At 32.8% G+C, this 72,089-nt stretch overlaps 6 protein-coding genes and 1 long non-coding RNA gene across 10 annotated transcripts in view; 2 read left to right on the forward strand and 5 right to left on the reverse strand.

The window, feature by feature from the left end:
* Nucleotides 1–3,485: 3,485 nt before the first annotated feature.
* On the reverse strand, nucleotides 3,486–12,881 carry LOC140744647 (circadian clock-controlled protein daywake-like). Its single transcript, XM_073076265.1, has 5 exons — nucleotides 12,755–12,881; nucleotides 7,505–7,718; nucleotides 6,663–6,793; nucleotides 4,625–4,780; nucleotides 3,486–3,687 (listed from the first exon to the last, which is right to left on the reverse strand). Exons 1-5 carry the CDS (start codon nucleotides 12,813–12,815, stop codon nucleotides 3,536–3,538), a joined length of 714 nt encoding a protein of 237 aa, XP_072932366.1. The 5' UTR covers nucleotides 12,816–12,881; the 3' UTR covers nucleotides 3,486–3,535.
* Nucleotides 12,882–15,038: 2,157 nt separating this feature from the next.
* Nucleotides 15,039–19,526, reverse strand: LOC140744648 (circadian clock-controlled protein daywake). Its single transcript, XM_073076266.1, has 5 exons — nucleotides 19,178–19,526; nucleotides 16,750–16,972; nucleotides 16,226–16,356; nucleotides 15,654–15,809; nucleotides 15,039–15,257 (listed from the first exon to the last, which is right to left on the reverse strand). Exons 1-5 carry the CDS (start codon nucleotides 19,236–19,238, stop codon nucleotides 15,106–15,108), a joined length of 723 nt encoding a protein of 240 aa, XP_072932367.1. The 5' UTR covers nucleotides 19,239–19,526; the 3' UTR covers nucleotides 15,039–15,105.
* Nucleotides 19,527–30,257: 10,731 nt separating this feature from the next.
* Nucleotides 30,258–39,304, reverse strand: LOC140744844 (beta-secretase 1). The gene is made up of 9 exons (XM_073076535.1): nucleotides 39,012–39,304; nucleotides 36,414–36,533; nucleotides 35,628–35,780; nucleotides 34,676–34,850; nucleotides 33,776–34,059; nucleotides 32,957–33,031; nucleotides 32,309–32,416; nucleotides 31,215–31,349; nucleotides 30,258–30,688 (listed from the first exon to the last, which is right to left on the reverse strand). Exons 1-9 carry the CDS (start codon nucleotides 39,156–39,158, stop codon nucleotides 30,377–30,379), a joined length of 1,509 nt encoding a protein of 502 aa, XP_072932636.1. The 5' UTR covers nucleotides 39,159–39,304; the 3' UTR covers nucleotides 30,258–30,376.
* Nucleotides 39,305–40,522: 1,218 nt separating this feature from the next.
* Nucleotides 40,523–41,812, forward strand: RfC38 (replication factor C subunit RfC38). Its single transcript, XM_073076536.1, has one exon. The coding sequence runs from the start codon at nucleotides 40,627–40,629 to the stop codon at nucleotides 41,692–41,694; it is 1,068 nt and encodes a 355-aa protein (XP_072932637.1). The 5' UTR covers nucleotides 40,523–40,626; the 3' UTR covers nucleotides 41,695–41,812.
* LOC140744847 (juvenile hormone-binding protein) lies at nucleotides 41,799–53,191 on the reverse strand. 4 transcript variants are annotated; one of them, XM_073076538.1, is made up of 6 exons: nucleotides 53,030–53,191; nucleotides 48,692–48,920; nucleotides 47,604–47,728; nucleotides 43,336–43,467; nucleotides 42,810–42,845; nucleotides 41,799–41,986 (listed from the first exon to the last, which is right to left on the reverse strand). In XM_073076538.1, the coding sequence occupies exons 1-6, from the start codon at nucleotides 53,142–53,144 to the stop codon at nucleotides 41,817–41,819; spliced, it is 807 nt and encodes a 268-aa protein (XP_072932639.1). In that variant the 5' UTR covers nucleotides 53,145–53,191; the 3' UTR covers nucleotides 41,799–41,816. The 4 variants fall into 4 exon arrangements, with proteins under 4 accessions (XP_072932639.1, XP_072932638.1, XP_072932641.1 ...); XM_073076537.1 differs by having other exon boundaries at nucleotides 41,799–41,989; XM_073076540.1 differs by lacking the exon at nucleotides 42,810–42,845.
* LOC140744848 (uncharacterized) lies at nucleotides 45,082–46,337 on the forward strand. The gene is made up of 2 exons (XR_012102592.1): nucleotides 45,082–45,432; nucleotides 45,599–46,337. It is a non-coding gene; the product is annotated as an uncharacterized LOC140744848 (long non-coding RNA).
* Nucleotides 53,192–63,319: 10,128 nt separating the features above from the next.
* The window catches only part of hJHBP (hemolymph juvenile hormone binding protein), a 9,577-nt gene continuing 807 nt past the window's right edge, over nucleotides 63,320–72,089 (reverse strand). The window contains exons 2-5 of the mRNA XM_073076533.1: nucleotides 70,294–70,522; nucleotides 69,680–69,804; nucleotides 64,118–64,270; nucleotides 63,320–63,541 (exon numbers count right to left, since the gene is read on the reverse strand). Coding sequence (XP_072932634.1) covers nucleotides 63,378–63,541; nucleotides 64,118–64,270; nucleotides 69,680–69,804; nucleotides 70,294–70,522 — 671 coding nt within the window. The 3' untranslated portion in view covers nucleotides 63,320–63,377. The remainder of the gene's footprint in view (nucleotides 63,542–64,117; nucleotides 64,271–69,679; nucleotides 69,805–70,293; nucleotides 70,523–72,089) is intronic.

The raw sequence follows: 72,089 nt of genomic DNA on the forward strand, positions 1-72,089 counted from the left end.
TGTTACGAGTTAAGATGAAATTAAAATTATCATCAGGCATTTCTGACAATGAATGAAGTTTAACAATGTCTGCATTGCAAATTTTCCGTTGTCTACGAATGTTTACAAAGTAACTAGCCTACATTTAGATTTCAGGCCTTACATACATACATGGTACGTACACAGATATGCCTCAAGGTTTAATACAGACATTAGACAATGACATGTAATAGTTACACATAACGTTGTGTTGCCGGGTGTTGTGTTGTGGGGTGCTTTTCAAAAACTGATAAGTGGACCACCCACACACTTTTTCCACAATTATACTATTTACTGTTCCTTAATTGATTCCTAGATTGAAAATTATTTTCTACTTTTTAGTTGATTTTATCACAAAAGCGTGTTTATTAGTTTTTTGATCTATATTTATTTTATTAATTTTTAGTATTTGTTGTTATAGAGACCATCATTATGCATCGTCTGTAAAAAAATCAAGTGTCTATCTATTACGGTTTAAGAGATAAAGCCCTGTGACTCACAAACAGACAGCGGAGGTATTACCCTTTGAGTACGGAATTCTAAAAATCATTCTACAAGATGACATTATAGATTTGTTTCAGTACATTTGAGTTATAGGGAAATAACATTATTATTTTTTAAAACTAAAAATCAATCTAGTAACTTTGCGTGAACTTTCTCTAAGGCGCTTTCTCTCGGCTCAAAAATCGTTAATCCTGAGGATGTTGATAAGGACAATGGAACAAAATTATTAAAATTGTGTATTGTCATCGGCTTTTGATAATTTTTCAAAATTTTGAATGAACCTGAACGTTGAAAGTACTTACATACATACATACATACATACATACATACAACCGAAGCTAATAAAAGCGTGTTAAAAAATGTTAAGAGTGAACAACCCTTATCACTTAGGGGTATGAAAAATAGATAGTAGCCGATTCTCAGACCTACTGAATATGCATATAAAATTTGGTGAAAATCGGTAAAGACGTTTCGAAAGAGTACGGTTACTAACATTGTGACACGAGAATTTTATATATAAGAACCTTTTCCCACGGACTAAATTGTGAATCTAAACCATTCTCAAGTCCCCTTGAACACACACAACAAATTTCATCAAAATCAGTCCAGTCGTTTAGGAGGAGTTCAGTGACATACACACGCACATAAGAATGAAATATATGTATATAAAGATATAAATAAAGATATACCCATTTTTTCCCTACCAAAGTACCTACTTCATTTCCCTCTAGTACCGGGACCAGAATAGGACTACGGTATCCCCTGCCTATCGTAAGAGGCGACTAAAACGGGCTTCTGGGGTTGCGGGCGGCAAGAGTGGGTGCTCAAAACGTCCCGCAAGCGACCTCGGGAAGGACAGCGGTTTGTGTGGTCGCATATCACTGTAATCACCAGGGGAAGTGAGAGGAGCGTAAATTGCTCCCCAAAAGGCAGAGCCCGATAGAAGGACATCGCGTTTGGAGGACTCCGGTTGTGTTCCGTTGGAGATCCCGGAGTTCTCCACCAACGCCGAGGACGGCCACCAGGGAGGTTTTAGTGCGGTAAGAGTCACACATAACCCGTCGTCACTCCGGCGTCAACAAAAAGAAAGAGTTAATATTCAAGTACAATAAAAATATGGTATTTATTATATTAAATCGTGTAATTCTTATCTTAAAATAGTATTTTCAAAGCTCGAATAAAATTTTAGTCTTAATATTTTTAAGACTTTTCTGGTTATAATTTATACATTTTAAACAAGAATATAATTAGTTTCTTACGTGTTATTGCTATGTTTTACAAGATGTAAATGATGTTTACTGATAATTTCTTTGTTTATACGATAAAGTTGGTAAAACGAGGGAACACAACATGTAGGATTATGTGGTGATTTAACGTGGTAAAGCTGAATAAATTATAAGGGTTAAAACTATGTTTACTTGTATAACACTGTTGCCTCAAAGTAATCTTTGTTCTTATATCTTGTGTTGACCTTTTTACGCCTTTATGTGGATTTAGTAAAATCAATTCTCACGTCAATTTAAGTTACCGTTTCAGTTTTTCCATTTATTTTCTGGTATGGAAATTATGTAAAATTTAAATGAATTTGGTCAAAGTAAAGCGCCTTACGTGTATTTATTATTTGCAAATCTTTATATAATAATAATAAAATTCATTTATTGCCATACAAAAAAATATCCAAAATATATCCCCGATAATGTACGTACCTGCGTCGTATGTGTATGTGTGTAGGTGTGTGTGTGCGTGTGTATGCGTGAGAGTGTGGAAGTGTGTGTTTGTGCTTATGTTTATGCTTATATTCCACTACTATCTTTGTATCATCTCATACACTACATAATTGAGACCATACTAGAATACGAAAAATCAACTCAATACATCTCTGGGAAAATTTTAATAGCCTATCTTAAAATAGATTATGGAATCATTATTTTCTTTTTTCTATAAGTAGGTAGGTTCTTTGGTAGGGAAAAAATCGGTGTAGGTACCGTGTATGTATGTAAGGCCTGAAATCCAAATGAAGGCTAGTTACTTTTTAACCATTCGTAGACAACGGAAAATTTGCAATGCAGACATTGGTAAACTTCATTCATTGTCAGAAATGCCTGATATATACATTTTCATTTCATCTTAACTCGTAACACAACAGGAGCAGACTCCTGACGAAAAACCAAGTCTTCAAAACTTCAGATCGGAACACTATTTCTGTAATTCAAATCATAAATGTTGCTTTATTCGTACTGCAACGTGCAAATACTACTTTTGGAAAAATCGTTTCGCTTTTTTGGTTTCAATGTTAAAATTTTAAATATAGGTATTAACGTTTTAAATTTAAAATTGGGTCGATATGGCAGTAAATCTTCCCTAAATTCCGAAATGCTTACGGATTAAAAGTTTATGAAAATGACAAAAGTGTTCCGTTGAATTTTATTCAGCTGTGAATATTTTTATCTTTTCCACTATATTCAGTCATTTTAAATGCATTTATACAATAACGAGCTTAACATAAAATAACTACTTTCCAATGTTAAAACAATGTATAAACAAGAAATTGGAACAAAAACAATACAAGGAAATAATTGTGTTGTTTGATCTATAATATTATTACAATACTATAGTAATTAATACAATATAAATAACAGTTTTGTTTAATGGTTTGTTTTGTCAATATCACCATGGCCACAGACTATATTTATATAAAAAAAACACGTAACCAGAAATAGTTAAGGAAAATATAATCCGTTGTAAAACTTGACTATTTTTAATTAAATAAAATAAATTAGGCACGAACGCGGAAACACCCATTTCCATTTTTAAAAATTTTGTTTCTTTGTTTTTTATAATGGATTATATTTTTGGTTTTATCGACTTGCATCATCATATTCACATCCTCTTTCACAGAAAATACTAATTAATATTTTAGTATATGTTTGCAGAAATTGGTGTTTGAAATAAAAATAAACAACTATAATAAAATATCTTAGAACTTTAATTAAGTATCACAAACATAACAATCTTAAAGAATAGCTACATCTGAAATGGCCACTGTTGAGAATAGAGTGTTGCAATTTTTTAATATTTGCGTAGCGACTTTCTCCAACAGATATCCTCCAAATTCTTTAGTAATTTCTATCGAATTGTTGTTAATGAATTCACCAATGTTATCACCTGTAAAATTAAATAAATATTCATTTTTATCAACGATTAGGTAAGTATTGTCTCACTATAGGTACATAAGCAAAGATATTACACATTCACAAAGGTTGTAATACAAGTTATATGTTACGAATGACAATTTGAAATACCTAAATTTTGACAAAATAATATTTTATAAATTTATTGCAATCCTGACATTATTATTATTGACATCTTTGATTATTATTGTATTAATTATTATTATTATGTAACTACACTAACGAATTAGGCTATAAACCTGTAATGTTAGATGTAAGAATTACAAAAATAAATTTTTTTTTTTTTTGAAAAACCAAATTATTGAACTAAAACAACTTTATGAACAAGTAGCTGGATCCACTAAAACCAAACCAAAATGGCATCTCCAAATGGAATGTGTGTACTAACTTAAAATACCTTTTTGACGACGACGATCAAACATTCATATCCAGAACAGAAATCTTAATTAAAAATTTAGATTTTTATCTGGCTGGGGGTCAAACCCGGAACCAACTGCACGTCAGGCCGGTACAGTGACAAATCCGCCCAGGGTATGTTATATTGATTGTGATATTGTAAACTTGTTGATATTTGCTTAGTGACATAGCTGACCATTTTTAGGTTTCCGTCCATCAAAAGGAAAAACGAAGTCCTTATAAGAACACTCCTGTGTCTTTCTGTAAGTCCGTCTATTCGCGTGTTACAACTAATTTGCATAGAATCTACTCGCCCAACCAAGTTGAAATTTTTGAATATATCAAGAAGCACGGAGCATCACCAAATTCCAGTAACACGCTTATAGAACTACACGAAACCTTTCAGCGTGCTTTTCCCTCTATTAACTTCATCATCGTGCCACTCAAAGATGAGTTTTGATTTATAATTCATATGCTTTTCTATGACCCAAACACACAAATCTTTAAATACTTACTTAGCTCCTTGTTTCCTTTGAAAAGATTTGTCATACGGTAATCAGCTTTTCCTTTGACATCGTAATCGAAAGAGTAATTCTTGAACCGGACATACTCTTTGCCATCAGCCTTCTTCTCGATATCGTAATGACATTTCAAATTTATGGAGAGATTTTCTGAAAGGCAATAACATGTTTGTAAATTTTATTGTTTCTTTAATTTGTTAATTTAATTCTTTAATTCGGAATTGCAGAAACCCTTAGTAACTCGAATTTAAATTAATACAAATAATATTTTTATCTAACGTATTTTTTAAGTAATGTCGTATCACCACGTATCATATTTTTATTACTTCTAAATAACCACACACTAAAAAAACGCACCGCAGAAAAATAAACTCTATAGGTATCTCACCTTTTTCATAAAATGTATATTGAAATAATTAATAAATTAATAACTTACAATAAGGCAGTACGTGGAGCTGGAACTTTTTCGTAGCTCATATAAATCATTAATCATTTCTTTATACAAAAAAGCGTACATACAAAGGGACAGACATTATGATACAAGTGGACGAAATTCCCCTTTCACATATAAAATATATGGTAATAGAACCCTTTTGGGTTCGACTCCGGCGGCACCACCGCCACATCTATTTCTGCCTAATAACAGCAGTGTTAGGCGCTGCTGTGTTCCGTTTTTATGGGTGTGGTAAGGGAGACATATTTTTCCGAGGCGTTCCAGTTAAGTCCTCAGGGGTAGCGGCGCATCTGTGACCGACCTCATGTAGGAATATCTAATCCTATCTGGGGTTGACTACAGATCTCTATGGGCGGCAGTAGCACTTACAATTAGGTAGATTGCATGCTCGTCTCTCTACCCCTATATTATAAAAAAAAAAAACCTATAGAAATCATAAAAAATAGTCATGTAAAAATGTTTTCTACAAATGCAAATAAGGTATCATTCAACTAAATCTAAAACAAAAAGTATTTCAGACAACAATTATTACACATACATAAATGTATAAAAACTAAATAGTTATATTTACAAGGTCTCGGCCGAGGTCAACCCACAAAGGTATTTTTGCGCATAAAAACGTTGTGATGGAACTTACTATGAGTAAATAATTATGATAATTATTCATTACGACTTATCAAGATTAACAATAGTGTTATGTAATCGCAATCGTACGAGTATAGCTCACGTATACTAATTTCAATTTTGTGACATCACGAATCTCCAAAAAAAATTAAACAGCTTGCAAGACAAACGCTTTATAATAATTGGCAAAGTGCTAGTCGAACTCGCACATAGAGGGTTCTCTACCACCAAATTTTCATTATATTTTTTTTGTTTCTCGTCATCATCGCAGCCATAGAAGTAAATTCACTGTGAAAGTTTCAACTGTCTTTCTATTACGGTTCGATAGATAAAGCGAAAAATAACAGTTTCTTGTATGTCACCCCTCATTTATTTTCAAGATGTTTTTTTTTAGTATTCGTTGTTTTGGCGGCCACCGTTATACTCGTAATACTGTGTCGAAAACTCGAAGTATCTTAATACAGTTTAAGAGATAGAGTCTTGTGACAGACGGACAGAATGCGGAGTCTTAGTACTAGGGTTCAGTTTTTGACGCTTTGGGTACGGAACTCTAATAAACGTATTTTAAGATAAATGATTAATGATTGACGATGAAGTATGCTAAATAGTACAAGCTCCACGTGCTAGGTTATAATAATTTACATATTAATAATTAAGTTATATTTAATGGAACACATGTTTCTTTCGCTGCTTTTTAACATAGCTGTGGTACAATATTAAATAAAGAAGTAGGTACGTTTAATTTTCTTGTATAATTTCTTTGTTCAAATTATTTAGATTTAATTTAAAGCAGTTATGGTCCGAGGTACCAATCTCAAATATACACGTTTTATTTTTCGAAATGTGCGTTTTAGAAAAAAAGTTAAAAAGTTTTTGTTTTGCGAGGTGATCAGTGGCGATTAGGACAATAAATGTCCAATTTATGGTAATTGGTAGTTAAAGTTAATTACTTACTAAGTTTTAATTTCATTTTTCCATCCCCATCAATGGGTAAAATCAGAATTTTGCCAGTTGCAGTATAATCTCCCTGCAACACGCAATCGAAGTGGAATTGTAAATCTATAGTCTTTTTCTTAAGATCCCATCTGCAAAATGAATTTATTATATTATAATATAATAAATCTTTATTTTTTTGATATTATCTTTGCCATTTATTATATTATAATATAATAAATAAAGAAAAAAATAAAGAACTGATATAAAAATACGGAGAGTAGTTCGATGGGCGTGGCAGCCAGCTTACTTATATTAATATGAGGCCACAATCTTCTGTAGTGGTAGGTATCTGAAATCGTACTACATCTACAAATAAAACCGTTGTTTTATGTGGAGTTAGCTACAAATATACATCGGCAGCAATAACCACTTACCATCAGATGGACTGCAGGCACTTTCCTAGTCAGAATACGGCTACGGTATCCTCTGCCTGTCGTAAGAGGCGATTAAAAGGGGCTTGCAGGGTTGCGGGCCGCAAGAGTGAGAGCTCGAACCACCCGGCTGGGAACTCCGGGAAGGACGGCAGTATGTGTGGTCGCATACCGTCGTGCACACCAGACGGTGTGGCGAGCGTCACGCTCACCTGGGCGGAGCCCGATGAGGCAACGCGCTAAGAGGACTCCAGTTGCGTTCCTCTGGAGATCCTCTACGCAGCGCCGATGACGGCCACCGGGGTTTTAGTGCGGTAAGAATCCCACATAATCCCGTGCCGCTCCCACTGCGTAGGGTACCTTTTGAAGGTTTCCCCTCATAAACAAAAAAGGCACTTTCCTAATTCAATCTCATGAAAACATACTTACTTAACTTTGTCCATGATGGTAGTCTCCAGTCCTTTAATACTCGAATTTTTCAACTTAAATATAAGTCCTGAGAGATCAAAACTAACGTCGTCTATCGATTCAAGTTTTTCCACGCCAAATTCAGGCATGCCCCCGATAAAAATTGGTACCATTTTCTGGTAAGCTGGCAACATACACTTCGAGTCGTCCAGGTGACATTTTTCAACCGGTAACACTGAAACAAATGTACAAACTAAATTATTTTGTGAATTAACTCAATACGAAATAATAAATGTGTATACAAATAGTTGCTTAAAATACTTGTATACAAAATACTTGATATACAAATATTTTAACTAAAATTGAAGAGGTATTCATTATTAACCATTGCTACTCTTGAAGACTCGACATAGATGACTTAATAAAGAACTCAATAAAGTTGCGATGTTCATATCACCTCATGAGTCATCTTATCATATAAATAATATATATAATATTCATAAATATGGAGTGAGTCTTCATTAAAAAAAAAATCAGCTATGTATTGTACGGATCTAATAAAAGAGTTGATTTATACAATTTGTCAGCGTTTCGCTTGCAATTGGTCTGTAATTCAAAGACTCTTTCAGGTCATATGTACATTTATTTCTACCGTTTTATAGCCATACACAACCAAGCCTAATGAAATGAAAATGAAATAAAATATATTTATTTTGTATGGGCCAATGGCGGCACTTACAAATTGTCAGTTACAATATTTTTAACCGACTTCCAAAAAGGAGGAGGTTACTCAATTCGACCGTATATATTTTTTTTTTTTATGTTTGTTCGGCGATTTTTTCACGATGCCGCGACCGATCGACATGATTCATACACCATTGTATGCGGCTAGTTTCACAGGGGGTCCCATATCGAGGAAATTTGAAAATTTTCGCCAGTTTTCCCGGGAAATTGGAAAAACCCGATCTCTTTCTTTTCTTTCCCGATATAAACTTCAATAACTCGAGTATTTCTTAACCAATTTCAATTTTCTTTTTTTCATATGAAAGGGTGTTTTGTTGCGGTACTTTCCTACTATGACATTAGTATGCTCTGATGATTAGAACTTAAGTAATGGGGTGGAACTTATCATCACTACCCCTGCTTTTTACATATTTTATGACAACTTTCCTTCTGCCCACTCAATTCTCATGAAACTTTAAATGAACATTGAGTATCTAAATTAACATGATATGATGGAAAATTCGACCTTCAACTCTTCAACCCTGGTAATGCAGAAGTGCCTCCTGCCTCAACCATACAAGTAAGGCATTTGGAACTTATGGATATTTAATAAGGTTGATAGGTAGAGATATATGATGGAAAATATGGCCTTCAACTCTTCAACTCTGATAATGCAGAGGTGCCTCCTGCCTAAACCATACAAGTTAGGCATTTGGAGCTTACGAATATATGATAAGGTCTTTGAGTAGAGACATATGATGGAAGATATGAACTTCAATTCTTCAATCCTTATGATGCAGAGGTGCCTCCAATGTAAAGTAAATAGATTAGACATTTGTTGTAATGAAGTTGGTAGACAGAGATATACGATGAAAAATTTGACCTTCAACTCCTTAGATCTGATGATGCAGAGGTACCTCCAGCCTAAACCACATGAATAAGCCATTTAATGCTTTCACACATATTTTACAGGTCCTAAGCAGGTACATGTAATGAAAAAAATGACCTTCAATTCTTTCACTCTGATAATGCTGGTGTGCTTCCAAGTTAAACCACTGGAGTTAGCCATTTTGTGCTTTCATATATGTATTAACGTCACTAAGCAGACACATATGATGAAAATTCAAGGTCTTAACCCTGATAACTTTGACCATAAAGTCTTCAATCCTAGTGACGCAGGGACACTGCTGGCCTAAACAACAGTAACTTGACAATCACTTCTTACAAATATAAAATATGATTAATGAATACGCTGTAGTTTTCCTTAACTATTGAATTAAGGTAAATTGGACCGACTCACTCGCAGAGTTTTAGCACCTAGTTTGATTTATTTACTTTTCTGTTCCAACCTAACCTAGCAAACAATATAGAATAGCATGTAGCCTCGCCTATAGTGTTTCGTATTGAATTGATTAGGTTAGGTTGAAACATATAAGGCAATATAAAACTAAGCGAGCAGAGCGCGGAAGCGCCCTGCGAGCGGGTGGGTCCAATTCGTATGATTTCAGACCTTACCTTTATTCATGATCACATTTATACAATTTTACATAATATTAATACAAACATTAACATATCATCACTAAAAAGGGTGAAAAAAAAAATTTTAACAAAAAAATAAAACCGACTTCTATGTCACTACAAAGTAAAAAATAATTGAAATAAATGTTGGTTTAATACATATTTCTGAAGTCGGCGCTCATATTAGACACGTTTACGCCATTATCAAACGAAATTTATTGAGCGCCAACTTCAGAAATATGTATTAAACCAACATTTATTTCAATTATTTTTTACTTTGTAGTGACATAGAAGTCGGTTTTATTTTTTTGTTAAAATTTTTTTTTCTTAACTACTACCGCATCGGAACGCGACCTCTACTGAGAAGATCCGGTAAGAAACTCAGTGGGCTTGTCTTTTTTTTTAATAATAATTATTCTCTTTTTTTTTTAATGCCATCATTTTTACATATAATTAATAAAGCATTAGCTCCAGTATCTATCTTGCTTTACATTTATCTAAAAAGAAGTTTGTTCAGCTAGATACGCTATACTTTGACATTTTCGTAATTAACTAACATTTTTTTATTGATCAGTCCCAAACTGTTTTATCATCAGAAATTTTATAATAAGCTTTACTAAGCACCAAAATGGAAACCTTTGTAACATATAAAATACACAGTATCTATGCCTATACAATTGAACTACCAAAAGCTCTACCAACTTAAAGAATAACTGCATATTGAGTATGTTTTGTACATACAAGACGTAAAATAAGTAATATATTATTTCTTTTGTATCATTTATAAGAAATTATAGTTTATTATAGTTTTTGCTACTTTGCAAAGTTGTAAACATATTTGCAAATTTAGGTATGTCATTAAAATAAAAATACTTTAGTAAAATATAGTTATCAAATGTAAAAGTCACAAAAAATCACCTAAGAACAAGTTTGTAAGGTCAATCAAGGCAAAGCGTCTAAAATCTTATATTGCCGAACCTAATATGCCCCGTCAATTATTTATCAATGACACGCCCAATTTAGATAAACTCGAAGATACTAAATAAACCTAGTCAGTATAAAAGAACTTGTTAGCCGACTCAAAAAAATAAGGTTCTACTTATGTATGCCTATATTTTTTTGGATATTTCTATTCGCGTTACTAGGCGCTTGCGTCATTAGAAGCGTGATATAGGAATATTTTAAACCGATTTCAAGGATCTTTTTTCTAAAACAAGCCACGTGTTTGAAATTAAAAATATCAATTAAAATAAATCCGACAACATGAATAATTTGCATACTTCGTCAAAAGGAAATTAGAAGTGCCATTTCCATTTTTTGGAAATTAATTTTAATGTACCCAATGTAACTCCTGCTACCAAGACATATCTGAGTATTAATACCCGTTTAGACTACATCTCATGTTAAACATACAGACAGACATTTCAGAATAAATGACGCGACTGCTACAAAGAGAGTCTTATAAAAATATGTCAATATTACTTATATATAGTTACCGAATTGTATACCTATATATATTTATAGGTATACAATTCGGTGGTTTATGAGCTTTAGAGATAGAGAATAAGATTACCAGTGCTAGCACAGTGATTACGTATTGTGATGAATACGCCATAAATTATATTCAAGTGATTGTAAAAAATCGCAAACATACTTGATCTTCAAGATTATGTTAATTTTGACTTTGAACACTTCATGATGTCTAAGCTATGTAGGTATAAGAGTTAGATTAGACACCAAAAAAATACCACACCAAATCAATATTTTCACGGTACAGGATAACATCGAAAATGTGAGAGTACGTATTTCACAGTGTCATTTTCGACACTTAACAGCAAAAATAACGAACTGTTTTTGTGATTTTCTATATTTTTGTTAGTTTAAATAAGCCATTAGACTGCCAAAACAAGATACAATATCCCTAGAATTTGTGTGAAGGCATGCCTACGAATTTTATAAATCTCTCGTATTCGATGAAAGTGGTAACATGCTTTGTACTTCTACTGTGGTATATAGTTCCTGTGGCATCTATTTTAGCCTCATAACAACAATGTTATATGTAACTAGCTGACCCGGCAAACGTTGAGTTGCCATATAAATAAAAAAATGTTAAGGGTGAACAACCCTTATCACTTAGGGGTATAAAAAATAAATAGTAGCCGATTCTCAGACCTACTGAACATGCACATAAAATTTGGTGAAAATCGGTAAAGCCATTTCGGACGAGTAGGGTAAACCCAATGCCTAAACCCTTCTCTCTAAAGGACGTTCGAGTTCTAAGACGCCAGCAACCCTGTTAGCACCCTTTCAGTAGCCTCCTACGACAGGCAGGAGATACCATAGCTCTTTTCTTTTCCCAAGACTACTGGGACAAATATTAAGAAAATCGAAAAGTAATCTAAATTTTCTATGCTGACGAACAGTTATTTTTAAAAGAACTGTGAAATGCTAATCAATAAAATAATTCCTGTCATTAGCAAAGTGTTAAAAAGGGTTTAAAATAAGATTAGTACACTTTTCATTATATTTATTGGAATATTATAATGATAATTATTGTTTTATTTAACTTTAAGTGAGTAATATCTACTACATAAGACACTATTAAGTAAAATGCTATATGTAAGTGACAAAAATAATCTAAAATATTCAAATAAAGTCATTGCTCGCTGACCTGCAAATCATTTTCACTCGAGAAAATGGTTAAAATCTTAACTTTTTATAAAATTATACACTGATTCATAATAAAGTTAACAAAGTCACAATAATTCTTCACTTAAAAGCACCTTATTTTAATATATTAATGTTATCTATTGCGAAATCGACGATTGCGATGAGAGTGTAAATTGGTTTTTAAATCAATTTATCCCAAAGTTGTATAGTATTTTTAAATAGACATTCCTATTCGTAAATTAATAGCATTATTAATCATTTTAAATTGTTCTTTAAAACCTCAAAATTAAATCCTTATTAAAATGTATGTCCGATTTCATTTCATATTTTATTTATAAACATAAAATTTTTAAAACTTACCCGAAGATTTCGCAGCCAAAATGAATACCCCCAAATACAGTACTCTTAGTAGTAATTTCATTATTATGTAAATGTTGTTGTATGATTGTTGTAAAGACTGATTTATAACTGTCAGTTAGGATCGGCGTTAGCGTTCATATAGGTGCCAAAATGGCTGCCACACCACTAATAAAAACAAAAAGCGTATCGATGTAATATTATGTAAAAAATATCCAGTGCTGACTAAATTTATGATGCCATTTAATTATTATTAATTGTCCTAACCAGTTTTTGACCATGATCTTACAACGTGATTTGGTTTGACGTCATAATAATATAACGGCACTTTTTATACAAATCTAAAAAATGATATCATTTTGAAAATAGGTCGATATAGGTTTTGGAAATTTGTGAACCATTTTCGATTACATGCGTCATAATAAATCGAATTATTCATCTTAATCCATGCATTTGTTAAATAAAATCAAAAAAATATAAAGAGTCGGCTTCTGTTTTGTAGACAAATAAAAGATAATAATAAAAAAGTACTTTGTCGTCAAGACATGAGCGGCCTAGTGCTGTGCACTGATCTTCCCTCATTCTCCTCTCAGAATAAGAGGGATTTAGGCCTTAATCCACTGCCCTACCCAAATGTGAATTGGTAGACTTTACACACATTTGACTTTTAGGGTTCCGTACCCAAAGGGTAAAAACGGAACCCTATTACTAAGACTTCGCTGTCTGTCCATCTGTCCGTCTGTCACAGAGCTATATCTCGAGAACTGTAGTAGATAGACACATGCTTGTTTTACAGGGAATGCATAGTGGTGGTCGCTATAACAACAAATACTAAAAATAAACTAAAGTTTCATATTAAAGGGGTCTAAAAATCGATTGAGAGGCTGCCATTCAACCATTAGGCTCTCTATTCACTCATACTAAGGACCTGTCAAATAAGATATCAAATCTGTGTACTCAAATAAAGTAAATACCTAAGGGTTCCGTATGAAGATCTGTAAAGTATATGTATTATATCAAACTTTGTAATCCTTAGAAAAAACTCGTTCTCAGCAATTCTATAGAACCGAGTCGATGATAAATAAACAAGTAATCACATTAAAAACAAAAACTCGATTGCTTAAAAAGGGAATTATTTATTGAAAAAGGAAGTAGCCTATGCTACTTCCATAATATAAACAAATCCAACCACACATCATATGTCAAAACCCTTTAAGCTGTTTTGGCTGTATGTCTCATGTTTTCGTACGTGCGCCAAAAATGAGATATACATAATAATGGTACGAAACAGGGCTATGGTATCCCGTCCCTGTCATCGGGTGGCAAGGATGGGAGTTCAAACCACCTTGCCAGCGACTCCGGGAAGGACGATGGTATATGTGGCTGCTTACCGTAGTCGTACATACATAATGGTGTAACGAGCTTCATGCTCACTAAATAATGACGATGGGACAACGCGCTCGAAATACTCTGGTTGAGTTTCTTTAGAGACCCCAGAGTCATCTACGCACCGCCGAAGACGGCCGCCTGAGGGATTTTAATGCGGTAAAAATCCTACATAACCCCGTGTCGCTCCCACAGCACCGAATATTTTTTGAAGGTTTCCTCTCGTCAAAAAAGTGAGTAATTCGATATTAAATTCAACAAATATGCAAATGCCACTATTTTGGTTTTCAAACTTTATCGAATCGAGCATCAAAAACCTGTTCTTAAAATATTCATAACATACATGATACTAATCTGTAAAACGTTTTGCTTATTATTTTTTTGAAACAAGTTTTGCATTTACTAAATATCATGTCATATGCATCTTATTTATAAACCAATTAAGATTTATAAATATCTTATTGTATCTTGATGGAAATAAAATAACTTGCAATATATTTTGTGAGACAACACTTTTAAGTGATTGCCAAGATAGGGCTTATGATACTTCATTATTCAAAACTTTAGTGTTCTCAGCGTATTATTGATTATATGTATAACGTCAGGTTATAAATTGATTGAAGGTGGTAGAATCCCCTGCGGTTTGACTCCGGTCGCACCACCGCCACACCTATTTCTGTCTAATAAAAGCAATATTCAGCGCTGCTGTGCTCTGGTTTAAAGGGTATGATAAGATCATAATAATATATTTTCTGTATTTGATATCCAATAAAAATATTAAAGCGGTAAAGTAATAATAGGATTATGAAACTTTGCATGGAGAACTCCATAAAATGATTTTTTTTTACTTTAATACCCTCCGATTCATTGGCCAATAATAAAGGTTTTCAAAAATACGCCATTTAACAATAATTACTTTAATTAAAACAAGAAAATTCAAATTCAATTCCGAATTCTTTTTTTAACATTCAATTATCAAATAATTCCTCCATTGGTACCGATCGCAAGTAAGTTTTAATTGCTTCAAATATTTCCTTGTGTACTTTGTCCAACATAGGCCTTCCAAAAGTCTCAGACAGAAGTCTCCAGTTTTCATTCATAAATTTTAGCATTGCGGTACCTGCAACAAAAAATAAATATAAACTCTATATCAAAACTAATTACATTATACAGGATGACTAGACTTAATATCAATAAATAAAGTCGTAATCATTACTTAATGATTACGACTTTAAAATTATGCAACCTATTTTTAATTTGTATTAATTTTAAATAAATGAAATGTATTTTAATTCAATAACCCCTCAGGTTTATGAAGAATTACGATTTATAATATAACTATATCACAAAATTCCGTTTCAAAAGGATTCTATAGAGATTTTTTTATATCATAGAACAAATCGTTCGATGTTAATTTTTACGTACTTATTATTTTTCTTCATATCTTTAAAAAACTACAAATGTTATATAACAATTGTTATAATAATTTTTACAATTATATGCAATTAACACTTACTCAGACGTTTGTCCCCGTTGAATAAATTTGTAAGATCAAAATGGGCGCCGCCTTTAACATCGAATTTAAATTTATAACTTTTTAATTCCATTGTATCTTTACCATCTTTATTCTTCACGATGTTGAATGGTATCGTCATCTCCACTTCAAGGGTTTCTGAAATAAATAAAAAGTCATTAATAATAATTTAATACGAATAATGCTAATTTTGGAGTGACTGGCTGGCTTTTCAAATATTTTAAATATAGTTAAGAACATTGTATGATACGGGTCATCTTAACCGACATTAAATAGTGCAAAAATATTAAAAACAAAGAGGTACATCCTTTCAAGTTATCCATAGATACATGTTTGTAACATGGTAATTATTTTATTCATCAGTAAAGTTCGTAATCATGCTTAATAGTTTAAATCATATAGTTAATACCTATCAGTATATTTTTTAGGAATTCAATGTAACAGTTTACGGTCATTTCATCTCGACGAAATGTCCGTGTCATAAGTAATCTATAAGTAATACAGTTTCCGCGTTCATTATATTAACTTTATTTAAAATATAGATAAATACTCACTTAAATTTATTTTCATATCACCATTTCCACTAATAGGTAAAACTAGGAGTTGTCCTGAAGCCACGTATTTAGATTTCATGTCCATGTTTGAGGTGTATGCTATTTTTAGAACATTTTTTGACTTATCGAAGCTGTAATAAAATATGTAAGATATACTAAGTACCTCCTTAAGGCTTTATCGAACTCAACAACTATTTATTTGATAAAAATCTATTAAATATTTAATTTGGCCAAGAATTAAATTGGTAACAGGGATCAGTCACAATTATTTAGTAATTTGTATAGTAAATTGAAATAATACTGAATATAAATCAAAGTTATCATATTTTGAACTGCAAAATTAAAGTATCAGGTACACTAAGCATAGACATAATAAAATTTGAGGAGACTTATTCATTTCTTAATGTTATAGCGTGATAAAATAAAACGAAAATAAACCAGAATCACTCCACGCGCGTCGTAAATACAAAAAAATAACGACGTGTAACACACAAATAAATTAAACACAGACATGTTAAAATTACCTGATGTGTTTGATGACGGCTTGTTTTAATCCCTTTATGTATGCATCAGTGACCGTCAACTTCAAACCAGCAAGATCGACCATGTTCTTATCGATATACATCTCGTCCAAAGGCTTCGTGCCCAGCTCCGGTATACCTTCGGTGATAATTGGCAACACATCCTGAGCAACGCCCAAGATACAAGATGAATCTGATATCTTACATTTTCGAGACAACTGCGGCACTGGAAAAATAATAAAATTCATATTAATGATGCATTCCTGCGCAGCTACATAAGCGTAATAGAAAACTGGTTTAAACATTTTCATTTTGTAGATAGAAATCTGGAAATATGTTGCTAAGTGTTGATCTCCATTAAAAAAGGGATCCTGGATGATCAGATGTTCATGTAAACAATACTAAAAGTATTTATATTAGGAAGAAATAATTGTCCTTGGAATAAATACCTATAAGGATCAATAAATAAAAGGAACGTTTTAAAGACTCTGAGATAGGACGATAAATAAGTGGGAGCAAAAAATAATCTAGAATTATGATGTGTGTGTCTAAATATAGCTTTTAATATAAGAGATACTATTGGACAAAAATAAATAAATCGATTTAATAGGGAGCTTACAGGCATTCTGTGTTTTGGTTAAACACATATTGCCACAACTATTCATATTCCAGGCAAAAATAATCAATAACCAATAAGTAATTCAGACATCAGAGACAACAAGGTACTGTGGATATGAGAACCCTTAGATTACTTTCAATGTGTTGTTAAATCTAGTGTAGCTATAGGCATTTAAGCTAGAGTTACTTCTTAAAAATAGGTGGACTGTCGACTCATTATACTACAATAAAGTAAAAAAAACGTATGAATACAATGAAGAAAAAAGTGGTCAAGCGCGTATCGCCATAGAATTGGTTCCGTAGTCGAGATTCTTTTTTATTTTATACATAGCTAAGTAACTTGTAACATGTGAATGCTACCACCGTAAACTTATTGGCACTTAAATTATTTTTTCATAATTTACATATATGGAGTGACACCCTTAATTTTTCTTTTCATAATTTGATACACTATTTTACACCATTTTATGGTTTTAAATGTCAAATTTTATCCGTACAAAATGTCTTTAATTCAAAATAGCGTGACGAACAGGCGAGACCGACAAAAATGTAAGGCTTCCAGTTTTACCATTTATCTACGAAACCCTTACAAGTTACAAACCTACTTAGATAAATATTAGTAGCAGTTAATTGTTTAAACAACTAGCGATTAAACCGTAGATAATTATATAACACACGAACATTACATTATTTTTTGTCATGGAACAGAAAAAACAGAAGAAACTTGATTTTCTTTTCTATGATTTTTTGTATCAGACTGTTGTTCGCTGCTACGCTTACGTAAGTTTCGAAGCTATAGATACTTCTTGGCTATTTAAAGATAATATAATTAAAATAGTTTAAGGTACATGAGAGAATCGTAATACTAAATAACAGGGTCATGTTAGACTGAAGCTGCGAAACAGAGTAGGTACCTTTTAGTTTTATTGATGTTAATGCAATAAACTGCAATATTTTAAAGAAGAAAATATGGCTTCCCCTCGTATGTTCATAAAATAAACTTATTTTAAAATGAATTGCTCGCTTTTCGCCTTAAAATTATTGTCAAATGTAATTAAAATTATATATACTACAATAAGGTTTATGTCTTTTTTTAACAACGGGTACCTACAGACATTTTGACAATAAATCGGCCACTGCCCTTGGCAATTTCACTTTTAATTACCACTCCAAACAATTGCTCCAAACAAGGGCTTGAAACCAAGGATTGTTCCAACACAAACTAGTAATTAAAATATTAACCCACAAATCTCTTTTTAGTTAAATATTAGTGGTAATATCACTAGCATACAGATTTTGCCTGTTGACCTATTCTGGTTTGGAGAAAGACTGGTTGCTATAGGTAAAACAGGACAATATTTTAGATAGAAACAAAAGACTCCTGTCCTATGCTGGATTCATTACGGTTTTTTTATAACTAGCAAACGAACATGCAATACACGAGGACATTTGTAACCAACTCCGTTTAGAACAGGAGTTCTATCTGAAGTCAATCACAGGTGGGTAGCCACTGCCGGGGACTAACATGGCCGTCTCATACGCAAGTCAGGCAGCACAAATACTTTTACTCCACCAAAAAGCAACGCAACCAAAGCTTCATGCTAATAATAGGTGGGTACCTCCCATCCTACCATCATTCAAATTCGGGTAAACTCCACACCCGTACATTTCTTAAATTATATCATCAAGAGGAAAATATTAAAAAATAACTTTTTATATATTCATATCTGTTTTTAAGTTTACACACAATATGAACATACCATAAAGAAATAAGACAAAAAATTAAGAAGTACAATTTAAATATATGACTTACCTGCACAAAAAATTGTTGTGAATTGAATTAAGATTAACACTTTTAATACTGAGGAAATCATTTTGCCGGTTTATTTTCCCAGTTACTATAAATACGAGTAATTGTCAGGATGAACGTTGTACTTTAGAACTTATCTAGCACAGAGACAATGGTCTAGGATTACTCTGATGCACCCTATATATAAATTAGTTCATTGCATGACAAGCACTATTAGATAACTACGATCTTTTTTATCGTCGTGTTTTAAGGTTCCGTAAATCTTACAATAAACTTTAGCGAAAACAAAGATATAAAACGCGAAATGGTACAAATCTTCGATATTACTTAGCGTATGAATCTACCCGAAATAATTTAATTATTTAAAAGCGTCTAATGTGGGTATATAATTAAAATAATCTACACTTTATTGTCTATGGTAATTTGCTGCACTATGGCATGTTTATTGATACATTTCAAAGGTGGTAGAACCCTTTGTGGTTCGACTCCGGCGGCACCACCGCCACACCTATTTCTACCTAATAACAGCAGTGTTAGGCACTGCTGTGTTCCGGTTTGAGGGGTGTGGTAAGGGTGACAGACTTTTCCGAGGCGTTCCAGCGTAGTCCTCAGGGGTAGCGGCGCATCTGTGGCCGACCTCAGGTAGGAATATCTAATCCTATCTGGGGTTGATTACAGATGTCCATGGGCGGCAGTAGCCACTTACCATCAAGTGGACTGCATGCTCGTCTGCTACTCTTATATTATAAAAAAAAAAAACATTTTAAAAGTATAGTTTAAATTTTACACAAAAGGTGTAATGAATCGGATAGCAGTTAAAACTGTTGACTGAGAAACAGTACTCATATCGTCCCTTTTTAAGACTGGATCCTTTTAACCTTAAAAATACCGATCCAGTTATAAAAGGAGTCACTTCGCATACATATAACTATATTGAATATGAATATTGGACACTGAATTTAAAAGGTTAAATAGCCTATGTGACGTATATGCTATCTTGAAGAAGAAGAAGAAGTATCTATAGGTATTACCTATACCTACTTTAAGCTATAAGATTATGTATGAATTCGTTTAGTTAAATCTACGTATACATAGGTATAGTTATAAAAAAATATAAAAATATTAGTCTTTGATTTAGTAAGTAACTACCTGTAGAAATAAAACTATAAAATCTGTTTTTATTTTAACTGTTACAGACTGATCTTTATGCCTGTATAAGACAATGAGGACGTTTTTTTTATTGTTTACGAGGGGGAAACCTTCAAAAGGTACCCTCTTTCGTGAGAGCGACACAGGGTTATGTGGGATTCTTACCGCACTAAAACCCCCCGGTGACCCTCCTCGGCGCTGCACAGAGGACTCCGGGATCTCCAAAGAAACGCAACCGGAATACTCTTAGCGCGTTGCCCCGTCGGGCTCCGCCCAGGTGAGCATGGTTTTTTTTCCAGAATCAAACACATGCGAAAAAAGCACCTCATTAAAAATATTACCCATATAGGTAGATCAAATATATTACTTTATGCCCACAATATTTTAAGATGTACAGAAATAATACATTTGTCAGTTGTCACTTAATAATTTTATAATTAACACTAGTTGTTAGTCTATTTAAAATGATTGCTTTACTTTTATGCAATCTTGGTATTCAATCTTAGCACTGTCACGTACTGAACTAATTACACAGTTCATTAATATAATAAGGAAGGAAGATCGGGGGCAGTAGTATCCATAGAAAATTACCACCGCCAATCCATATCCATCTTGTGGCGACTTCCTGCTACTCGTCAAGAGATGGCGCCACGAGTATTCTGAATCACGCCATCGAAGTTTTCTAAACATATTGTATATATACAAGCTCCGAACTGAGACTGTTGGAGCACGGTCGCTCACCGGACATGATCACCAAGCCCGGCGAAGATCTTTTTTCAAATGAAATATAGTTTACTGTTGTAAATGGTCACATAATAAGTAAGTAATAATATACCTCTATCTTCCTGTAAGTAATTCAAGTAATATGTAAAGAATATTCATCTAGTAAGCAGTAATAGCCTAGTGGTTAAGAAGCTCGGCCTCTCGATCGAGGGGTCCGAGGTTTAAATCCCAGGCACGCACCTCTTATTTTTCAAAGTTATGTGCGTATTAGAAATTAATTATCACTTGCTAAACGGTGAAGGAAAACATAGTGAGGAAACCTGCATACTTGATAGATTTATAAAAAAAATCCGAAAAAAGACCCGTGCCCAGCAGTGGCACAGTAATGGGTTGTTGATGATGATCCATCTCTTGCTTTGACGATAAAAGAAATCAGAAATCGTAATGATATAGGTAGACTGGGGGCAATAGTAACAACCTTCTTGTTGGTGCATATAAAAATATTATATTTTGGGTAATTTTGTGAAGTCATAAAACATATTGCATAGGATATAAAACAGTTTTACAACATAAACAAGTTTTTTATAGCGGATAGCGGGAAACGATGTTAAAGGTGCGGACTTTAGGTTATTTAGATTAAAAGCAAATGAATTATAAAATCCTTATCTAAATACTATATAATACTAGCTGACCCGGCGTCGTCGAGTGACCATACAGTTAGCCTCAACTTTAATTTCATGTTCTATTGTTAAATAATTACCAACCGAAAATGATAATAAAAGACATGATTACCAAGTCCAGCGGGAGATCTCCGTTTGCTAAAATGTCAATATAGATATACCCGTATCAGGCCAATTACATACGTTTCTTTCTTATTTTACTTGCTGTTACATAATTTTCATCCAAAAGTACGGTAATTGAACTTGGAATTGGAACTTCTAGATATTCAAAACTCGCCATCAAGTATTTTTTAAATATGTTTTCTTGTACCTTCAGCCTGACGTTTATTTATATAAATTCAGTTAATATTTATATCATTTGAATAAATATGTAAATAATGTAAATAAAAACATATTATTATCTTATATATTGAATTCTCGTGTCATAATGTTAGTTACTGTACTCCTCCGATACGGCTTTATCGATTTTCACCAAATTTTATATGCATATTCAGTAGGTCTGAGAATCGGCTACTATCTAATTTTCATACCCCAAGTGATAAGGTTTGTTCACCCTTAACATTTTTTTATTTATATGGCAACATAACGTTTGCCAGGTCAGCTAGTATTATATAGTATTTAGATAAGGATTTTATAATTCATTTACTTTTAATCTAAATAACCTAAAGTCCGCACCTTTAACATCGTTTCCCGCTATCCGCTATAAAAAACTTGTTTATATTGTAAAACTGTTTTATATCCTATGCAATATGTTTTAAGACTTCACAAAATTACCCAAAATATACTATTTTTATATGCACCAACAAAAAGGTTGTTACTATTGTCCCCAGTCTACCTATATCATTACGATACCTATAACACAGTAATTAAATATAATTGTATTGTTGTTATTACCTAGGTACCTGAATTTTACAAAAATATATGAAATATATTTATTTCTTTTGTATAGGCCAACGTGGGACTTACAAATTGTCAGTTACAACCTAATCTGTGGTTAGGTACAATATTTTTTCTTAAACTACTACCGGATCGAAACGTGAACTCAACTGAGAAGATCCGGTAAGAAACTCAGTGGGTTTATCTTTAAAAAAAATAAGCAATTAGGTGTAATTTCAAAACTCTGTATCTAAAATATCTAACTTTATTTGTATTATGCCTCCCGAGGTCTATAGGTACTTAAAGATAATATAAATTAGTTCTTAAAATTGTCTCCCTAACTTTCTGTATAGAGTTCTGCACTAATACCTAGCTGTCACTTAAATTCTAGTATTTTTAAATAGCAGAGACCAGTGTCCTTGGTACTCGTATCTTAGCAGTCCATCTGTTCATTTTTCGTGATCTTTACTTACTACAAACATGAAAACTGAAGAAAAAGCATCCTGTCGAAGTACTCCGGATATGCTAATATAGACACAGGGTTCTTTAAAAATTACGTTACAAGGGTCCTTCAAGGTCGAGTACACACTGGCAACTTCAGAAGAGTGTTGCTCAGAAAGACTCTTTAGAATTTGATACCTACTTTCATCGATGTTTCTTTCAGATTTTTTTTTGTCGTTATTTTTCACGTATACCTATAATGAAATATAATTAGGTATTTCTTGATTCTAAGTTCATGGACAGGTAAATCTTATACTACGTAAAACAGTTTACTTTAGATTTCCTAAGATGAAAGTCTAAAATATTAAATGTGTCTGAAATGAAAGCTCCGATTAAAGTGAGTATTTATTGATCTGTAAAAGGAATTTAACTTTAAATTAAAAAATATATTCTCACATTTACAATTATTACATATTATTTTATTAATATAATTATTTTATTCAGCAATAAACCATTAATCACTTATGTTAAGTAAGTAATTGAATTAAGTTACGTAGATTATCTAACTCATGTCAAAGTTCAAAAAATGTATTTTTTCAAATTAAATATAATTTACTGTTGTAAATTGGCACATAATAAGTTAGTAATAATATACCTCTACCTTCCTGTAAGTAATTCTAGTAATATGTAAATAATATTTATCTCTTGCTTTGAGATAAAAGAAATCTGAAATCATATGGGTACCTACATGGTCGAGTGACCATACAGTTAGCCTCAACTTTAACTACTATTGTTAAATAATTACCAATTGAAAATTATAATGAAAGACATGTGCCATGTATTACAGTATGGTCAAAGCCTGCGCCTTTACTGGAAGTGACTTCTGTACCCTTACCATGAGTTTTCAAAACATCCCACAATTTTACGTTACGTTTAGGTATTCAATCCATTATTCTGTTATGTTTGCTTCAGTAGACTGAGTAAACGTAACGTAACAATAAGTAAGTGCTCAAGTGACGATGAACTTTTTGTCTATCTCACAAGTTCGCAAAAAAGAGAGACAAAACATAAAGCGCCATTTTTTCAATTTAGACATTTAATGTTACGTTACTGACATGAACGTTACTGATTGGAAATTGTATGAGCAAATACGTAAACAAATACCAAAACAGTTTGTCAAAACGTAATAACTCATGGTAAGGGTAGGTATTATAACTACAACACGGAAACATAAGAAAGGTTGGAATAACTCCAGCTCCACATGTTCCATTAGGTTACGTTTATCATTGTAGATAACATTTATTTTTTTAAAAGATGTGTGTCATGGAGTTTCTTTCGCCGCTTCTTCTCCATAACGAAACACTTTGTGAAATAACAGTAGATACATTTACGTTCAAAAAGAGTTCTTAAATAGAGTAAAGAATCTATTTTGAATAAAATATTTTTCATTTGATTTGATTAGTTGCGGCCAAAGTAATGCATTTTACCATTGAATCGACTTCTGTCGCATGATCAGTTGATCACAATCAAAAAATGCTGTTACGAGCTAAAGGTAAGTTATTAAAAGGTAATTCTGTTCTGTAGGTATAGGGCTGTGCTGTAAAATATATGACGTTCGGCTTAACCTATGTCTGGGAACTCGTTTCTATGCAAATGGCTGTAACGGTTGAGGTACTTGATCGGTCCCTCTGAAGCTCTTTGAATGTGGTTCTACACCAGTGGCTCTCAATCTTTTTGACCAGGGTGTCACTAAGATTTTTCTGATTTTAAATCAAAAAAGCTATTACCTACCGGCCATTTTATTTTATTTAATATTAAAGTAGCAAACGAGCGTGCAGACTACTTGATGGTAAGTCGCTACAGCCGCCCTTGTACATCGTAATCTTATCTTAAATAATATACAGCTACAAATGCGTTGCTACCTTGAAAGACTAAGTAGGCACGCGTAGAAATTAAAATTTTATAAATTTAGTAATAATTATTTTCGAAAATAAGCGACCTGAACTATCTTCTCATAAATAATACGTCTGTTTAGGCAGATATGATTATTTTATTCGGAGCGCCTCAAATAATTCTTAATAATGTTGTTCTCAGAATATTTCATAACAGCGGGCCTTGGGTTGCGGACTCCTGTCACGTAGATGGGTGTAACCGACAAGACGTAGAATCAAGTCAATTGAGATAGGTATCTATCGGACTTTTCGCTCAAAATTTGATTTAAAATTCTTTTATGTCGCAATGTTAGATAGTGTTAACCACAAACCTGAACGTAGTATTTTTTATTTTTATTTCAATACCTTTAATGTTGGTCTCTAATGTGAGGTAAATGTTCCCCTAACATGGTGATAATCACCTGAGTACAGCAAAAATAAATATCATTACTTATGTTTATTTGTTATTTTTATTTATTTATTAAACACATAATATAAAGCAATAAATATGTTGTAGGTATAAGGTAGGTTTTATGTAAGTACTTAAGTAGTTGATGTGGAATAACTTTTAATACGTGAACCATACCTCAAAGCACCACAAGACTGACTACGAGCTACACCTGCTATTAGCAAACTTGTTCTATAAATTGTATAAGGATGTCACGAAAATCTAGTTTTTGGTATTCCAAATAAAACACTGAATATGCACCAAATGTTTATTGTAAATATAAATCTGACAAGATCATCATTAACCACTTATCATTAATTGGTCAGTCCACTCACAACTCAAGTCCTAATTACTTCGAATTACAACTAATTACTCCAATTGCGAACAAATAGAAATAGGAACATAAAAAATATCGACACTTTTATTTTTTTATTGTATTCAAACTTTTTAAATGATTAGTGCCTACCACACGCATATAATAAGTAAACTCCAATTAGATATAGTTACAATTAATATAAATATCTTTACATAAATACTGAAGATTAGTCGACGGATATAAGATTCGAACAAAGACAAATAAGAATTTTATAAATTAATTGTAGGAGCGAAATAAATATATAGATGACGTTGATACATTTATGGTTCAATAAATAAATGTTCAGTTTCTTTCGAAATAAGTATAATTTCGTTTGTAATATGCTTCTGAAAATTCATACTTTATGGACGTTTTTTTAAATATTATAGGATACTACGGTATCTGTTTAATTATGAGCAGTAGCTACACAGAAAGGCACCATAGGTAAGATAAACAAAAAATTATATATGTAGATGCATCTTAAGAAAATTGCGTGTGGCCGACATTCTCCATCATTAACATTATTTTTGTAAAACAATTTTACAATACTACTTATAAGACACTTTTCACTTATTCGGTTAAGAACAATAAAATAATGTTTGAGAAAATTACAATAAACATAAAGTAAGTACTTACTTACTGTTAACTAACCTATTTTTTCGTAATCAGATCTTCAATCATACTGAAGTCAAAAACACGATGAATTGGCCTAACCTATTTGATTAGAGTAGATTATGTAAGAATAATGACTATAAAATTACTCTTGAGTACAATCGTCTTATGAGGGCGACATTTCTGACATAAATTAGGAAAAACATGATCAACATTATCCTATTTCATAAATGAATAATACAAAAGTTTTGTCAACTACTTAAGCATTTAAAATTAGTCACAATTATTATTTAACGGCAAGAATTAGTTACTAATTAAAAAACTAACCATGCATGGTAACCAGCCAAGCAAAATTATACATACACTGCAAAGGAGATGTTTCATTTTCGGCCATCTCATGTACACTATATCTAAAAAACACGAATAATTTGTATAATTGAAGAAAAATACACATATATTTTGATAACCTAAAGTATTCCTGTTTAAAAATATTAAAAATAAGCATTCCTCATTAAAATATTATATGGCGGGATACTGTCAATGTCAAGTTTTCAAAACTGTCGATGTCGGTCAGGGAACCTATGTGTACCCCACACATAGGTAGGTACTATACTCTTTGGATGTCGGTAATTCTGTATTTCGCTGTTTTTGTCGTAAAGTTATTGTTACCTCAGTACTTTACAACCTGGCTTTTGTTTTGTGTGTCCCGACATTATTTCTGAATTTAATTAATTATTTATAATAATTACAACAAAACTACCTTTTAAATAGTATCTGGTTTTATAGATGTAAGTGTCATGTCAAATTGAAAAAGAAGAAGTTGTCAATTTGATATGTGTAAAAGTTGATATATACATATTATATAATAGTGGACTCCAATGTAAACGATGAATAAATATGTACTGGTGAGAAGATTCGATTTCAATCCTGAATATATTTCTGCTCTGTGCTGCTTACGATTTTGGACTGATTCTACCTTACTTGTTTACCCAGCTTATGTTTTATGGACTCTGTAATTTCGTGCTATCGCTGTGGATTGTGTTGACAAGGATTCAATATCATCAGGTAATAAAATATACATCAGTTAGTTGTATTAATCGTGAAATAATCGTTAATAATTTTAAACTAGGGAAGCTAATCTTTTTACATTCCTCTTTTTTTAGATAATTACAATAGCAAGACAAGGACATTCTTGGGATGACAAAATAATCAGTTATTATTGCAACTGCATCGCTGGGCAACGAACCGTACTCGTAGGTAGTTGCGCTCACATTATGATCATTGTTTGATGTTTGGGCTGAGCTCGTCACAGGATATTATAGAACCTGCTACATGATTGGATGAAAATATTGATAAGGGAAGATATTGAAAATGAATAAATAATGTATCTAAGTGAAGAATAAATAAAATATTATCTAAATGTGTAGTTAAAGTTGTTTTATTTACACACTTAAATGTTTTAACTAAAATAAATTGGTATAGAAGTACTTATTTTGGTATGTTTGTTTTAAGTCAAGATTTATGAAAGTAAATATAATTAATGTTTATCAAATATAGGCATTGTTTCTCAATACATACAATACAATATTTATATATGTACGCCCAATCGTGTAAAAAATATATTAAAAAGTATATAATGTATATAGTAAGTTAAAATAGAATGACAGATGACATTATTACGGTAATCACTACCGCCATGATGTTTTTCCACTGTTGTGTTGCAAGTTTAAATGATAATTATTGTTTTTAACAATGAAACGAACATGATTTGAAGAAAATGAACTACTACGAATTGTTCTTTGCATGTTTTCTTAGTTTTTAGTATAATGTACAAAAGGTGGCCGGGAGCCCATACATTTTGAAACATCTCTTTTATAATGTTTTAATGTAATAAAATGTATTTAGAAAAAAATGTATGATAAAAGTAACAACCACAAGAACTCATTTCAGTGCCGCTAACGTAAAAAAATGAAGCGTCAATATGACAACACCATTAGCTAACAAAGTCCAATGATTAATGTACTCTTTAAAAAAGAGGATTTCAGTAGTCACCGTGTTTTGCTATGCTATACCTCCGTACTGCTGCCCATGTTTTAAATGATCCTTAATCGCCTATAAAAGCAACTCGCCAAGGGTTACCAATAAGGGTCGTAACCAAATACCCTTCAATGCACTTCCTCCAAATATGTAAATTAATAAAATGTGTTTTAAGATATAATGTAATACTGACCCCGGAGTCAAAAGACCTTCCTTCTACGTCTCTTCTGACAACACTGCTGTCAACTAAAGGTTGAAATCAGGATTTTCAAAGTTATTTATCTTCTGCAGTTACCAGCATGGAAAGCCAAACACAATGATTACGGCAAACCCTCTTTTAATATCAAGTTTCACTGTTATGAATAGCGTCAGCCCCAACCTAGCATATTATTTTTATAATAAAATAAAGTGCTATCACTCAAACCACACTCAAACACACACTTTGTGACTGAACACTCATTCAAACCATGGCAAGTGTAATCAATGTGTGACACTTAAATCCTATAGCATAAGGGAATAATACTTATATTAAGCGACTGTAGGGTGCAAAACAGACAAAATTAGAACCATAACAGAATTTGTGTTTTAAATAATTCTCAATTTGGCAACTATGAACTTTAAAAATTAATGAAGACCCGAAAACATTTAAAATTATTAATTAATATCACTTTTTTACCCAAATTTAAAATTTGTGCACATTAAAACTTGTGTATTAAATTTTTAAGTCTTATTACAATATAATGACTAATTATATCATCTGGCCACAAACTATTTCACACATAGTAAAAATTAAAAAGTTAAATAATTTAATTTATGACTGAACCTTTTGAAATTTTGTGGCAAGACGACATAATATAATATCAAACACCTATCCCAAAACTCAAGGAACGTAATATGTTGAATATTATTTATCTAAAACTAAGTTAAAATTGTTTTAGCTACCAAATATTTTAGCCTACTCTCTCAGAGGTCAATTAATTTGAATATCCCCTAGAAAATCACATGAGTACATTGGATTAAACAAATTAAAAAATAAAGAGAGTTTTTAAAAATCAATATCAATTATTAAGTATCAATTATCAAGTAGAGAAGCACAAAATGAACAAGCTGTTCATTGCGTGTATAAGTTTCAAATGTTTTTTGTAGCATATAAGTCACATAACGCTTACGCTCATGTTTATCAATTGACCACTTTTATAATTTAGTACGTCTTTTTATATGTCATGATCATTTTAATAGGTCGAATATAAAGTGATAAACATAAACGTTCATTATAAATTCAATTTTCGCGACGCTAGACGGCGCTTCATCAAACCAGGACATCATTCCATTTAAAAAAAGACCATACTTCAAAACTATTTTGTATGGTAAAATAATGTTATTCGAAAATGTTCCCATAATAGTGTTAAAGTGGGAATTGCAGATCAACTTTTACATAAGATTAATCGAATTGATGATAGATGCATTGCTATCCCTAAGGACACACATCCTGAAAGAAAAATAAACTATTTCTGAGACATTTTTTAAATTCCTTATTTAAACGCAATAATTTATAGGAGATGGAATTATATGGTTATTAATTATATTATTCAGTTTTCAGTTTTAAAATGGGATTTTATATGTTCTAGATTTTTTTACTATGTCCTGTAGGTACTGATTATAAGATTTTCAGATTATTCCGTGACCACTGTATTATAATATATAGGTACCTTAGATGACACTGCACTCATTTTTTAAATATTATAATTATTTCAATTTTCTCTTTCTCTTATAAAGAAAAGCAACAATCGAAGCAATCAGTTTCATCAATTTTTAACATATTTTTTTGTCGTAACACATCCATTCTCGACGAATACCAATTGAGGTGAATAGCTTTTTTGCCGGAAATCACCGAATTCGGCCGAACTTAGCCGATTAATTTGGACTTACTCACACAGATGCACTTTGGTTTTAAGTCGTTTCCGTCTCTACTAAGGCGGCTTGGGACAGAGAAATCTGTTGAGATCTCGGTAGGGGTTTGACTAAGAACATTTTGATACATGGCGCTAATAAATAAATTAATACTGCCGCTGCTAAGATTGAAATTACGCATAGGGTCCATTGTGCCGCTCTAATAGATATCGCTACATCAGGCACTGGTTGTGTTAATTGACACGTCGTGAGGAGAGACGTCGATGTGTTGTATGGACCGGACACTCTGGCCCCAAACCCACAATTTGAGGACTGCCAACCAATCCATCCAGTAGATCTGTTGAATAGGATCTGTAATAGACAAACATACATTGTTATTACATAGCAAATGTCTGGAGCTATAGGGAAATTGAATAATTATTAAGTCATGAACTTCTAAACTAAACTGCTAATAATCGAGTAACACAGGCATATCAAATAATTTTTCGTATATAGCGTTGCAACGCTACTATATATATATCTCTTCCTTAACACAACTTTTAAATCAAAACGCAGTCGATCGTAACAGTGCTATTTAAAGATAGAAATAGGTTTAGCAGTGGTACCTCCAGTGTCAAACCATGAAGGGTCTATCTACCAATAAGCTATGTGCCCAGCCATGGGACATATCTATATATATAAAAATCAATTGCTGTTCGTTATTCTCGCTAAAACTCGAGAACGGCTGGACCGTTTTGGCTAATTTTAGATTAGAATAATTTGTGGAATTCCAGGTAAGGTTTAAAAGGTGAGTAAATATGAAATATATTTCATAAATAGTTTCTGAGACGGTACAAAGTTTGCCGAGTCAGCTAGTTTTCAATAAAATAAAACTCACCTGCAATCCCTCCATTGCGGTATACCCGAGGATGGTCTCCTTACCACCAGCTTCCAATCCCAACTTGTAACAGAATTCTGAAACCATTCCGCTGTCCCTACTATTGTTACGAGCAGATACCACTCGCATGAAATTCTGTAAAGTTTAAATTCGCAATTTATAAAAAAATTAAGTTATATATTTCCATTACTATTGTTTTCTTTCATTAATTTAAATTTTGTTAATATATTTCAAGCCAGTAGTTCAATGTGAGGTATATGTAAGTATAAATATAACAAAACAAAATGACAATTATCACTACTTGAAATAATTTTATTTATTTTTAAAGGATTTATTTCACAGCTCCTATAATCTTATTTCTATAAGTATATTAAGTTAAGTATATTATTCTTATAACAGATAAATTAGACGACCGCTAGGAGATAATTAAAACATAGCATATTGTAACACTTTAAATTAAAATAACATTATCTAGTACAGAGTGGCGCAAAAATAAACATCCAATTTTGTTTTTGAATAACTTTTGTACTAAATAAAAAAAGTGATTTTGCGTAATGAAAATCATTACTTGGGCCTGTAAATTTTATTTGCTAGCCTGAAAAATTTTTATAGTCGTGGAAAATATGATAAAACGGGCGCGAATGTGTGTCCAGGCTGGTGGAAGACACTTGATAGATATCATCTTTTCTAACCAGCAAAAAAAAGTTACAGGACCAATTAATGATTTCAATTATGCAAACTCCCTTTTTAGTACAAAAGTTTAATAACGAAGTTGGATGAATAATTTTCCGCCACCCTATGGGCTCGAACACAAAACTGCGATGCGACGCGATGCGAATTCGCAACGCAGAAAATTGCGATGCGAATTGCTGCGATGCGATATCGTGCGGCGTAGCGTCTCTCAGGGTGACCAACAACAACAACCACTGTGCGATGCGAATCAATTCGCAAGTTCTTGCGATGCGTCGAGGGAGCTCGCAGATTTTTGCGATGCGACGTCGCATCGCAGTTTTGTGTACGAACCCTATATAAGGTTAGTATGCCCTAGCAGTTTACTAATACAAGAAATACAGATGAAAAAATAATTTAATTACCTGTGGTGGTATCTCCAATGTGAAATACTGATTATCAGCTTCAATACTGAGCAGATCTATTGCTAGCCATGGAAGTGACCACTCCTGTGGCTCCGGCCAACACGCCGCCTGGAAATAAGATCAATCAAACGATACATAACTGGAAACTGGATACAGGGTAAATTTTTCAAATAGGCTTTCAGAGCTTAATTCGAACCTATAAGGATTAGCGAAAAATGTTGAAGGGAGTTACGAGGCCGATTTTGATAAAAACATATTTTCATAGTATAGCATCATTACTTTTTTAAAATATATTTTTGCTTAGCCGGGAATCGAACGAGTTTATTTTGAAAAAAATACACCCTCTATATTGTTCCACTATCTGATAGTGTCATTTATAAGGATCAAATTCTGAGAAAGATAAATGAAAAAATTAACGGAAACACCTCAATTTTAAGAAAATACATATTTTTACCCTTTGAAAAATTCACCCTGTATAAGTAAGTGCTACTAAATCGCGATTACTTAGGTATAAAGATGACATTCCATAATCTATTCTTTGTACCTAGCAGTAACTTTCTTATTATAATATTTTAACTTTTGTTTTTACCAATTAATTAATAAAAGTAATTTTGAATAATGTAAATACTTATATATAGATTCGCTTACCTCTCCATGATACCAAAAGTCATCCAAAATTAGCATATTCGATGTCTGAGCTGCATTTCTTAATTGGTCTACAACCTAGAAATAAGAAATATTCATACATTTAATTTGTTTACCAAAGGAACATAATCACTCAAATCTGATTTACTGGATACAATTTTAAAATTATGTTGCTGAGTAAACAACATCATCATCATCAACCTATTATTGTCCCACTGCTGGGTACGGGTCTCCTCTCAGAATGAGAATGATTAGGCCATAGTCCACTTTGCTGGCCAAGTGCATATTGGTAGACTTCACATACCTTTCGAGATATAATTTTTTTTTATAAATCTCTCAGGTGTGCAGGTTTCCTCACGATGTTTTCCTTCACCGTTAAGCAAGTGATAATAGTGAATAAACAAAATACGACTATTTATTAAAATTACAATGTATTATTGGGATTCTGTACTGAGTAAACACAGTGGCTTTTCTTTTGTCTTTTGCTTTTGACGTGACAACGTCTTATAATTCGATGGAGCCGGTTGCACGCACCAAAAAACATGACTCATGCGGCGTTACCTCGCTCTGAGGCGTTCCATTTAAAGCTTGAAGTGCAAGAGCGACAAAGAGGCACAATCGGCCTCCGCGTATTTACCTCCTTCTCTACATCCATAGAAAATATATATCAAACAAATAAAATTAAAATCTTCTTTTGAAAAATACAACCATTCCATCAGTATTTTCTTATGACGTTGTCACGTTCAACTATCGTCAGTAAACAGACTTTACAGACAACCGTTTTTTTTATCAAAGATATATTATATCTAAATGTGAACTCACCTGTCTAAACAATATATCAGGTAGTCTTATATTTGTGGTACCACTATCAACTATACTTTTTTCCTCATTAAGCGTGAGGCACATCTCTATGTCAATATCATGAACATTTGTATCAGTTACAGCCTGATTTCTCGTCTTATTGTCTAATTGTGTATTTGTATTATTTTCCAATTGGTCCGTTGTAGTTGAATTTAATATTCTAACAGACAGAACGCCAATCTCATACCACCACTTCCGTAGAATCCGCGTGCGAAACATTTTACCTTCAGTTTGTGTATTGTCATCTGAAAATATAAAGTTATTTTCATCGAAATTCTTTGACAAAGAAAAATCATAATTCACATAGCAAATCAAGTAATGTTTAGATTTCACATACCACTGAAATAAATTTTGATGACTCTCGGCATATATCCTTAAATTATTTTTGTACACAATTATAAAGAAGCAATTTATTATTTTCGAAAACAATTTCAACAGACTAGATGTATGTATTAACTTAATAATGCATTAGAGGAAGTAATTAATAAGGATTACAATGAGTAAGGATCCGGATAAGATTGTTTTTATAATACAGGAGTAACAGATGAGCATGCAGTCTACCCGATGGTAAGTGGCTATTGCCGCCCATGGGTATCTGTAATCAATTTGAGGTCGGCCACAGATGCGCCGCTGCCCTTGATGACTAAGCTGGAACAGCTCGGATAACTAAGTCTCCCTTACCACACCCTTCAAAACAGCACACAGCTGCATTTAACACTGTTGTTGAGGCAGAAATAGGTGTGGCAGTGGTGCCGCCAAAGTTGACCTACGAAGGGTTCTACCACCCTTTGATCCTGATATATGTCAAGATCAAATGTTTCTCTTTTAGTTACTTATACTTTCAGTTCACAAAATAATTACCAAGTAATTCCAAATTCCCATAATGTGTTGCATTGGTTGTACTCCGAGCGCCACAAAGCTTGAGTCGAAAGGACATTGGTTTGTTCATGGCATGTTCAACAGAATCCAGCCAAGAACCAACAACTACATTCTCACCCCATGCACCAACTGGTAGATACGCCAGGCCTAAGAGACCCTGAAAAAAAATTCCATTATGACTATTATTATTTTTTATAATATAAGAGTAGCAGACGAGCATGCAGTCCATCTGATGGTAAGTCGCTACTGCTACCCAGGGACATCTGTAATCAACCCCAGATAAGATTAGATTCCTACCTGAGGTTGCCCACAAATGTGCCACCACCCATGCTGACTAAGCTAGAAATATTGCAACACCTATTTCACGGTTCTCTAAAAATCAACCTTAGTAGGATAAAATTTGAGTTTTCATTTTATATTATATTATGTTTTCGGAAAACATGTCCGTCTCAGCTGAAGCAAAAACTACTTTATAATATTTATGAGTGAAAGACACTGCTTTTTACAACACACTATAACCTAAACAAGCATTAAGAGACTCCATCAATATTCTGTTCAAACATTTTATAATTTTCATACATTATGTTAAGACCATACCATTTTAAAGGTGGTAGAACCATTTATGCTTTGACTCCGGCAGCACCACCGCCACACCTATTTCTGCTTTATAACGTATTATCAGTGTTGAGCGCTGCTGTGCTCTGGTTTGTAGGGTGTGGTAAGGGAGACATACTTTTCCCAGGCGGTCTAGCTTAGTCCTCAGGAGTAGCGGCGCATCTGTGGCCAACCTCAGGTAGGAATATCTAATCCTATCTGGCATTGATTACCGATGTCCATGCGCGGCAGCAGCCACTTACCATCAGGTGGATTGCATTCTCGGCTGCTACTCCTATATTATAATGCATAATAAAAAAAAATTAAAAATAAACCGTACCTGCCAACGAGATCCATTCATGAAGAAATTATGAGATGTGGTGATGAGTGCAATATCACACCTCACTTCTGGTATTGAAGGTAATAAAGGGGACCGCACTAGATCAGAGACCAGACGCCCAACCCATGTCCCTTGAGAGTATTTAGCTTGCACCTGAAATTAAAAGAGCCCTAATTAAAAAACTAAATACATAAACATTATAACAGTGATACCTTAGTAGCTAAAATTCTGCTTCTCACACACAAAGTCAGAGAAATAAATACTAACCTCTGATATTTCAATTATTTGCATAATATAAATTGTAACCTTCTTCAAATAGTGAATGAAGACATTGTGCGGATACCTAAATGCCTATATATATTCTGCACTTGGTTAACATAGTGAACTATAACCTAAATCTTTTTTATTCTGAGAAGAGAGCTGTGCCTAGAAGTGCAACAGAAGTGAGATGAAAATCATGTTTCGGTTAACGGTTAGATAAATGAAAGGTCCACCCCACATCTATTTTTATCACTGTTTAGCAACTTAATAAATCATACAGTAAGACATATGAGGATTTCTATATTATTATTATTATTTAATATACAAGTGTAAATGAGCAGTACTTGACATAGCTGATAAAAGGTATGTAGGTGCCACAATAACACAGTTTCAAATAATTCTGAAAGGGCACCTTTATAAACGTAAGCATGACCTCTGCAGTATCAATACCTCTACACTTTATGTATATCACAAAGTATATCAATCATGAAATATACAAGTATATATTCATTATTTTTAACTTACTTCTTTTCCACTTTTGAAAATGCTCGTTGAATTCTCAGAATGATAATATATGTTACTGTCCTTTCTGGCATATGAGGCGATAGCAAGAGTTGTGCTCCCAGTGTCTACTAAAACATTTAACTGGAAAAAGATAGAAAATCAATTAGAAAAAACATAACTAAACAAATATACATATGACTACAAATATTAAATCAGTAATTTAAAAACCTCCAACACAGAAAAACATCTTTTGCCTAGGCTATGATGCACACCTTAAACAAACATTAAACCCGAAAATGAGCATTTTGTAACTAAAATTTTGGTTGGATAGTTGGTTTGTTTTGGACAATTGTCTCTCATTTTAATCAAATTTTATTAACAACAGATGTAGTGACTGTACAAACTGTACATACTCTGGCTACTGGGAGAATAATAATAATAACACTTTACATAATAAACTTATGATGGTAATATAGACAATAGGTGATTCATATGGAAAATGCATTTTTTTTTTTTATAAAAAAAAATGCATTTTCATGTAGATAATTTAATTAAATAACTCAAATCATAAATATCATTGTTTTATATGGCTTATTGGAGCGTAGGGCTCCAAACACGCAATAGAAAATAAATAATATTTTCGTATTATAGGCACAGGTATGGCATCTATTTTTAAATATATACCAGAAAACAGTTAAGGCATATTTTTCTACAGCCCATTGATCTTTGTCTACCAAACAAATAGAAAAATAGTTTAATTTTCGTGTTCGATCATTTCCGACCTGAGTCGAGATATTACATAAATACTGTACGTACAGCTATGCAACTATGCAATAGCGATGCGCGATTGTTACTAAAAACAATCGAATTATTCGATTGTTATTGTGTTCGATTGTATTCGAATAACTATCGAAATTCTTCGATTGTATTCGAATAACTATCGAACAATCGAAATTTTTCGATTGTTGGTCGATTGTTCGATTGTTTGTCGATTGTTCGATTGTTCGTCGATTGTTCGATTGTTCGATAGTTCGATTGTTCGTCGATTGTTCGATAGTTCGATTGTTCGATTGTTCGTCGATTGTTCGATTGTTGGTCGATTGTTTAGTACACGCAAAACTAGTAACAGCGCAGTCAAGCGATACGCGACTGTTACGTAAAAATAAAACTATCGAAGCTATTTGGTTGTTGGTCAATTATTTAGTATACACAAAGCTACTAGCAGCGAGGAGCCCCTAATTTCTGTGTTTAAGAAATCTGAGTCAGTCTTATATATTTGGTGGGGGAAGCGCACGTGCGTCGTGCACCCTTCCGCTGCTTCGTTGCATTCCGTTATTTAATGGTGCGTCCACACCTTGCTTCTCGCGCAGCTCACTGCGCCACGTGGCCACACACTCTCACACCCTACTCGCGTTGTTAACATTATTTTTCTTCAAAGATATAGTATTTCACCGATTAATTTTAATGTAACTATGAGGACATCATTTTTTGTGATAACTTTTATCTATAATATACGCTAAAAAGACATTTTATTTTTTCTGATAATCTTTTTCTATAATATGCGCTATGAAGACGTATATTATATTTTTTAGATGACCTCTTTTTGAAAACGTTGTCATGAAATGATACTCCATAGTATTTGATACAAAATTAATTTAACTTATTTAACCTCCAAATACGTACATACACACTCACACACACACACACACACACACACACACACACACACACACACACACACACACATACACGCTTGGATTTTAAAACCCAGGAGATGCCCCACTGACGGCTGACTATCTTCTTATCCCACCTAACACCACAGGGATTATAGGAGCGGCTGAAAAACAGCGCTACTCGAATCCCTGATTCTGAGACAGCAATGCTGAGCCGAATTCCTTTTGTCATATTAATATTACTGTAAAATGTACATTTATTCTTTCTGTAACTGTGTTATTATGGCAATAAAAGTTTATTATTATTATTATTATTATTATTATTTTAAAATGATGTATGGTATAATTATTTCTCAACAATATATAGTACAATTGACTAAAATGTAATACAATACTTTACATTTTCCAACCAGTGGCAAGTGACGATAGCTTTGCAACACGACGCACCTGCACATTGTCCTGAGCACACGTATGTGGCCGCGCGGTATAATTTGTATTCGGTCGTCGATTGTTATTCCAAGGTCGATTTTTATTCGTACGTCGATTGTTCTTTCAAGGTCGATTTTTATTCGAACGTCGATTGTTATTCGTACGTCGATTGTTATTCGTTCGTCGATTGTTATTCGTACGTCGATTTTTATTCGAACGTCGATTGTTATTCGTACGTCGATTGTTATTCGTACGTCGATTGTTATTCGTACGTCGATTGTTATTCGAACGTCGATTGTTATTCGAACGTCGATTGTTATTCGATTGTTTTTTTGTTACTACGAATAAATCGACAATCGATTGTTGATTCCGTCGATTGTCGATTTATTCGATTGTTTTTTTTAGAACAATCGCCCATCGCTACTATGCAAAATGTAATTTAAGAATCAACCTGCACCGACATGTTGCTCAGAGTTTAATGTGTGTATTCATGTGTAATAGAATTTCTATGGCTTACCTTCTGCGGAGGGCGGCCTATGTAAATTTCTAAGGTGTACGCTCGGCCTGCGTCTCCATAAAGATTATACTGCTCACCATTGTCACCATACACCTCTTTTAAAACAATAAAGCATAAAATCCGAAAAGTTAAGCGAACAAAAAACATTGTTTCTTACAAATTACTGATATATGGTATTATGCGCACATCGGTTACAAGTAATGCTAGAAATTCCCACGAGTAATGACTATATCAACATTTTTGTACTAATAATATTTTTGTTTATTACGTTGTTGGCGTTGCTAATTTAGCGTCTGATTCAATTTGCATTTGAAATGAAACAATAATTGAATTTGATTCTGTCAATTGTCAAAAAGCATGCACGACTTTTAAGGTTATAATGTCATTTTTGCCGTAGGTCATGATAAAGTTTAGCTTACAGCCTTTCATTATCAATAAATATTGACTGTCATTTGATTGTTCTGAAACGACGTGGTTTATAGGTATTGAAAAAACTTGAGCGTGTATTTTTTTACATTATATAAGAATAGAAGAAGTTACAAGAGTTTAGATTTTTTAAAGCAATGAACCTTATTTTTAAAATTTCTATTTTAACACTTCATAATTTAGGTAAGATGTTTCTATAACAATGCTAGAGATGTGCTGAGTTAGGTCGACTCGAGGCAGTACTCGAGTACTAAAATAAACTAGCATACTCGAGTATCACTGATACTCGAATATTGATGGTACTCGTACATTGACTCCAGTCTTATATACCTTATATAGTCAAACGAGTGAATGCAGCAGGAATTGTGCAAGTAACATCTTGTTTGATTTTGTTTAGTGAGTGCCTTTTTTGTTGTTTTTTTTTTGGTCTTCCGTGGACTGTGTGTTACAAAGTACTCGAGTACTTCATGCTAACTCGAGTACATTGTGAAAAATCTGGACTCAAGTACTGACTCGATTCTTTTTTATACGAGTACTAAAGTACTCGAATACAAAAAATGGCCGACTCGGCACATCATTAATCAATGCCACTGCATTCTAATTTTATCCCAACTTTATTTATTTATACATAGAAATTAAAATGTTGACGTGGTTACTCAAATTCATTGCTTACTCCTGTTCAATAATATTTACAAATATTGATAATTATAATTTATAAATAGATTTTATAAAATCTGTTTTTGTTTTTGTCAATAAATATTCTCCAGCATTTACAGCAGCAATTAAATATTGATGGAGTAAGCAGTTTCACAAAATGTATGGACCGTGTATGCCTTCGATCACTAATAAGTGATCGAAGGTGTATGCCTAAAATAATATTATTTATAGTCTGCGTAATAGCCGCTTATATTTTGAAATAATGAAACTTAAATACAATTAGAAATTTATACCAAATGAAGGAAACATTAATAAATAAAATTATAATAATGCAAGTACAATAAAGTTAGGCTGAAAGGCAAAAAGCCAAAGCCGTAAAACATCATTAAAAAAAAAAAAACTTATATTTTGACAAATGACAATTCATGTCATCTAAAAGGGCGCCCTTTTTGTTTTGTTGATGTTTATGTCAATTGTCAATTTTAATTTCTATTGTTTAACAGTTATTGTGTTATTATTTAGCTGTTAAGAGATGAGTCTCTGGGTTGATAAACACCGTCCGAAGGACTTAATGAAATTAGACTTTCATAAAGACCAAGCTGTTAGATTGAAAAGCCTAGTTCAGCAAAGTGATTTTCCACATCTCCTTGTTTACGGGCCATCAGGAGCCGGTAAAAAGACCAGGATTATGTGTTTACTAAGAGAACTGTACGGTTCTGGAGCAGAACGTCTTAGGCAAGAAACTATGCATTTTACAACTCCTTCAAATAAGAAAATAGAAATCATGACTGTAAGTAGTAATTATCACATTGAGGTTAACCCAACTGATGTCGGTGTTCATGATCGAGTCGTTATTATGGATTTGGTTAAAAATGTCGCTCAGACACATCAAATCGACTCTTCGGGGCAGCGTGAGTTCAAGGTAGTTATACTAAACGAGGTCGATGACCTGACGAAAGACGCTCAGCATGCCTTACGTCGTACGATGGAGAAATACGTGGCTACATGTCGCCTTATCCTCATAGCGAACTCAATTTCAAGAGTAATTCCAGCAATAAGGTCGCGTTGCTTAACAATACGCGTTCCAGCACCGTCAGAAACAGAAATAGCAGGAGTTTTACATGCAGTTTGTAAGAAAGAAGGGTTGAGTTTGCCATCAGAACTAGCGATGCGAATAGCTGTTTGTGCAGACCGCAATCTCCGCCGCGCTTTACTCATGTGCGAGGCATGCAAGGTACAACAATACCCATTTACAGCTGATCAAAAGGTCCCCGAGCCAGACTGGCAACAATATATCAGAGAAACTGCATCTATGATTTTATCGGAACAGTCCCCTAAAAAACTTGGAGAGGTTCGACAGAAATTATATGAATTAATAATACATGGTGTACCTCCTGATATGATTTTTGCTGGCTTATTGAAAGAGTTAGTTAGGAACTGTGATATGGCGATGAAATGCCAGGTAGCTAGCTATGCGGCCCAGTTTGAGCATAGAATGAGAATGGGGAATAAGCCAATATTTCATTTGGAAGCATTTGTTGCAAAATTTATGGCCATCTACAAGAAATTTATGGAAGAATCATTAGGGGATGCTTTTTAAAAATAAGTCTGTGTAAATGCTGAAATTGTATTGTATTGTGTAATAATTTGTTGATTTATGTATGTTTTTATTCAGTAAATATAATTTAAACAATAAAACAAACATTCTTAGAACTTAATTTGTTATTTTTTATTATAAGTATAATAGTGCCTAACTGGTACTTTACTAGCAAAAATTCTAAAGTTATTAACCATTTCATGCATTACAGCTATAGTTATTTCGTTTGCCATGTGGTCTAGTATCGGCTCCCTTGCAGTCAAAACTTGCTGAATCATGTATGATTCTTCAGTGTCTTCTGAAACAACATTTGGTATAAATTATTTGCATAACTTATGATTAATAGTTACAAATCAATATAACCTTTTTAAGTTACATTTGTTGAAACAGATCATTTATAAACAGAAGTTTTGGTTCAATATTTAAATTATTAAATTAAAATATTTAAATGATTTGGTTTTAATGACTTGGCTATCATAATTCATAACTGTGCATGAGCTAACCAATTAATAAATGGCAACAGCTGCCCATAATCAAATTCAAATAGAACAGTCTATTGCGGACTATTACAGATGTTCCTTGCAGCTGCAGAGTATTGTCTAAATGTGTCATATTGCTTTCATGATAATCATATGATTATCAATATTATTTTAATCCTTATTATGAAATTAACTTGAAAATTACTGAACTGAGCTGAGCTAAGCTTAATAAACTAAAGAAGTTTATAATGTCCATTTAACAATTTTTAAACTACTTTTTAATTCATCTTTATTTGTATTGATAAACCTATTTTGTAAAGCTAAAAAGAATAAATAAGCATATAATCCACCTAGAGATTAGAAAATGTTACCTATATATTATTCTATATTATATTCCAATGAATGTTTGCCTATATGTCCTTAATAGAATCGTAAACTACCCATTTGATCATGTCATGATTTTTAGCAAAGTTGTGCATGAGTCCAAAAAGGTTTCCAAGTTGGTACGACCAATTTTCAACAGATGGCGCCACTGACATTCCAATGACGCTACAAACTTTTATATGTAATTCATGTTATTTTTTTTAAACTACTCATTTATTATATAACCTACTTTATTCAAATTGTATAAATACTTACCTGGGACAATGGTCCTATTTTGAACCCTGCTAGAACCTGTGAACAGTGTCAATGAATGATAGAAAAGGCGTGCATAAAGATTAGAAGAGTAGTTTAAGCTAGAAACAACATTTGAAAAATATTAGTTAATAGATTTAAATAAAGAGTTATTTAAAATATGAGAATGACGAAATATAACTAAGAAAAAAAACAGAACTTAGATAAATAGGTAGGTACATTATAAGCATTAAAGTATGTAGAAGTAAGTAGGTACCTACGTAGTATAAAATGGTTATTACGCATGTTATTTGAATTGATACGTTATTAATGCTAAAAATGTTAAGAGATCGTGAGTTATGTTATAATACAATGATTATGAAATCGAATAGTTGAGGTAATAAGGATCTTCTATAACGACAGTGAAGATTGAAAAACCAAGAAGGAAAACATACCACATTCCTGTATCAAGGTTGCGAATGGTAAATCCCTCGATAAAAGTGCAATAGCAATGAAAAGTGAAATGGGCTCCTTCGATGTAGACACCTACCTGGTTGCAAGAAAAATTTCGGCGATCCGGTATTTCTTACGGCAATTCGTTCTGGTCCGATTAATATGTAATCTTCATTGTCATATCCCCTTTGGCCTGTTATCGCATACGTGATGTTACTTTCTATTTCATCTGAAAGCAAAAAACGCATTTTGTTGTAGTAGGTAGGTACTTATCGGCGGTAGGTACTTGTGTTGATTCCTTTTGAGTGAAACCTGTTTAACTTTTACTTTTATTACACAAGTTATGTTTAAATAACATTTATGGATGATTAAAATAAGTACTTAATAAAATAATTAGGAGTATTATGTACCTAAAAGGAGGAAGTAAACGCCTATTATTATATTAAGTACATATGTATGTAGGTGTACCCGTGGTTTCACCCGCGTTTATGACTAACACTCGAGAAATCCCATGGGTTTCAGTATTTTTTTCGGATCCCTAATTCTTTTTTTAAATAAAAGTTGCCTAAGTTACTCCTTATAACGGCTATCTTCCAATGAAATTGTGTTTTTTTGTTTTAAGTACCGTATAAAATAAACTTTCATAATTATGCATTTAGGAAAAAAGCTATTTTATGGACATTATAAACAAACATTTAAATTTTGTTTATTTTCATAGATTATTTAGGTAGACACATATTGACCAGTATGACACAGTGGTCACCAAACCAGTTCGTTATGCGCAAGTTCAATGTTCGATTCCTGATCTAAAAATTTAAATATTTACTGACGGGGCACTTGGATCTCAAATGATAAGACAAATCCTTAATCTTTTTCGATGTAGATGTTTTTGTATCAACCATACGCTCAGCACCAACACTACGACTACAGATCAAACAAGAACTCGTTTAATGCTGTCTTTCACAATCAACTTTGTTGCTACTAAAGATCATTTTTATATCGAAGATTGCTACATGTGTCGAAAATGACTTGCGAAAGGACAATCTGCTTGGATGTACAAAGGAATTTGAAGTAGATACAATCCATACTATGTTCGTGACATTTAAAAAATAATGAATTATTTTTCTGTGTGATAAGAATCAGTTGGATGATATATTAAAATACCTACCTACATAGGGAGATTTATACCTAACGGTACTTATTAAAATAAGGCCTTCACATTACTTTGAAAAAATGCCGTGAAGGTATTCTTATCTATATTTCTTATCTATTTTAAGGCATTTTGCGTAGGTTTTTGTATTCATCCAATCAAATACGAGGTGAAACATCACCTCATTTACGTCTAGGTGTGGGCAGCTTAAGTTAGGTCATAAGATAAAATAGATACCTACCACAGAACTGTATTTGTAATAGATAACTATTTATACTTAAGTTAAAAAACAGTAAATCTTGGGTAGGTCAGCTACTTTTTACGTGTTATTTTAAACGGTTAAAAGAATATTACATAGTCTATAAATATATACCTACCTCTCAAAACTATCGGATAATCAACTAAGAAGGTATAAAAATATATTTTAAGTTACTGTAATACTCGTAATAATTATATAATGTCACCTAATACTTTGGTAGATTAGTACATACTCGTATATGCTGGCGGTAGGTAGGTAATTAATGTATTTTTTCCATAGATATATTATCCTACTGACGTAATATATCTATGGTTTTTTCCCATCTCGAAACTTGAAGGATGGATAAGGAAGGAAGGATATAACGGGAATTGGGTACTTGACAGTTATAACAATAAAATATGAAATATGTTGGATATGATACCTTATAAGTAAACATAAATTATGCAGTATTTCGTTTATTTTTTAATACGTTCTAAGTATTTTAATTTTTAAAAAGAAATTTTCGATTTTTTATCTGTGGATTTTATATCCCAAAACGGCGACAGTGCTGCCTCAAATGTCATGTGACGTCACTACATCGAAACCAAACAAGACAAATAATAATTAAATCGTTTGCTGTTAGAGTTGGTTGAATTTATAATATGTTGTGAACCGAAATGAAGCAATACTATATTAAAGCTGATAGCGTGAACCTGCTTAAAGAATCTCCATATATGCAGTGCAATAAATCAAAATGGATACAAAAACTTCCGTGAGATAACCTATGGAAATATCAAATAAACAACGTAAGTAAAACATTCTTTATATTTACATTTAATCATATCGGACAATTAACTGACTTCAGACAGAAGAAAGGTTGTCTTCAAGTGATTATTAAGATTTTTTAAAATATACTTATATTCTTATGTGAACTGTTTTAAGGTTATTAATTGGTTATATTTATGTTTACAGATCTTCCCGACAATCGTATAGTGACGACGTTATAGAGTATGTGCAGTTTAAGAGGAAGGCAAGTTTGTGTTTCATGAAAAGTAAAAGTTGTCCTGAACACAAGGTACATCAATGAAAATGAAAATGTGATGACTGTCCTGCCTAGAAGAAGTGAGGAGCCAAAAGTTTCGAAAGTGGGCACCAGTCTGAAATACATAAAGTAAAGTACACGGGAAATAGTACTTCTTTACTTGCGTAACCTACCCAACAAGATGATGGAAGAAAAGTGACCATACAGTTCCTATTATTGCATTGCAATTTAATTCTGAAAATGGCAGTGATAAAAATATATATCCATTTGTTACGGAAAATAATTTTAGTAATGAAGAAAAGCAGACACGCAAGCAGCACAAAAATTTAGCTTAGGTGATCTGTAGTAATTATTGTAACTGTAACATATGATAAATATATACAAAAGTTCTACTGTGTGTACTCACTAATAGAACCATATAAACCAAATAAACAAAGAAATCGGTTAATAAAATACTAATATTAGCAAATCATGTATTTTTAATTATACAGTCCTGTAACTTAATCAGTGCACATGCACCATCAATAATAACACAGTCATGAAATATTTTAATTGTGTCCTATTAATTACAGAATGGGCCCTTAAAATAGAATTCTCATAGACGTCTTATAATTCTATTCTTATCATAGACATCTATATAATATATTAAATATATGAATACTTCCACTTGCTGTTTTGTTTTGATTACGTCCCGTTCCAATGATTTGGAATTGACGAATCACTCGAGAGTTACTAAATTTATTCCTTTTTTTCAATAATACTTCTCTTACATAGATATTATAAAATGTCATTGCTTGCAAACAGAGGATTTAAACATATAAGAATCTGCAAGTTCTTTAACGTTTATGAGATTTGGGTTTAGGAACTTGTATAAGCAAATTTGTTAGGATATTTAGCGATCGTACTTGAACACAACGTCACTGCACACGCCTTGTAATTTGACATTCTTGCAATTGTACTAATAAAAGTTAAATAATTCCCAAGAAATCCCCTGAAGTATGTGTAGCGTCGAAGTTTATTTCTATATTTTCAATGTGTTGACGTCACGCTACGAAATGACACTTGACCGCCTGTTTTGGCGTAACGTTCCGTTTACCGTAATAAAAATATGTTTTTTATTAATAAATAGCTCTTTTTTCGAAAAAATGATCAATGAAAGGCATATATAATACGTATATGAATTCATTAAAACAGTTTCCCAAAAAGTGTCAAGTACCCAATTACCTGTTCAGTTAAATCTAATTAAGAGAAAAAAAATGTAAATTAGTCATTTATAATTGGTTATCTAGTGGTATGCAAAATACAAAGTAAGATCGATAGCTTCTAAAGGATTTTAAATCTGGTTAATAATTTATAAGTAGGTAAGTAAGAATTTGATGGACGTTTTATATCAAAAATTTAGTGGGCATTTAAAATAATTATGTCCATTATTTGTGAACAATGTATATCTCAAATAGCTAAACTCAAGTACTTCATTATATCTACGGTTCCACTACCAGGTGTAAGGGTCTCATCTTTGATTGAGGAGGTTAAGTGCTTATGGATAGGTTTAACCCACATAGGTACCTACTCAAGCACGTAGGTTAGGTCGGACGATGTGCATTAATTTTACATTATATTCGTAAAACCAGATAATTATGATTCTGTTAGTATTTAAATATGAAATAATTAGTTAACGATAATAACTTTAATTCGGCTAATATAATGAGTAGGTATCGTACAAGGACTAAGATTTACTATCTTCTCAAGTTCTCAAATTCATAGTATATAATATATATATAGTAGGTAGGTAGGTATTATAATACGTTCTTGTTATAAGTAGGTAGATAGCTCTCTACATTTAAATGTACCTACCATTTGGTCGACATATATAACTGGGTATAATAAGTTAATCAGACCATAGTAGGTTGGACAGGTCAGTAATTAATGACTTACATATATCCATTGTGATATACGCTATAAATGGGTCGATTCTGCCAGCCATACTCATAATAATTTCACCTGTAATGTGTAAATTACTTGAAAACTGTATTCCGTTTTTCCCACCAATCAAATTAAACCTGAAATACAAATATTTTTATAAAATAATTTTAAAAATGTGTTACGTTGTGTTCTTGTAAAAATATGCATCGGTTTGGAGATGCTGGGATTTGAACCCAGGACTTTCAGCATGCGAAGCAGACACTCTACCACTGAGTTAGGGGTCGTTCAAGTATTACGTAACGCAATTTGGGGGGGAGGGGGGGTCTTGTAAAACGTTACGATGCGTTACAGGGGCGGGAGGGGGTCTTCCGTAATACACGTTACGTAACATTTTTTTTTAATAAAAAAATAGGGAATTAAAACTCCTAAATTGGCAACCCTTTTCATTTACGTTTTACGGGAAATCCCTTGAATGAGTGGGTTCAGCCGACTTAGTTCGGCTTTTTCGGAGTTGATGTTTTATTAGTTTTTACTCTTATTCGGATTAAAAATCTCTTGTTTTATTTCTTAGTATTATAAAGTAAATATGTAAGTAAAAGTATCCCAAGGATAAAAACTATAACATAACTTTTTAGCGAGTTTAGGGTAAAAATTGACACTTGAGTGTTACGTAACGTTAGGGGGGGGGGGTATAGAAAAACGTTACGGTGCGTTACAGGGGGGGGAGGGGGGGGTCAAAAATCTTCAAAAATTGCGTTACGTAATACTTGAACGGCCCCTTACACCCCCGGCGATACGTGTAGCGAAATAAAATGATAAATATACCTCCATGTAATAAGACTTTCCAATTGCCATGACCAAAATACAAAATTATAAATAAGTTGCGAATGCGACTGACTGACGATAAATGACTGATATTTTAACAATTTGCTTAAATTTAATCTAGCTCTGGTAGGATAGGATAGTCTATAGGCAATTCGACCGATATTCAAGATTTTAAAAATATACTCTTCGCGATTAAAGAGATTTTCTTTCACTTAGAGGCAAATGTTATGTTTATGTCACTTCATTTGATAATAAAAACGGTGATTAAAACTTACTTCCTGTCGTCAAGTTTACTCCACTTGGCACCCGTAACATTCACATGTCTCATCAGGAACGACATTTGCTCGTTTGGAAGCGCGACAGTTACACTATTGATTATTATGGGATCGATTGGTTTCATGCCGTGTTTGCCAGTCTCCATAAGTATTAAGAATGTTCTTAAACCTCGCCGGAGACAGTCCAAGTTATCTATTTTGCATGGCGGAAATGGTAGAGGGGTAGTGTCTGAAAAAATAAATAATAGGTATATTTTCTTAATTAATTTTATAAAGCGACAAATATATACATTATATTTACATAAAGTTCGTAATGACTTCGTAAGGTCTGTATTTTCCCAGTTTATGCTTGCTCATTGCGTTTACTATGCTCATTAGTACGACTTCAAGTTTATTTATAAAATGTTCGTCTAAGCGAAATATCAGTAATGGCTTAAAATTATTGTACTTATATATTTATTCTTTTTTTTTTCTTTAATATTAGAGACCCCAATATTATCCCCAATTAAGTTTCCAGTAGACCCATTATTAGTTACCTACCTTCTGTAGAGCTAGCTAAAGGTTTTGTTCATTGAACTTTCAAGGTTGTAAGAATATTTTTATAATTCTTATTTTACAATTAACTACATACTGCAAAGATCTGATTTAAATACAATATATTGTCTTAAGTGCATTTAGCTTGCCAGAAAAAAAATCATTAGGTAGGTACCTATCTACACCCAGACGGATTCGCGGATGGTACCTACTTACTTTTTAATATAAAAATAAAGATGGGTGTGTGGCAACTCAGCTTTTCTTTAACTGTTTATTTAAAACATTTATTCGTAATAATTTAATTTTTAGTAATTTTTTACAAGTGAAAACTGTTTAATTGAATTTTAGCTGACTGTGGAGCGTAATATTTTCCAAGCGTAGGTTACATACATAAGTAAGTATATAATATTATTAATATGTGTCATAATTCCATAATTTTTTTGGAATAAAATTCCTCGAGTCCTTAAAAGTTCATACCATTGCTCTTTTTATAAATGTCAGTTATTGTAGCGTGTATTATTATTAAGTAATTTATTTTTTCTACAAGGATTTACTTGTTCAACAACATTCTTCATTTACATAGATACTCCATTTGGAACGTTAAAGTTTGGCATCGAATTAAATTCTCGCGAATATTTTACCGGTCATGAAGCGGTATTTCCGCAACAATTCTAGTTTTAAGATCAGTTAACTTGATGCCATTTGAGATGTAACGCAGACGCTTTTTATAATAAATACATTTTTGTTTTGGTGCTTCATTTGCTTGCCAATTATGGTCATTCAGGAAGTTTATCTTCGAAAATGTTAAGTATATTTTTAAAACTAGTCCCGTGGCAATGACATTGGTTGGTGAAACACCTGCTTATGTAAGTTTTTATTAAGGAACTGCTTTTGCTTTTTTTAACAATTTAATTGTTTGGTATTGTTTTACGAATATTTTGTTTTGTAAATTGTACGAATGTAGCTACGGATTTATTTCTTGATTTCATTACCTAATCATCGGTTGATAATAATTCACATTTCTTTCGACATTTTGACTTTTTACTTACGCTACCAGGCTAATACTATACCTGCTTAGGCTCAAGGGAATTTTAAAAGGACAAGATAAATATACAATCTGCTGAAAATGTATTCTTTAATAGGTTTTACACTTGTTTATAGAAAATATAATGCTAAGTCTCAGACAGGAAACAATATTTAAAAACGAATCTAAAATTTCATAGGCTTTCAATAAAAAATGTGGCAATTGGTTGAAAAGGTCAGTGTTTGCGAAATATAACTTGCAGACGAGTTGCATCAAAATATTCGTGAGAAATATGCATAGCTTAATGGATTAAGATGCTATCACTTCTCATATGTATGTAACATTAACTAGTAATTTCTAGAGGTCAGACTATGAATTAATTTGTGGACTTGCATCAATTTGCAATTTCGCTTAATAAGGAAAATAAAAAAATATATAACTGGAGTCGATTAACATATTACATATATGATTGTAAATAACTTTATGAAATTATTAATTTACATTTTTTTATGTAATAGATATGTGGATAATCAGAAAGTTAGTAAATATCTTTTGGTATAGGTAGTCATTTTTTACGTTTTGCTTTTTATAAATAATATGAATAATGAGAACGGAACTTAAGGTTCCATGCCCTTAACCAGGATATTAAAATAACTTAAATAACCTACTCGTATTTATTTGCCTAAAACTTTTGAGCTCTAAGTAAGAACATAAATACTGACTCACTTGTTGCTTAACGCATTAGTTATGATATATTCACATGACAAGTGTAATACAAAAATAAATTAAACTAACTGGTTTAAAGTTATTACTCCTGGGAAATAAGGCTTGCCAGCGTATATAGAGTTGGAATGAACAAGTGGAAAAGTGTCATCTGTGTAAAACAACGTTGAGGTTATTCTTTTTATTGTGTTTATACCCTGCCTTTTCCGAATTTTTCTTTGCTTAAACAATGTGCATATTTTACGTTGACCCTTTTAACTCGCGCCGAATATTAGATTTTTCTCGCGCAAATATTCAACCTTTTCTCGCCAGTTCATGGAACAAAAATACCTATCAGCCCTCTGGGTGAAATATGAAATACCTACTAAAGTACCCGATACCTCTAAACTATGTGTATTTGGTTATGGAAATTATTAATAACAGATTCCCATTTAGTTCAATCCACGTGCTTCGCGTACGGTTTTCCAATTTCCCCCTAGGAACTCTAGATATTTCCGGGGTAAATGATCTATGTGACTTCTGAAAGTCTAGAGGGTTTTGAGTGAATGTCACGTCAAAGTCCAGTTAGTCGTTGACGAGTAACTAGTAAGGCGCTAAACAAAAAATAAAAAATATTTTTGTTTTTAACCGACTTCCCAAAGGAAGATAGGTTTGATATATATTGTTTTTATATATATTGTTTTTTTGATATATAAGGTTTTTTGCTTAAAATATAGCAGCTTGATTGGTAAATATTTTGAAATATTATTTACCTATAAATACCAACCTTACCTTAAAATATAATTTATTATTATCCAGATTTTTACCGCAATAAGAATACTAGGAAACGTATGTGATAAATGAAATGATTTCTGTAAATCACGTTTCGTAATTGTACGACGTAGGTACCTCGCTATTCAATCAACAATATTAAACTCGGCACACCTAAACCCTCTAAAGAGCAATAGTTTGCATTGCAGACGTAAGTATATAATTATGTATTTGACCTGAGGCGCTCGTTAGAGATCCCAACTAGACTCGCATATGTGATCGATTGGGTGAACGTTTGGCTAAAAATTTTCAATTGGCATGACGATATATTTTAATCTACCTAACTGGATTATTAACACAAAATAGTATACTTGCCCATCACTAACTAACATTATATCATACTTAAGTAATTTCGTTTGATCTTTAAACTTGTATTTTCTACCCCTTTTACCAATTTCCATTCTAGTAGCGTGGTGGAGGAGGCTTTATATCTCTCCCAATTATGGGAAGAGACCCGCGGGAGTGACATCGAAGAAGCACAGTCGCGTTGAACATTTTTTGAAAAATATTTAAATATTTTTTATTATTTAAATATTTAATAATTAAATATATTATTTAAATATTTAAATAATTACTAAATTTTCCATTCTTTTTTAAATAATAATTAAATTAATAATTTTTTTTTGCGCCTTTTCGTAAAAAGTAAATGTACGAGTATATTAAACATTATATGTACAAATATGTATGTAAGAGTATATTACAATAAAATGAACATAATGTAACAAAGGCATATTAAGTACCTATTAGGTATAATCAAAATTTCAACACGAGGTCACATAAGAACGCTAACATTTGCACTTAAAGTTTAATATCAATCAGAGCTTAAGTACAAGGTTTAAAGTGAAAGAATTAGGTTTTATGGATTTTTATTTATTGACTTACTTTAAAAATAACGTTACTATGTAATGTTAACTTATAATAGAATAAGGTTAAAAAAATATCAATTTAAATAAAGTCGTTAAAAAAGGTAATAAATAGGTAAAAAAGTCGTGAGTTATAAAAATATTTGCATACACATTATCAAAATATTATCTTTTATGAGACCCTTTATGTAAAAAAAACAAAAATATACTCTATTTTATGTCGGTGCGAATATATAAAAAATAATTTATAAATCTAGTAAGCAAAAATTATGGGTGTAAGAAATAATTGATAAAGCTTATAATGTTATATTTGCGTTTTCTTAGGCAGATTTTATGTTTATATTTTTATTATTGGCAAAATTTTCAAAAACAGAAAATACTTACACATTGGTTCATAGTTCCTAAACTGGAGATACTGCCCTTCACAGGGTAGTACGTTTGTAAATGCCACCACACTGAGCATACATATTACGACGGACCGTACGGAACCGAAAGCCATCTTGCGTACCAACACTACTAAGTTCAAGAAAAACGACCGATCAGTCGCTCGACATTTATATATACTGCCTTTATTTTTTCAAAAAGAACAAACCGGCTTTCGCTAATAAGAGCTGTCTTTGGGCGATGGCACACGTTCTACTTTTTAATCCCGATTAGCGACTAATAAAGCTTTAACATTCATACAAAAAGATGGTACTTTGCTCTCCGTTGAACATCCCCTTTTTATGTAAATGTTAATGTTGACTTTAAAGGTCTTATACTTACCGTGAAAGGATTTAGGTGTATTTTGGGGAGCGAAGAAAGCAACAACTTCCTCAGTTTCTGCTAGAAGCTACTTGAAAGATTGTAAATTATTTTGTGTTCTAACCTTCGGATTTTTATAATATCGAAATAGAAAACGAACATGTAAACCACATGATGGTTGGTAAGTAGCTACTACAAATGCATCTGTATCCAACTATATACACATAAAATTATAAGAGAGGTCTCTTCAGTCCAGGGAGGTCTTAGGTCGCGTATGACAAGTATGGTGGGAGTACTATACCCCTAAGACCGGAATTAGAGAAAGGTGTTGTGATGTTGTTTTTCCAGAGTCGAACTATTCGTATAACTCTGGGAACAAAGCACGAGAACAATTAGTGGGTACATCATGTAGCTCTACCAAGCATCGATAAGAGATGGGACCGGTCACTGGAATATAATGTGTGCGATTACCTTAACCATTTGTCAGTGGGGTATGTGATTCGTGTTGTGATTCACTAATATGCATGAGTCTTAATTGACTGTGTTGAAGCAATATTGCAATTTTTTTGGCTTACTCTTTACCTTGACGATAATTGATATGGTTTTTTATGATACTCAATCGAGCGGAACGGCGGAATATATATTTTTTTGTGATCTGAAGAACCCCAAAGATTCCGGAGGAAATAAACTATAATGTATCAGATAATATTAATTACATGAATATCGATCTAACATTTAGATTGATATTTTTTTAATAAAACAGATGTCCCTTTACACCGGCATCACTATGGTTCTTAAATCGTATTATAAGTACCTATATTATACATAACTAGTTAAATAAAGACTATACATTTTCAGTTTGTTGTGTTTATCACGATTACTAGAATATTTTTAGACTCTAAAATGCACTATTTAATGAATTTATCCTACAATATAATATTCTGATGTAATATCTATGATTGATATTATGGCGTTGGGACTTTATACGAAAGTCAAATTCAAGCGGAAAATTTGGAGATTAATTTTGTAAGTACCTACGTATCTTACGTGTAATAAATCATCGATGTTATCGATCATTTGATGAAGTAAAACATCTCTGAATTTATAATTAGAGAATATTTTTCAATTAATTTTAGTGTTGACGATTGTAGAGTTGTCGGTCATCGGTCGGTCGTCATCCCGGCCGCCGATATTTCGAGTAGATCGGCGTGACCGCTAGATCGGCATCGAGAATTTGACGGGCCGATATGCCGGCAATATAAAACACATTGGAACTTGTCCATACACTTCCGTCACACGCGTGTTCAGCTGCAACAAAATAAACCGTCGATATAGGTCGAGATGGACAATCTATCGCCGTCACGACATATTAAAATCAGCCCAAAATTATCTAGTTCTCGGTATCGGCTCGGTAATGGGGCGGTGGACAAACGACCTAAAACTTTTTAAAATATCCTGCATATTTAAGTAATTTAAAGTTGTTAGCGAACGAAACCTTTTTTTTTTTGTTTTCGAGGGGGAATCCTACAAAAAGTACCCGACGACGTGGGAGCGACGCCGAGTTATGTGGGATTTTTACCGCACTAAAACCCCCCCGGTGGCCGTCCTCAGCGCTTGGTGGAGAACTCCGGGATCTGCAATGGAACACAACCGGAGTCCTCCGAGCATGATGCCCCGGTCGGGCTCTGCCCTGGGGGGAGCACTTTACGCTCCTCCCGCACACCTGGTGTTTACGACGGCATGCGACCACACATGCCGCCGTTCTTCCCGGGGTTGCTCTTCGGACGGTTCGAGGTCCCACTCTTGCCGCCGGCAACCCCGGAAGCCCCCTTTTAGTCACCTCTTACGACAGGCAGGGGATACCGTAGCCCTATTCTAGTCCCGGAACTACAGGGACAAGCGAACGAAACCTACCTTATATTTGCGTAAGTAGTTAAAAGTACATCGTCCTTCATAAGGCCTTTGACATATTGACATTATATTGTTATTTTTCTCGTTTGCTACTTGATTTTTGTGAAATAAGTTCCTTACTAGTTTGCTTTTGTTTCGAAACGAAATTCAAATTGCAACTTTAATACATCGATTCTTAAAACATGTTTTAAAAATATGTATAGTTCAATAATTTTGCACACCCGTACCTAGGTACCAATATAATTATAATGTCCTAGTAGACACTTACCTACAGATTTTTAACAATTCAAATTAAACGGTCATTTTAAACTGAAACTGCATCTGGATACTCCTAAATTGAATATTAATTGTAAATCTATCAAAGAAACTGGCTACTTGAATAAAAAGATAAGTGGTGGATGACTCCTCTATAACTTTTTTGGCCCGTCGAATTAAAATAATCATTCTTTGATTAAATTAGAATAGAAAAACGATTTGTGATTTACAGTGGGTTTTAAATGAACATGTAGACTGCTAAAAAGGTATTTTTCTACCGCTTGTTTTATGCCCGATCATGATAGCATAATGAACTCAATATTTAGGCTTCTATCAGCAAATAGTGCTCTACATTGTTCGATTACATGGGTAATGCCTATTTATACCATATAATAGTGTAAGCCTGCTGTATTCTGTTTCGGAAATGTTTCTATTGCGAAACTACTGATAGCACAAGGGAAACAAAAGGGCATTATGCGATGGATCAGTTATCATAGAGCCTATTTTAAATATATCTACATACATACTAAATACTGACAAAGGGAATTGAATTCGATTCGTCGGTAGGTATGTTCTCAGCCGGTTTTTGAAAATACGGAAACATCTCTCCGTTATGCAAATATGGTTTTAATGGAGGCATCACATACCAACTCGTGAACTCAGATAATTAGATCAAGCCGAAACGAGTCACGATTTCTGCGTGACTGCGTACCTTCGTAGTATTTTGCTATATATGTGGTTAAGTATTGCAGGTATTTAATAAATTTGGTTCCGTTAAACTCTGCAGAATACTAATAAGGTTGGCAAAAGCAGGTAGAGCTTCGAGTTAGTGAGCTATGTAAGGGTAGCCACACACCAATAGATCGACAGTTTGTCTTTTCCTCTTGATCGATTTTGAACGATTGATGTAACTTTGACTTATTTACGATTGTAATTAATAATCAATCTATCCAATGTTTTGCCTACAAAAGATCAAAACTTCACGATTTCTTCATGTTATGTCTAACATGTCTGTCCAATTTAGATTCATTGTCAGTAAGCGCTAATGTTCCCTCAAAAGATGTAGTTTTACAGTAAGCACATTGTACCATAAAATTTCGTATATATTTGTAATTTACGATTTGACTAAATGATTAGGGCGCATCGTCATCGTAAGTACGGTGTAAGATAAATATGAACTTCACAAATAATCAAAACCCAAGGAGTACCTACCTACTCAACGTAAAATCACTACGTGACTCTGACTGACTCATTTACGCTGACTCATATTATAGGTAATTAACGTGTTTTAATAAGATTTATTTCCTATGTAATAAAATATTACAAGCAAATCCTTTTATGATCAAATAAACCATTAAATATAGCAAACGTCGAAGTAATTTTGTTAAATTAATGTTTTATTACCAAAAGATACAGTGAGAGCTTGGTAGTGGTTATTATATATTTTTTAACACTTACCTACTGCAATAGAATTTGGCCATTAATGTGCTAACGCCTCATCTGCCATGAAAACCGAATCATTCACCAGTTACTTAATCATTTACCGTTCATAGAATATTGGTAGCTATTTCAAATCCTATATAAATAACGACACTAAATTTTATAAGCTTTGAAACTTATGGCAATAAAATTTGAGATCGTTATATCTCCTGTCATTCAAGTTATAAAAGCGATAATAAAAATGTCAACAGATATTCAAATGCAATTTACAATTTGTTTAAATGCTTTTCGATATAGTGGGAGTCATAATTTTTATTTGTTTAAGCCTTTGATAAGAGCGATGTCGTCCCTCGTTGCTCACCTTTCCGCCAAGTTAATTGTATTGTCGTCATCGGGTGGATGATCAAATCACTCTATAAAGGTATCGAACGACATTATTAAGTCGTGTGCGTAATAAATATTTTATCTACGTAATAATTATTTTGTTAAGTCTTACGATTACTGGTCTACATCCTCCTTGCTACGTTATCAATGATGAGGGCCATGGCCTTGATTTGTCAGCTTTCTCTTGATTTTTAAAAATGTGTGTTATGGAATTCCTTTCTTCACTTCTTCTCCACAGCAAAACACGTTGTTAAGTGATGGTAGATGATTGACCTTTAAAATAATTCTGTAAAGGATTTATTTTGAAAGCAAAATCTTTGATTTTGATTTTGTTACGCGATTGTCTTTTCAGCTAAGTGTAGAGCAGCTTTATGACAGAAATTAATGTATTTTTGTTTAAGAAAATAAATTAGCAAAGTGAATATAAAAATATTTTCATAGTTCATACTTAAACAATATTAAGTCAGCGAGTCAGATCGTCGTTTTCTTATTTAAATTTTATTTTATTTATATTTAGAAAACATACAAGCTCATATAAAGAAAGAATGTTAATAGGTACATGAAAAAAACACAACCTTTAATAAATTCTCCACTAATGTATGTAAACCTCGCTCTTTTAGATATAGTCATGTCCTTTAGTATTATTTAAGCATTTATTTATTTTTAGATTCTTCAGATTTTAAAATTGTGTGTTGCAATCGTAAATTATTCTCGTAAATACATAATAGCTATGTAAATTAAGTATAATATCTTCGAGGAACTATCTTCCATCAATGTAACTATATTTTATCTGAAATATAATTAAACAAATGGCTTTGTTCATGTTCTATTTATTATGTTTATCGATACGACTTAGCAATTCTGGAAACTTGATATTGTATTTGCAAAATCAAATCCCTATACAACACAAATGAAGTCTCTAGTTTCTAACATTTTTTTATATAGTATAGGAGTAGCAGACGAGCATGCAGTCTTCCTGATGGTAAGTGGCTACTGCCGCCCGTGGACAATTGTAATCAACCCCAGATAGGATTAGATATTCCTACCTGAGGTCGGCCGCAGATGCGCCGCTACCCTTGAGGACTAAGTTGGAACGCCTCGGAAACGTATGTCTCCCTTACCATACCCTTCAAAACGGACCACAGCAGCGCCTAACACTGCTGTTATTAGGTAGAAATAGGTGTGGCGGTGGTGCCGCCGGAGTCGAACCACAAAGGGTTCTACCACCTTCATGCCACATTCATACCACATTCGGACCTTATCTATTCTAATGCCTTGACTTTGAATGTATGAAATTATGGCGAATAATATGAAGGTATGGGTCCGTTATTTCCTTTTTTCCACAGATGTAAATCTCCGTTAGTCGAGCGTGTACATAATAAATCACCACAAGAACATACAGTTCGTTGACTCCGTGCGAAGCTTTGGCATATCTCAAGTTATAAATCTACATACCCTACCTACCTGTATTTGGTTATGGTGTTTAAGTTTACGACTTTTGATTGTGTAAATAAGTTTATTACAGTTATTACGTTACCGCCATCATTCCATATCGGGAATAGCTATTCGTGTGTATTTAAAAATATTTATTCGTTGCATGTAATAAAAATAATTCAATCTTAGATAATATCTTAATAGATTCAGGTGTGACCTAGGCAATAATTGTCCAGAAGTTAAAATTTATTTGTTTTAAGATTTATACTTACCTTCCTACAAGTGATGGTAATTTAAGAGTCTGGATAGTATTAAGAACAGAAAACTATTTTGATGATTAAAAGCTAAATCTGTCCTGTTTATAATTTACAGTTTACAAAAAACATCGATATATTCATAGCGGAACATTCGATAGCTCTAATGATATTTTTAAATAACTAGGTAGTTAATAGTAACAATAAATTTGAATACTCTAATGAAGTAGGCTTGATGGTTAGCAATTAATGAAAGGATTATAAAATATCTTTATGTTAATAAAAACAATTTTTAGATGTTGTGAAAGATAAATAAGCTTCATCTTGGAATGGCGAAAATTTGTCAAACTTCTAAAATAAATACATACAATATTTAAGGGCGCTCATAGGTATATAAATTATTACACCATAATTGAATTCTATCCTGCAATGTTTTATTAAATTGTGTAACATGGATTTCCACAAAGTAGCACCTGATAATATTAATTATCAATATGTAACAATTAATTGATGTGTACTGTGCTTTATTAGCTTGAACAGGCTTTATTGAACAGGCTTTTATTAGCTTGGGTTATATGTAGGTACGTATGTATGTACGTAACAGTAACGGAATCTTTGAACCCGATTTCTATCCACTTTGAACGTTCAGTTTAATTCAAAATTTTGAAGAAGTATCAAAAACCGATGACAATACACGATTTTAATAATTTTGTACCATTGTCCTTATCAACATCCTCAGGATTAACGATTTTCGAGGCGAGAAAAAGCGCCTTAGGGACAGTTCAGGCAATGTTACTAGATTGATTTTTGTTTTGAAAAATATTTAATAATTAAACTCAGGTTTTGTTACTAAAAGGCATCAAAATCCATGTTTTTTGGTATGGTTAATTAATGAATATTAGCATAAAATCATACTTTTGACTTATGAGGTAATTTTATTTATAGTATCAATATTGTGATTGAATCACGCAAGTGCCATCGAGGTATGAGGCAATCGGAAATTATTCCATGTGTATAATCATGTACTCAAATACCTAATTGTAAAGTATTTCCTAATTGTATTTGAAGGTAATTTAATTGTAAAATTAAATAAACTTCAATTTTGATTGTGGGATGCTCATTGCTCAGCTGTATCTCATGTGGGAGTAAGTGTAATTTAAAACGTATATATATATATATATATATATATAAATATATATATATATATATATATATATATATATATATATATATATATATATATATATATATATATATATATATATATATTCAAATACATTGCAATATAGGTACGCGCATTCTACGCTGACTTTATTTATTACAGAGTCATATGTATATACGAGTATAACAAACAAAACTCGTACATACATAAATAAAATTGTTTAAACCTTAATAATGTAACGTTATACACAAGTTTGATAAATAAATACTGCATATTATGTCATATTCAAAAATAAGTACAAAAAGACAGGGCTTGCACTACTAGGGAGATCTCGATACTTTTGATGTAGTAGGTAATTACATTATAACTTAAAAATATAGGTAGGATTCTTATACATTATCATACATAAGTACCTATAACAGAAAACAAACAAAAATAAACAGTATTTACTAATTTGTACCGTTCTGCATGCAAAAATTGTTCGTAGCCGTTAATATGTTTGGTTATTTATGTAAATGAATGAATTTTTCGAAATGACATGCGGACAATGTTTACTCACTCTTTCAGTAACGGCACCAAAAAAGGCTGAAGCGTAATAAGTATTTGGTAAAAATTTCACTACCATCCATAAATAAACTCAGTTAATATGACTTAAGTAGGTAACTATTACATTATTTCTCGTCTTACTTTTCACCGTCATTATAAAATTTAAAATTTTGTTAATATTATGTATGAATTTGGTGCTAAACTTTGTGGTCCGTTTCTCTCTTTGGTTTTCTTATTACTAGATACGTTATTAGGTACGTTTCAGCTTGGAAATTAGCGTAAGCAACGGTTTGATTTCAACTAAAGAACACTTAAAATGAGTTTGATTTTTGTAAGTACTTTGGTGTAACAATTATGCCCATTCATGCCTAAACATTTTAAGCTTTTATAAGTAAAGACTTCGCCGCATTCAAATTGAATGAAGCCACAAAAGGCTGATTTGTCAGGTTTTTTTTTTATTTCTTGACAAATAAAAACATTTTTAGAGAAAATTTACGAATAAATAACTATTATTGCGTAATTTACATAATACATAAATAAGTATTTCAAATATTTTAGGGGAATTTTAACACGGAGACGTGGCAAAACTTTTTTACGCAACTATTTCAATTCTCAAAACTGTAAGTGAGTAATCTATACTTTTAAGCCCAAGTTCTAGACCTCTAAAATCTAATAAAAATCAGCAATTTTCTTTTAAACTATCGCAATAGATTTTCAAACTTCGCTCGGTATGTCCTATCGACAGGCAGCAATCTCGCAATCTTTATCCTTCATTTACCTTCAATGACATTCGCCCATAGACGTTTGACAGTATTCAATCCCAAATAAAATTTAATTCCTGCCTGAGATTGCCTACAAAGGCGTTGGTACCCCTGAACACGAAATTGAAAGTTACCACGCCCTTCAAATCAGAAATAGTAAATACAAGCTTGATGCAACATCGAAGTACTAATAGATATAAATAAGCTTCATGTTTGATATCAGAAAGATAATAAATAGTCTGTCATTATTAACTACACGTGGAGCTTATCCCGCCTTATCTTAATTTATTATTTTGTTTATTACTGAGTACCATTAACATTCATATTATTTTGTTATTTTGCATTTCAAATATCAGTTGATCTGGTGACCGGAATTACTTTTATGGCTAAAAGTGGCTACGTCACTGTGCAGTAGGTATGCTTTGATATTATTTATAATTAGAATATGTCTATCCATCAAAATGATTAATTATATCAAGACGTTTTAATGATAAGTTTATAGACATCTTTATTATTGATTATTTGTTATTACTTTATTATAGAGCTCTACCTATATTATTCTAGAATTGCAACTACAATTCGTTTTATTATCGTTCCGTCAAATTCCTGTTCAGAGCTTTTTGCTTTGGCCATTTTTTTTAATATTTTTATAATTTCCCTATTTCCTTTTTTTAGCTTCTTCATTATTAATTTTAATGTACGATACATACAGTGTTGTTTTGACTTCCGATGTTGAGATACGAGTGTGATATGAATACTCGTAATAACATGAGCATGAAAGTCTATGAGCAGTTGATGCTTCAAGTGGACTGGATTAACTGTTTGCCATAACGACTTAATGATATAAAAACATCTATTAACACAACTGTATGTAGTCTTGTGTTATTTAGAAAGGACAAAAAACCGAAAACGTTACGCTTGCGAAACAATAAGTAAGTAATGTATTTTGTACGATAAACAAAGTTCTTTGAAACAAGCAATGTAAGGTTGTTCATTAAACAGATAACCCCATGTCTAACAAATAAACAGTAAACATTTGACGAGTCAACAAATCGTATGTTATCGCTGTTGCTATTTACAACTTTCTAGATTAATATACTGAACTAGTTCTAGCTTACTGTTTTGTTTGTTGAGACTTGTTTATTTAGATGTCTATATTTATTGATCAGTGTTTTTCAATCTCTTCCATCCCACATGTATGTGAAAATACTCTGAGATTCCCACTTCTCTGCTGTTCGTAACTCGAACTTTATTATGATACCAATGAAAAATCAATACAAAATGTTTATTTATTTCCATAATTAGGTACCGATCAATCACATATTTCAGTATCTATAAATGTTTAAATAACATTCGCTTAGTAACAATGTATATAATATTTTTTTTAGCATTATGTCGTTGTTTATAAGTTTATTTGTACTATTAATAGAGACTCAGTGATGTCTCGCGACCAGCTTATTACCATTGCCCTAACAGGGTGTCACGACCAGCAATTTGAAAAACGCTATTTTTTTTACTACTATTGTAATTAGATTTTGGTAGGTGGTCTCTTTTCAAAGTGAAGGGGATTAAAGCTTAAGTCCACTGCACTGAACAAGCCTTTATTAATTGACAATTATCAGTTGGGGATGCACTAACACGCTGACTTTAAAAGACGACATAACATGATATATGATGCATTTATTTATAGATATGTAAGAATATCTATGAGCAGAAATATTTCAATAATTCAATTTTTTTTATAATAAATACTATACAGGTCAAAAAGGAAAAAAATTGAAAATAGTGCTCGGTTTTTTTTATTAAAGAAAACTGTAACTATCGGTTACATTATAACATAATTAGACTCCGATGAGGAAGTCGGTGGTCGGGAGCAACTTCGCAGCCGCTCTCAAGTTGTGGATGAGGGTAACATAGGCCTTCCTTGTTATGTGGCACAAAGACTCGTTTCTGAGCATCCGAATTCTATCTTTATTTTGTTCTCTTATTACTTTTATCTCAGGATCTGAAACAAGATATTTAAACATCGACTTTATTTTATTTTATGTCAGAATTTGATGTTAGTGAACTAAGCTCGAACGCGTTATGCAAATCTGATTCATTTCTTTGAAATTAAAATTACCAGCATTAAATAGTTCATATTTGGCATTTAAAAATATTTTCTTAGTCTGATCTTATTATTTGAATAAATTCACTTTTAAGTACTTTAATAATTAACCTAATTCTATGTAGCTGATATGCTAAATGCTAAATGGAAGTAGTCTAAATGAATTTATTCGTCATTAACCCATTACTGTCTCACTGCTGGGTACGGCTCTCTTCTCAAACAGCGCTTGTCAAGTACGAATTGCTAGATTTCACATACCATTGAAAACTTTTTTTAAAGATTTCTTAGGTATGCCTGTTTCTTCATGATGTTTTCCTTCACCGTGTAAGCAAGTGATAATTAACTTCTAATACGCACACAACTTTGAAAAATCAGAGGTCTGGAATTTGAACCTCGGAGCCCTCGATCAAGAGGCTGAGTTTCAACTAGGCTGTCACTGCTATTAATGCTTTTTTAAAATTAAATAACCCGTACCTGCATCCAAGGCTTGCTGCAATTCGGGGGCAATCGTGAGCACATTTTCACCTAAAGCTTGACAAGTGATTTCTTCTGGTCCAACTATATAGTGTTTCACTCCTTTGTCGTCCACATTAAAACTATAATTGTATGTGGCAGTGCCTGCTACACCTGGAAATATAACGTTGTTAGTAAACACAAATGTTTCATTGTACAGCTTTTTTCTTAGTGGAAAGAAATTAAGATCTAAATGAATACATATATTTTGGTGCGGTAAGTCACAAATTGCAAATAAATATTGAAATACCTAGACTTGATCGAAATAGCATCATTTTATTACTAACATTTCATTTATTATCTAGTAGTCATAATTTATCAGGAAATATGGAATTTATCGTTGCAAGTAGGTAGGTAGGTAGGCTAAGATTCGGCTGTGGTGTAAAAACCAATTCATAAGTGATTGATGTAGTAACTCGTCATGTTAAATGAGAAAGGAAATGGACCCCATAAACCATGCCATCAGTCAAGAAAATTGTCCCGTATGATCTCTGGTCCACTATTACTCAACCAAATGACATATCAGTTCGGAACGTTGATATAAATTGATTCTATGTTTTGAATGAAATGGAGTCTACTTCTTGAGTTTCATATACTTTTTATACCATTCACTGGACTGCGGCTGATGTAATAGTTTCATAAAAAACGTTATTGATTTTTAGTGATACTTATTGATTTTATGTCTATGGATATTGATGGCCATTTTTAAGAGGTATGGAAACTTATTTCTTTCTTCTCGATCCTAAGTAGATGAGTTTCTAGCTTTGCTATATTTGATAGCTATTAAACTATATTTAAGAGTTGATGGTACATTTTACTAGATAAAAAATGTAAGAATTGGTGCTATTAGATAAATATCGGTGTTCTATTATTATTCGTTAATATAACCAAGAGTTTTTTCGACACCTAATTTTTCCGTAAATAAACCTTTCCTTTAGAAGACACTCTAACAAATGTAACACATAACGATGTGTTACACACACGTTTAATTACATATACAGGTAATTGTGTCTTAATTATAATAGGCTCTATGGGGAATAAACTGTTAATTGTTTCAGAAGGATGAACGTATCAAAGGAAATGTTATAGCTAGCCTTGACACAGTTTCCATAAATATCCGAGTTTCTGTATTCAAACAATAATAATCAAACCAAATTTAGTTGCACGCGTTTACTATGCGTCAATATAGCGATAGTTAATGACTATTCAATTATCTTCGTTTGTGCTAAGTGGACCAATTTGTGAACATAGCAACGAGCAATATTATTAGGAATATATTTACAATTTGTGAACCATTCGTGTATTTGGTTTTTTTATTCGCGTTTAATTTTCAATTTCTTACTTCACTTTAAAATACGCTACGTATTAAAATATTTTTTTGGCTAGAAGAATAAGTTTTATATGTATTTGGCTTCAATTCTTTCTTGTATTCAGGTATCTCATAACGCGCACAAGTCTCTCTCAATATTTGTGGGAGACCTGGAGCGTTCGCCACCACGCTGCTCCAATGCGGATTGGTGGAGGGAAATTTAATATTTAAAATTTGTAAACTGACCACAGTTTATTAGTAAAGGCGCACATTATATATATTTTAGTGTTGTATTATACAAACTATAATACAACACTAAAATAATATGACATATTGTTAATACAAATGATATTGATATTGATAGAAAAATATATTGAAATTGAAACCTTATCCGCAATGTGATCGAATTCCCTGACAGTTTGATTTGTTTTTTATTTATATTTATTTAATTGTATTGTTATAGCCTGTGATTGTACCAAAGAGATTTGATATAATTATGGCCTGTTTTTATCCCATTGCCAAGGAAGGGTTATGTTTTTCGCGCGTATCTTGTATGTTTGTTTTTGTTTATTCGATCAGATCTAACAAACGGCTGGATGAATTTCAACAGTTAAGATGTCATTATATTTGTCTCAATGACCCGAGTGTCCTTAGATAGGCGGATGTTTGGCGAAATAGTAACACATTTTTAAAAAAAGTTAACCAGGTTCGGTTAACTTTTTTTCAAGTAGGGTATCAAATAAAAGGAAATTAAACGGAGATTATGAAAACATATTTTATATATATAAAACAGTAAACTGACTGACTGACTAACTATATGACTAATTCATTTTTCAGAAATCAACGTACAGCCGACACGACGACCTTAGAGCTCTGAAATATTGCACATAGGTTCTCTATATAGCGTAAATAAGTAAAATAGGGGATGACAGTTGAAATACTTTAATTTTGAAGAAACTACTAAAAATGTAGTATTTGGCTTTCTGGATAGGAAAAAGGACACACCTTTGAACTTTGAACTTTGAATTGCTGAAGTTATATATTTTATAGAGCGTAAATGGTGGATATTTTTCGCGAAATAGTAACACGTTTTAAAAAAAAATTAACCAAATCTATCGAGTAGGGTATCAAAATAAAGGAAATCAAATGGAGATTACACATACATTATAAATACACATACATACATATAATACATCGAGATGACTGTCAGACTAAATGAGTAGTGTTGCTGTGCCAGAGTTCAACGCAAAGGGAAATCGCTGAACTTTAGAGTGCTGGAATTTTACTCAATGGGTTCTTTATATAGCGTTAATGACCACTACGAGGATAAAATAGGATAATATTGTTTGAACATCTTTTGATTTTGAAGCAGATACCTACTATGAAACTTTGTATTTGGCTTTCTGGATAAAAATAATGAAACACCTATTTCACCGTTTTTGGAAATTCTACTTCAGCCTTTTTAGTGCAGTCGGGTTTTTGATTTTTTATTAAATTACTTGCTAAAGAAACGCCTTAAGACAGTTCTGATCCACTTTAGAAAGTCATTAATAGTTATAGGTGTGCGTACACAAATACAAGTTTCGATAAATGAGGGAACTTACGCTTCTGATAAATAAATTATGGTTTTAACATTTAAAAATACCCAAAGGTTGCAGCGAGTTGCAAATTGATTATTGAATTGTTCTGGGAAGCCCCGCTTTTAAACCAAGATATCCCGGAAATTACGCGTGTTATGGACTTCCTTGCACCGTTTTATTCTTTGCCATAAAAATACCCACATTTGAACATAGTACCAAGTTCAAAGTCAATAAAAATCTGGGCGAGTATAAAATGTAGGATATTTTTATTGCAACTCAATAATTTAAAAAGTTTTATTATAACTTCATTTCAAAATCCCAATTTATTTTCCTTGTTTGGTTTATCAGACGTTTTTCAAATATGACAATTTAGAATTAAACAAGTTACCAATTTTCCTCAGTATTCACTTAACCACGGCTATTTACCTACTGAACTTAAGATCAATGTTCTTAAAAATTATAAATGTTAAATGCCTATATAAAGTATTTACTTATAAGAAATGTGCGATAAATTTACAATATGTCATGTACCTATAAATAAAATATTTTTTTAATTACTTATGAACGTCTACCGTACATGCCGTTTAGTAGCTTCTAGCTAAATGTAAAGATACTAATCAAATACGTACAAAAAAGCTGCATCCTTTTATGGCGGAGGAAGGACATAAAAATACGATGAATGCATCATTATGAGTGATGAAGGGGTCTAGGCGTGGTCTAAATTAGCGAATCTGTCGTGACTTGCAAAAAGTTTGCCGAAAATAAATGTAAGTCGCGTACAATAATGTTTGAATCATGTCGATCGGTCATATTATTTTGAAATTAATGTCGTCACATATTTTTGCTTCGTCAGGTAGTCACAATTATTTGATGAACATTATCGTCACATATTTTTCCTGCCTTTTAATGTCACATATTTTTGCTGCGTTCGTACACGCAGATCTTACTGGATTCGTTCTTGTGACAGATATTTTTGCTGTATAGTGTCCATAGTGCCCATAGTCATGTATTTATGCTCCGGACTGTACATTAGGTAGGTAGATTTACCTTTTGCGTTTAAGGGTAAGAAAAAATCATCGTAGGTACAGTACCGACTTATCCCTGTAGTTCCGGGACAAGAATAGGGCTACGATATCCCCTGCCTGTCGTAAGAGGCGACTAAAAGGGGGCTTCCGGGGTTGCAGGTGGCAAGAGCGGGAGCTCGAACCGCCCGGCCAACGGCCCCGGGAAGGACCCGGGGCGGTATGTGTCGCATACCGTCGTACGCACCAGACGGTGCGGTGAGCGATAAGTTCACCTGGGCGGAGCCCGACGGGGCAATGCGCTAAGAGGACTCCGGTTGCGTTCCTTTGGAGATCCCGGAGTCCTCTACGCAGCGCTGAGGACGGCCACCGGGAGGGTTTTAGTGCGGTAAGAGTCCCACATAACCCTGTGTCGCTGCCAAGGCATCGGGTACCTTTTGAAGGTTTCCCCCTCGTGAACAAAAAAAACAAAGGTACAGTACCGACTAAATTCGGTTACAAATAAATAACAATGCCTAATGAAAAAGGATAATATATTAGAGTCAATAACAAAGCTTGTTTTAACATTTTAAATTTATTGCTTCATTCAGAGTGAAAACATCGTGAGAAAATTTAGGTAGGTATATGTTAACCTAATGTTTTTAAAGTTTAACAAACCATATTTGGCAGGCGTGAATTATCACTTGAATTTTACCTTACTCATTTTGACAGGACTTGTTGATAATTGATGATGACGGATTGTTTTTTTAAAATAACAAACGTGGTTTAAAATAATCCAATGCTTGTTGATTTTTTACTTCTAGTAGGTTTGTAATCAAACTAGTTTCTGCCTTCGACTTTGCTTAGCTAGTGGTCGACGTATAAGGAAATAACTATTATTACGTAATAAAATATTATCCCAATATGATGTAGCAATCGGGGGTGAAATAAAGAAAAATGATATTTTTTTTACAATATAGAAGTAGTAGACGAACATGCAGTCCACCTGATAGCTACTGCCGCCCGTGGACATCTGTAATCAACTCCAGATAAGATTAGATATTCTTATCTTGGTCGACCACAGATGCGCCGCTACCCCTAAGGAAACGCCTCGAAAAAGTATGTCTCTCTTACTATACCCTTCAAACTAATGATGTGCCGAGTCGGCCATTTTTGGTATTCGAGTACTTTAGTACTCATATAAAAAAGAATCGAGTCAGTACTCGAGTCCAAAGTATTCACAAAGTACTCGAGTACTTTGCAAAATGCAGTCCAATAGCACGGCAGAGCAAAAAAAAAAAAACGCCACTCACTACACAAAATTAAACAAGTTTTTACTTGTACGAGTAGTGGTTGTAGTGTACGAGTATCGTCAGTATTCGAGTATCACTGGTACTCGAGTATCACTATTGGTACTCGAGTATGCGAGTTTATGTAAGTACTCGAGTACTGACTCGAGTTGACCTGACTCGGCACATCTCTACTTCAAACCAAAACACAATCTCAGCTCAATACTGCTATTATTAGGTAGAAATAGGTGTAGTGGTGGTGTCTCCAAAGTCGACAAAGGGTTCTACCACCTTAATTAATATCGAATCGATTTAAAAGGAAACAGATGTGTTAATACACTTACTTCCACTAAGCGAGAACGTTCCGGAGAATGTTTTGGATTTTTTGCCCCGCTCCATAGTGACGTCTCCAACCACGTTTATATTTGCATTCGTAGTCAACACGACGTCTTGTTTCTTTGTATCCATTCTGTACAATAAATTAAAGATGTTAAAAATCTTAGTGTGATAAAAATAAGTTTATAGGTAAATTTATTCATGTATAAGCTCTTCAGTATCCACTGCTGCATATAGGTGTATCGTATAATCGAGTTATGATTAATACGTTTGAGTTATAGATATATATTAGTGAGTTTTAATAGACTTCAAGAAAGATCTGCTTCCAGTCTACTGGCTTTAATTCCACCGAGCGGATATCTATAATGTAAATACAAAGAATTGGAGTTTTAACCAGAGTCCGGTCTCATACGTTGCTACTTGAGGAATAAGTTGAAATACCTCATGTCTGCATATTATTATAATGACTTACATACAATGACAATGAGTCTGAGATCGACCTTGAGTTGTATTAACCCCATTTTTAATCTCATTTAAAATGTATTTACCTATAGGTTTTTACAAGTATTTATCTGTAACTGTAAAAATCTTAAGCGAATCACATAAATAAAAAAAATCTTACTTGAAGTCAGAAAACGTCTGATCCTTAAGTCCCGTTACTTCCAGATTCTTGAAGTGGAATATCAGTCCCGAGCCATCGGGTACCTTGTAGTCGGTAGAGCTGATGTGGAGCGGATCGATCGCTCGTATGTCATATTCTGGTATGCCCTTGCATGTGTTTGACAAGAATTGGCTCGTGGTTTTTGTTAGACAATCTACGTCATCTGTTCTGCATGGTGTTAACAGAGAATCTGAAAAACAGAGTACGTTCTTGAATTTCGAAATGACTTTTTGTACTACTTTATCGTTATCGTAATCGTAAAATCGTAATTCAGCAAGGTAAGTGTGTTTTTGCTGCATAAATAACTAATACTAACTAATATGTATTTTTTGAGCATTCATAGGCAATCAAAATAAAGAGGTAGTTAGTTACTTTTATTCAAGAGGGAATTTTATTTAGTCGTTAAACACTTAACTGGGAAAAATGTGAGAACTTTGAATTTAATTTAAACTGAACAAATAAAATTTAATGAATATGGATACACAATTTGTTAGGTACTCTACAGTAATAATTATTCGGCGATATGGCAAGATAAATTTATTGTAAATTTAAAAACAGGCATATTATGTAAAAGTGTACCAACCAGATAAGACATACTAACCAACAGCTACATTTTGTGTTATTGATAAGTAATTAGCGAGCCATTTAAGCATAGGTATATGGATTGTATTTAATAATCACAATTAAGAATGTTGACATTATAACGCGATTATTTATAATTAAACCAATTAGTATTATTTTTTCCTTCGTCTTAATGACTGATAAGTATGTTTGTCTATAAAAATATATATTTTATATTCTATCTCGACACCAATTTATACCTTGTTAGTACTAACTAACAGCAGTGATAGCCTAGTGGTTAAGAAACGCGGCCTCTCGATCGAGGGGCCCGAGGTTCAAATCCCGGGCACGCACCTCTGATTTTCAAATTTATGTGCGTATTAGAAATTATCTAACTCATGTCAACAAATTATTCAAATTTGGGGTCGGTCATACATAGATTTAAGTTAGAGTGACCATTAAATATCAGATGCTGGAATACTCGTTTCAAGTGTCAAGTTTCTTTATAAGATTAAAGTAGCAAATTATTAATTTTTGTTTTGGTTATAAATAAATTTAGGTCACAGACCTTTAATGTTTGCAAAACGAGCAGGAAGGTCGTGAACATGCAGTTTCCTTTTAACGAGCAAACAATAAAATTGGCGACAATTGATCAACAATCATACCCAGGTCGAGCGGTGTCAATTATTATTTTCTTTTTATTGCTCTTGATAAGAGAACAGAGGAACAGGGGGACTCAGGGGTTAACAAAAGTAAATTGGTTCGTTGTGGCGAATGACGCTCATCGATGTATTAATATACAAAGAAGTGAGAAAATGATTTGATTGTTTTTTTTTAACCAAAAAGCACAGAGTTCGTCGCCATATTTGTGCTGAAAGCACGTAATACTATAAACTACATGAAAAGTTTCAGCGTATTTTTATAACTTATCATTTGCTTGACAACTTATTATTTTCAAAAGGGTAGTAGAAAGGGTAGTTTACGAAGGTGGTAGAACCCTTTGTGGTTCGACTCCGGCGGTACCACCGCCACACCTATTTCTAACTAATAACAGCAGTGTTAGGCGCTGCTGGGTTCCGGTTTGAACGGTGTGGTAAGGGATACAGACTTCAGAGGCGTTCCAGTTTAGTCCCTGAAGACTAAGAGGTAGCGGCGCATCTGTGGCCGACCTCAGGTAGGAATATCTAATCCCATCT

This window comes from Epargyreus clarus, unplaced genomic scaffold (assembly GCF_041222505.1).
Source record: "Epargyreus clarus isolate Ecla_fem2 unplaced genomic scaffold, WU_Ecla_fem_2.2 ptg000009l, whole genome shotgun sequence".
NCBI classification, from domain to species: domain Eukaryota; kingdom Metazoa; phylum Arthropoda; class Insecta; order Lepidoptera; family Hesperiidae; genus Epargyreus; species Epargyreus clarus.

What these genes read in the sequence shown, in the direction of transcription:
- LOC140744647 (XM_073076265.1), bottom strand. Translation starts at nt 12,815, where the DNA reads ATGAAATTACTACTAAGAGTACTGTATTTGGGGGTATTCATTTTGGCT. An exon ending in TTTGGCTGCGAAATCTTCGG is followed by an intron (nt 7,719 to 12,754) that starts GTAAGTTTTAAA and finishes CATTTGTTTCAG; the next exon opens with TGTTACCGGTTGAAAAATGT. An exon ending in AAAAATGAAATTAAAACTTA is followed by an intron (nt 4,781 to 6,662) that starts GTAAGTAATTAA and finishes ATTGCCTTTCAG; the next exon opens with AAAATCTCTCCATAAATTTG.
- LOC140744648 (XM_073076266.1), bottom strand. Translation starts at nt 19,238, where the DNA reads ATGATTTCCTCAGTATTAAAAGTGTTAATCTTAATTCAATTCACAACA. An exon ending in GCCGTCATCAAACACATCAG is followed by an intron (nt 16,357 to 16,749) that starts GTAATTTTAACA and finishes ATTTTATTACAG; the next exon opens with CTTCGATAAGTCAAAAAATG. An exon ending in TGATATGAAAATAAATTTAA is followed by an intron (nt 15,810 to 16,225) that starts GTGAGTATTTAT and finishes TATTTATTTCAG; the next exon opens with AAACCCTTGAAGTGGAGATG.
- LOC140744844 (XM_073076535.1), bottom strand. Translation starts at nt 39,158, where the DNA reads ATGTTTTTTGTTCGCTTAACTTTTCGGATTTTATGCTTTATTGTTTTA. An exon ending in TAGGCCGCCCTCCGCAGAAG is followed by an intron (nt 36,534 to 39,011) that starts GTAAGCCATAGA and finishes ATCTTTTTCCAG; the next exon opens with TTAAATGTTTTAGTAGACAC. An exon ending in TTTTCAAAAGTGGAAAAGAA is followed by an intron (nt 35,781 to 36,413) that starts GTAAGTTAAAAA and finishes TTTTAATTTCAG; the next exon opens with GTGCAAGCTAAATACTCTCA.
- RfC38 (XM_073076536.1), top strand. Translation starts at nt 40,627, where the DNA reads ATGAGTCTCTGGGTTGATAAACACCGTCCGAAGGACTTAATGAAATTA.
- LOC140744847 (XM_073076537.1), bottom strand. Translation starts at nt 53,144, where the DNA reads ATGGCTTTCGGTTCCGTACGGTCCGTCGTAATATGTATGCTCAGTGTG. An exon ending in GTATATCACAATGGATATAT is followed by an intron (nt 43,468 to 47,603) that starts GTAAGTCATTAA and finishes TTTTGCTTTCAG; the next exon opens with ATGAAATAGAAAGTAACATC. An exon ending in AAATAGGACCATTGTCCCAG is followed by an intron (nt 41,990 to 42,809) that starts GTAAGTATTTAT and finishes ATGTTGTTTCAG; the next exon opens with AAGACACTGAAGAATCATAC.